At 28.0% G+C, this 72089-nt stretch overlaps 3 protein-coding genes across 3 annotated transcripts; 2 read left to right on the top strand and 1 right to left on the bottom strand.

The window, feature by feature from the left end:
- Nucleotides 1–12070: 12070 nt before the first annotated feature.
- On the bottom strand, nucleotides 12071–14407 carry LOC136973954 (uncharacterized). The gene has a single exon (XM_067268727.1). It carries the CDS (start codon nucleotides 14405–14407, stop codon nucleotides 12071–12073), a length of 2337 nt encoding a protein of 778 aa, XP_067124828.1.
- Nucleotides 14408–14580: 173 nt separating this feature from the next.
- LOC136973953 (uncharacterized) lies at nucleotides 14581–16398 on the top strand. The gene has a single exon (XM_067268726.1). It carries the CDS (start codon nucleotides 14581–14583, stop codon nucleotides 16396–16398), a length of 1818 nt encoding a protein of 605 aa, XP_067124827.1.
- Nucleotides 16399–27309: 10911 nt separating this feature from the next.
- Nucleotides 27310–71682, top strand: LOC136973956 (orexin receptor type 2-like). Its single transcript, XM_067268728.1, has 5 exons — nucleotides 27310–27746; nucleotides 63861–64275; nucleotides 64404–64569; nucleotides 64817–64929; nucleotides 71453–71682. Exons 1-5 carry the CDS (start codon nucleotides 27339–27341, stop codon nucleotides 71608–71610), a joined length of 1260 nt encoding a protein of 419 aa, XP_067124829.1. The 5' UTR covers nucleotides 27310–27338; the 3' UTR covers nucleotides 71611–71682.
- Nucleotides 71683–72089: the final 407 nt, after the last annotated feature.

Genomic DNA, 72089 nt, shown 5'->3' with positions numbered 1-72089 from the left:
TGATTGCCTATTTAAGTGATTCGTGTAGCGAATAGACAGTGTTTCTATTCGATGACAATCTGTTTGTTGATGAGAAATGAGTTACTTTATCGATCTCAGGTAATCGGTGTATTGATCTCAGGTAACTACCTCTTCCTTTTACTTGCCTGACTGTTATACAGTATATAACAAAGGGAAAGTATGGCGATCGGTCAAAAAATGGCACCCCAAGATTTTTACGTTTTTAGATTCAGGATCTTCAAACGTCGAGAAATGCAAAAAAAAAAAAAAATTCGTGTTTATTCTGTATGTATGGATGGATGTTAATGTGTGGGGGACACGATTTTGTTTACCCTTTTTGAAGCTTAATAACTCCTGTGCTTTTTGTCGAAATTTTCTGAAATTTTGCAGATAGATTTGTGTATTAGGGGATTGATGCAATTAAATTTTGTGGTTAATGTCGACGGATGGGGAGATAACAGGGATCGTGTATATCTCCAGTAGGGTCGAACTTAACGGTTTTACTCGTTATTAGCATTTACAATTTTTTATAAAACCCTTCCCTACACTCAAAATGTTTTTTATTGCCATTTTGATTGACTGCGCGGTCGAAAAGCCCCAGAAATTTTTCGGGGATGGTCTGTTCCGAATATGTTGGGCCCTCGATTCTCACCATCCGAATGCTGCTATTATGGCCTGCCTAATCTGTTACGAGTTCGGCACGCCACAATAGTATTTAGAGGGCGAAAAGTCAAAAATCTTTTTAAAAAAATCAGCCGTATCAATTGGAGACTGAACAGCAGTGTCTTTTGATGAATCCTGACCATTATTCGATCATTTGACATATTGAAGTATGGATCCAGCGTTTTAAGTAATTTAATTCTTCTCTTTTATTTTCCTTCGCTGAAATCCATTTGGCTTCTTTAATTTATGCACTCCACGTGGCATAATAGAGTATCTTTTCATAGAAAAATATAAATTAACAAAATTTTAAGAAAATATCTATCTTTCAATAACTGTTACATCTTCAAAAGACTTGCTGGTTTACAGATACAAATTACAATATTAAAACATTGGGAAATTTTACAAAATCAACTACTATAAAGACAGTAGCAACAAGAGACGTTCTTGTAGAGCGTGTAGACAAAACTACGTGATTCGAAGCATTATTGTAATTTGTAATAATACAATTCTGAATATCTTTCAGAGTTGTATTATTACAAATTATATAATCTCCTGTATGAATGAGATCTATCATCAAATATCTTTGACGAGAGACCTCACTCTTCTTATTTGGCGAACTACAGGAGATTATCCTGGTAAATTGACTTTTCTTTCAAATACAGTATAGGTGGTTCGGCAATACATTAGGCAATTGTTTCTCAAAGCTTAAGTTTTTTAACATTGAGACTTTTTGTTATTAGATCATTTTTCAATAATATTACATTCTACTGATTTTATTGAGTCCCGTTTGATCATGAAGACTTGTTCTTTCGAAATTCGTTTTGTATGGGGAGAATTCATAATTATTGCCTTTTCTGAGATTGTTAAAACATTCATACTGAATCTGCAGACGATTTTTATAACTATCATTTCTGATTTATTATCATCATTTTTTTATTTTAATTTCTTTTCAAATTTCAAATCTAATTTAACTTTAGAATAATTCATGCAATTTTCAAAATAAATTATCTCTCTATTAAAACTGTTATTAAATATACTTGTTTTCTGTCACTGAATTTTTTCATAAAATAATATTAGTAATGTAATTAAATTCATTTAAATTAACATCAACAATTAATACTGTAAATAAGATGAAAATCTGTTGGGTATATATTTTACTTCGGTATTTAGGTATACGAAATAATTTAGATAAAATAATTTTTAAAATGTATAAAACTAATGAAACTAATTGAAATAAAATTAATTACTTCTTAGAATATAAAAATAGTATTAGTAAGATAACTTATCGCAAATAAGTTCTATTTTTATCATTAAGGCTTTGACAAATTTCAAATGAAAAATTTCTTCTAAAACTTTTTAAGTTCTATTCTGAAAAGTTTAATACCCTTCAGAATAGGAATTAAAAAGTTATTAACCTAAATTAAACCTAGTTAATTTAACCTAACCACAACAGTTTAATTTGATTTGAATACTACTAAATATAGTAAATAGAAACTATTTAAAATATATTACTCCCTCCATTCCTACTGTTACATGCATACGGATTTTCAATCTTCCATCTGTCGTAGAATAACCATTTGAAACTTTAGTTAAAAGTAAGTTTGTTCATTTAAATTGCATTACCATATCTTAAAATGCATTAAACCTGTTCCGAAGTTAAATCAATAAAAACAACTTAATAAAAATGTTTTTTTGATAAATAAAGAAATAGCCGAAGCGTAAAAGTGTTTGAAATTGGAAAGCAATAAAAACGTATTACTTAATTATAATAAACGAAGTTTTAATATACTCTATATGAAACACCTCCATGTCTAAAACTTAAATCTATAAAATTTCAAAATTTCTATATAAAAATGAGATATAGGCCTAATTTAAGAAAATATAACTGTATGTATGATATAACAAATTATTAATGAGAAAACAGAAAAACTTATTGATAAAATTTAAAGCAATAGATAATAATTAATCTCTAGATACTTCTCTTCGACATCTCATGACAGATTGTACAACTATCAGTTTCTTAAGGTGACAGATCGATATAACTGCTTGAAGGGAATTCTTGTACTTGGAGTGATTTATCAATGTCCTAAATGATAAATTAATACATACTGGCAAATACAGGCACAAACTATAAAATTTTATAATCATGAAATATTTCTGTTCTCGTAATACATGAAAATTACGACTTATACGATTTAAAAAATCGCCAAATAATTTATAAGTTACAATAGCTAGTAACTGTAATTTCGATTTATTTAATTCTTTTGGGTATAAATGCTTAAATGTACAGATATTTTATCTGTTGCAATAATTTTGAGAGAGATTTTCTGAGTTTTCAATTTATCAAAACATAATCTTAAAATTAAACATTGATTTATCTTCTGAAAGGATCTGTACTAAAATGGTATAATATATTCATTATAAAAAATATTTACGATTTGAAATATATTTTTTGGGTTTGCATATTTATTGTAGAAAATGTATGTAGATTTTTTTAAAATAAATACATCATTTATAAATAACTAAAATAATATAAAACGGATCAAAATATTAATTACATACAAGATAACTTACTTATTGTTTTACGTATGTGTAATTAAGAGAAATGACAAATGGGCTAAAATATATCCAAACGATTGTTTTTATTTATGTCGTCCTCTGTAATATTCGTAAGACATTATGCGTGAAAGTATTTTAATAATAATTAACTGGGAATATAATTATTATACAGATGATTACAAAAATAGAAAATAAATATTTGTTTCTTCTAATCAGCTAAATGTAACTGAAATAATTGTATCTTCGATTAAATTTTGACAGTAATTTCTATATTTGTGCTTTTATCATATATACTTCAAAACATTGAATTTATCAATTTATCATTTTATTCTATTTACTTATTGTTATGTCAAAATTATTTGTTACGGTGTTTTTATACAGTCTACGAATACATTCCACGCCAAAATCAAAGATTTTGCTAAATGTATAATTTTTTTTTATACTATAAACTCATATTTATATATTTAAAAAAGTCTTAAACATTATATTCAGCTTTCGAAATTTTAAATTTTTTTGTTTCAAAAATTTTAAATACAAAACTTTAAACTAAATTAAGGAAGTGCAAGATTAATAATTCATATTATTAGTTTTGCCGCACGAAAGATAATAAACGAAACTAATAATATATTGAAACAATAGTAAAGCTATTAATATTTTAAAATTATCATTAAAATATTAGCTTTTACAATTAATTTTAAAAAATCCAGCAATGAATTGCATAACTTTCCCGGCACCAAAATTTAAAAATGCCTGCGGCGCTATCTGTTATATTTTATTTTTAAAAAATTATATAATTAATTATTATAAAACGGCAAAAAGCTTAATTTTCAGGGTCGAGATGAATTTTATAAAAAGAAAAATTGTAGTGCTACTAACCAGTAAAATCTTCATTAAGTCCGACTCTACTTCAAGATATGACACACGACTCCCTCTAACTCCCCACTCCGTCAACTTTTAACTACCAAAATTTAATAGCATCAAACCCCCTAATAAATAAACCTCCCTGCAAAATTTCAGAGATTTTTGACAAACGACACAAGGATTATTAATCTTCAAATTGGGTGAACAAAATCGTGTCCCCCAAACACACATCCATCTTACAGTAAAACAGAAAAACCTCCCGAATTTTTTTGGAATTTCTCGAAGTTTTGAATCCAATTAAAGTCTCTGAATCAAAAATTGTAAAAATCTTGGTGGGTCATTTCTTGACCGATCGCCATACTTTCCCCTCTGTTATATATAAAGCCGAGAAAGTAAAAATGTTTTTAAGTTTTAAAATTTCCAAAAGCTTATATACTAAGCTTATAAGCTTATAATATAAGATTAAATATAAGCTTACTAGCAGGTAGGCCCGGCGTTGCTCGGGCAAAAGTAACGATAGCGAAGATTAAGATTATTACGTTATAGTCACAAAAGAAAGAAAGTAATTTCATCAACAAACTAAGTATTTCTAAAGAAAGATCGAATTTGAAAATCGAATGTTCTAATATTGTTCAATTTTCAAGACGTGTTCTGATTATATCGTTCGATTTCTCCAGCGCCCGTTTCTTCTCCATCTGCGTCTTGCACGCCGCTTTCTCTTAACACTTTCATTGTTGATGGAAGTGTTAAGCCTTAATTCTGTCCCTCTCCCGGTGAGGAGGAATTTCGAAAAATCCCTTCATAGTATGCGTTCTCGTGACGTAACCTAATTATGTACCAAATTTCAACTTTCAACTCTTAACGGAGAAAATCGCTACAAAAGTTTCACGAAATCATTTCAGAAATACAGTTTTATTTTTTAAAAAGTTTAGAAATATATGAATGTATCGTTTCATGAAAATATATATATATAAGAAAAACAAATTATAGTACAAATATTTAACAATTTTTAAAATTTTATCATATAAATTGATAATTTTTGTTATTGTTAACAGTATAAGCATATAAGCAATTAATTAAAATAATTTATTTTAGTAAAAGCTGTTATTTTTTATGTAACTGACTTCTGAGGGAAAAGAATCAGCTTTAATGGTCCGGAAATGACATCAAAAAAACTTCCTGTACGAGTATCTTGCTAACAAAGATTCTAATCGAAAAATTTCTCTTCATGTTTGCTAGTTATTGCACGTTTCTCTTAATTGTACTATTTTTTACCACACTTCATAGTTATTATTTATTCGTTTTGTTTTATTTATTATTTTCTAATAATTTTCAAACAAATTTTACTGTATAACAAGCAATATTTCATCTACTTTTTTATTATTCAAAATTTGTTATAAACTAGCAACGTTGCTCGGGCATAGGGAATTGGTAAGATTGGGTTGGGAGAGGCTAATAATAACAATAGTCTTAGTAACTAAATTGTACAGTACAGTACATTTATTGACCTAAGTATTTACAATAATGAAACTGCAAAATCAAAAAATTACTGTGCTTAAATTAAAATAGATTATTTTAATTTATTTCCTATAGTGTAAAGGGGATGGGCTTAAGGGAAAGTTGGGGATGGGGACCTGTCACATTATTTTTTTTTTTAGAATGTTGAAAAATATTCGTGCTAAATTTGGTGCGGATATGCTGAAAGGTATAGAAGCCTTTACCTACCATACATACATATTTTGACTTTTATATACAGAGAGCAGATAACAATAGGACAAAATTCGAGTTTTGCCACTTGTCCATTGACGTCACGATAACGTTGGTTCAAAGAAAACTCTTATAAACTTTGCGATTGAACTCTAGCGCAATCTTACGAACCGGTTCGAGAATTGTTGCAACAATCACTTCACCTTTCAGCCTGCTTCAACGAGTGTGGTTCTATGAGTGACGTCTTGAATAATATGATCGAAATAGAAAATTTCAATCGTTTGTTGAAGTTAAAATATGACATTTTCTATTAAAGTGAATGCAAAGGATATTTTTGTAACATCAAAAAGTTATATAATCGCTTCAATAAATTGCATTTTTCTAGAAACTTTTCAGTCTTCACAATAACGTTAGAACTTTTGATGAACTTTATGTAAGTTTATTATGTTATATCATAATATGAATAAAGCAATAGACTTATTTGATTTAATTAAGGGAGTTTAGTAACCAATAAATATCTAAAGTAAATGTTAGCTATGTTATTAAATAACGGCGAATTAACGTCTGTATAAGTCATATCATACGTGTGATAGTGATAGTTTGAGAATTTGTTGCTCTGAACAATGACGTCAATGGTAAAGCTCCTAAACTTGGCTAAAGTAACGAACATGATATGGGCTATAGAAAGGTTTACTTCAGACATATCAATATTTTTCACATTTTATCAAGTGTCTTTACAATGTCTATACAAAATGAAATTCGATAAAAGTATTGTACCGTCGAGAAACATCTAGTTCAGTAATTTCACTTTGCCTGTCCTCTCAATCTGCTATATTACCGGAAATTGGGACATATCCCGGATAAGATATTGTTTGAAGCAAGAAAATTCCATTTTCTACGAGTTTTTTAGACAATATCTCATTAAATGTCTTCTGTTTGAGGAATGTCAAATATTTCTAACATAAACTTTTATTATATAAGAATAAAAGAAACAGGTAAAAAAAATTCTTGCTATCTTTTGGTTATAACCAAAAGATAGCAAGAATTTTTTTTACCTGTTTCTGTAATCTAAATTATATAGTTTTATAGTATTCGTACATTTTTTAACATTTTATTACATAAATATATATATATATATATATATATATATATATATACACAAAAGAATAATGTTGTGTAGAAGACATAAGAAGTTTTAGTTATAGAATAGTTTAGTAATTTTATTTTATTTTATTTTTTAAATATGAATAACTCATATTAAATTCGAGGAAAAAATATAACCATATAAGATATCATTGATCACGAATAAAAAATAAAATCAAAAATATATATCATATCATATCATATCATATCAACCTTTATTAACATAGAAGGCTTTCGCCTGTTACAAGGGACGTGGTTTGGAGCTCAACAAGATAGTCACAAAGAGTAAATTTGAATGGCACTATTTCAGCTGCCTATGTATAAGAGGTTAATAAAATTAAACAGTAAATTAATTAAAGTGTACAGTATAGCAAATATGATTTCACCCTTTAATATATGTTACTGGGTTACTATCCCTAGTAGTTTATTTTATTTATTTGTTTTTTTAGGAATGATCGTTAGAACACACTTAGTACATATCGTATTGACTTAAACCTTAAAATTGTTCCAACTTTTAGAATTTTGGTTCACGTAATTATATAACTTAAATATAATATTCTTATTCGCTCTGTCGAAGATTCACTTTCATTGGAACAGTTAGATAATATACTTATTTCTAAATTTTGGGAAATTTCTTTTGCTTTGAAACATTCACAAAAAATGTAGAATTTAGGTGGTAGTTTATTACATTTTAAACTTATTCCACGAGAAGACCGACCAAACCTACTTTTCCGCTGGGCTATACTTAAGATTATTCTATTTTCGTGTTCTAAATTACTTTCTGCTTCAGACAAGTGTGTCGTCCATGTTTCTGTACTTCCAATAATTGAATGCGAGTTTATAAATTCTCTAACAGCGGGATTATATAGTCTACCCCCAAGATCTTGAATGTTCCAGAACTTAATCAATAAATTTTTGGTGTCGCAGTTTGACTTTCTCAAACCTATTTCTCTCTCTAATCCATCCGACACAACCAAATTAACTCCAAAATTTTTTTTAATGTTATCCATTTCCTGTTCAAACTCACATGAAACCAGGTTTACTTTATCTTCCATCATTTCTAAAGTAAATTTGAGGCTATTTCTAAAAAATGATTCAGTTGTATTATTTCTTTAGAGTTAATATCATAAGTATACATTATATTGTCCTTAATAAAGTAGTCATCTCTAACTAGTATTTTGTTGTTTGCTAATTTTTCTAACAATCTTAGATAATATCTGTTTTCTTCTGATTCTGGATCTTAGACATAAGTCTGTTACTATTATTTTTTTCTTCGTTTCATCCACGATATTCGGTCTTAGTAATCAAAATTTTTCAAGTACTAAATTTCTGGCTTAAACTGTTTCCATCATGACTTTTATTATTTGCTTATTTTTATTACTTTTTAGATGTTCTAAGCCTATATTTCTAAGTTGTTAAGTCTCAGATCTTCTTTGATAAATGTTTTAACTTCATCAAGTACATCCACAGATTGAAATGGGTAATTAAAAATAATTAAGTTATTTTCTGTGGTCTCGTTTAACGATCTATCAAATTCAAATTCGACTATACCTTTTAAGTTGTTGGTAGAGTTTGACCTTGCTTCCAGTACGTGTATTTTTTGGCCAGTTATCTTCATCTCTTCTTTAGCATTGAGGTTGTCTTCTTTCATCTTGTTAATTTCAGATTTTATCGATTGGATTTCTAAGTTTAAGAAAGAAAACTTATCCTGGATCAATTCGTAGATTGATTTTAATGTATATCTAGACTCATCGCCACTTTGTAGGTCAGATTTTGTTGCCGGTTCAAAAAAGTCTTTAATGGTTGAATTTCTTGCAGTTCTAAAGGATCCTTTCTCCTCTTCCTCTAGTAGATATTCCTCTCCCGATAATTCCACCAGTTGATTATCCTCCTCAACAACGTTAGTATTTTCCTTGCGAGGTCTTCCTCGCCCCCTCTTTTGCATAATTGATTGATTAGTTTGGGGAGGGGAACGAGGAAAAGGACCGGGATTTGTTTCGATTCCCGCGATTAATAGTAATGTCTTAATTAATTTCTCAGGTAATAAATTTTCTTGAGAATTTATCGTAACTTGAAACTTTATAATATAACTCAATCTATCCATTCCGAAGTCAAACCAGGCCCTCTGCAAAAAAGTCACTAACATACCTGCAGTCTGGAACACGCCCCCGCAAAAATCAAAAATAAACTTTTCTTGTTGATTTTTTGATTAACAAAAATTTAAATAAAAATTAAATATTAAACGAATTTTAATGTTAAAGTTATTCTGAAAGTAAATTTCATCTTAAGAATCTGATTTTATTTATATCTATTAATATTTTTACCAAATTTCATTAGGAGTAATAATAATAATAAAATTAATGTAGTATTCCATTCAGCTCCATTATTTAATTATTTTTGTAGTGTGTTTCATAATTGAATTTATTACTTTAAAAGTATTTTTTCAGATTTTTAAAGGCGTCTACTTTACATTTATTCTCATATATTTAATTAGCTGTGTTTCTATTAGTAGTGTGTCTAGAGGAAAGAGAAGTGCAGTTCATTTTCTAGAGTTCGATCAACGAGTGAGTAGTATGAAAGAGGAAACAAGACGAATATAAAAGTTAGAAATTGCTATTCTTCGTTTTCCCTTTGGGATAATTCAACCTTACAAATTCTAAAGATATTTTACACATACTGAGATTTCTAGCTACAAACTAGCTTTAACACAACGAATTTGTATCACTCCCATCTGACACTAAAGCTAGAATTTAAAAAAATACATAACAAAATGTATATTTGTAATTTATAGAATATTTAACTATGAACTGTAAAAAAACTTTAATAATAAAGTAAAATTAAAATTGTTGTTGGAGTTCATATTACTTATTTCCATTTTAATCTTTATTTTTAATAATCTAGTTCATTTAAATTGCAGAAAAATGTCAAAATAATAAAAATTCTAGATAGGAGAAGCGTCACAGATGTTTGAATTTCATTTTAAATAGCAGAGAAAAAGTGACAATTTTATTAGTTCTATTTTTGTGTGGTTGTTGGTCACAATTTAGTTTTTTTTTCTTTTCTTTCTGTTAAAATTACTTTTTAAAAAAACAAAATTATTTTATCATTGAAAGATAAATAGATTTTAAAAACTGCTTTTAACAGTGATTTATAATAAGAATTTGTAATATTGATATAATACATTGTTACATAAAACAAAACATCTGCTAAGCTCAGAAAATGCTTTTCTAGTTAGAAAGGCTTCATAGATTTCATTTAAGTTTATGAAACCATTGAAATAGTTGAATATGAAAAATTTTTAGTGCAAGAAGTTACTAAAAATTGCAATAAAGTTATTATAAATAAGGAATGAAAAGTAGTTTAATAAAAGTAATGCATCATGTTTATAAAAATCAAAACAAAAGGACATAAATTTATATTTATCTTTAACATAAAAATTGTATTATAAGCAAATTCTTTTAAATGTATAGAGCCGAAATGGAGAGGATTTATTTGTAAATTTTCTATGTATTAGTCCTTTCTAACATGATGTTTAGAGTATAAAGAAAAATTACATATCACTAGAGATTCAAAACTGAAAGCTAAAATTCAATATTTCATCTTTGTTTTTAAAAGCTTCATTATAAAAGACAATCGAATGGCATATCTCTCGTTCTGCATTTTTAATCATATTTTGAATTTAAAATAGATGCTCTCGATTTTAGAAGTGTCTTGCCCCTGTATATCATACTTTTCCTGTTAACAATAGTCATCCGGTCATCTATCTATCTCCTTAAAGATTGGCTGATTAAAAATATAGTCATTTTAGCATATTTCCGTTCGTTTTTATTTAGTCAATCATACTTATAATTATAATTGAAACAAGTTATCATTAAATCGTACATTTTGTAATCAATCAATTTTAATTTTATTATATCGATGATCAATTATTTTCAAAATCGTTTACAACCTTATAATTACTATGCAAAAGATAATTTTTAACGTAGTCTTCATTGGTAGAAATTTAGTTTAGAAATTAGACAAATAAATGGAAATAATATGTTTTTCAGTAATTTGATAATCAGAGATCACTTTTGATAATAAAGATCATTATAAATTTAAATTAAACGCATATCAACAAACGATTAAATGAACTATTCTATGAACGGAACTAATAAACTGTTAAAATATCATTGGAAAATTTTAGTTAATTACAATAAGTCTTCGAATTTATTCAATTTGTATCAATAATAAACGAAATTAATAATCAAATTGTATAGAATAAACTACTTAAATAATCCTTATAATCAGCGGTGATATTCAGCGGGTTCGCACAGGTTCGGCCGAACCCGTTGGTAAAATTTTTAGTTTCCCGAACCTTGTTAAACACACGTAACATTTCTCAGTGGTTTTGTTTCTTTTAAAAAATATATTAAAATATACGTATTATACTCTGTAACACTACTAAACCAGAGCCTTATACCCCGTTCGCACCTAGCATTTCAATCTAGATTGTGAGCAAGGTCGGGGACTATGCCTTGGTGCGATCTCTCTCGACCGTTTCAATCTCGACCGAAACGAGGTTTAATCGCGATCGATTCAAGAGAGTTCTTGAAACTAGATCCAGTCATAAGAGAGATCCCACAATCTCACGCGCGCGAGATAATACAAGATGGCTGTGGAACACGTGTCGGGCTAGGGACAGCGAAATAAAAAGAATATTGTATTTCGAGAGATGATGACATCTGTCTATTATCAGCAGTGCCATTCGAGGTGAAAAATTTCTCTGGCTAAAAAAAAAAAAAAAAAAAAAAAACGACAGCACTAATATACTATTCGTCTAACTTCACTCAGACTCTATTAAATCATAAGACAAAAAACACCTTGATGCTGAGAACGTTTAAATTTAATCAAAAACAAACGTTTTCGGCCCACTCCATGAGCCATCGTCAGGCTAACTACATTCGAATACAATTTCGAACAAGCAATTTCAAATTGAAATAAACTACAAAAAAGAACTCACGCGCTACGCTGGATAACGTAAACTAAAACTAATATAAACAACATAGAAAATAATAAAATAAAATATGTCAATGTTACATGTGTACATTGTAAAAATCTATAGTCTATAGTTCTCTAGGCAATCCTTTTGCCGTATCTAATGTATTCCTGTGACTTTTTTAATTAAAAACTTCCAAGCTGATGGTAAAATCGCCGCATCCTTGTAATTTAAGCATTTTTTGGTTAAGCCGGACTTATAAATTTCACATTTTTCGGTTGTAGCCGCAAGTGTCGGCGAATGTATCGGTGTTAAGATCCTGGCTTCATCCCATTTCACCACGGACCCCTCAGTCTGCGCCATTTTTGCTAACGTTGTTGTGCATTTACCCTTCGCCACGTCATATCTGTGTTCCTTAATCCTTTTACTTAGGCTTCTCGTCGTGACCCCGATGTATTCTTTATCAATCTTTAACTGGTCGTTGCTGTACGGTATCGAGTACACACCTGGTTGTTCACTCGGTCTAATTGCATCTTTGTCGTTCCTTAGTAGCCTATATATCGAGGGAGCTCTTTTGTATACAATAGTGCTGTTCATGCGGCCCGCAATACCTTCCATGACCGATGATAGACGTTTATTATACGTGAATTTCGTGATACCGTTTGTCAGATCCCGTTTTTTCTTGTTTACTTTAGGATTCCTGTAAGCGGCAATCAAACGTTCAACAGTTCTTGGACCAAATCCCAACACCTTAGCCACTTGCCTGATTCTATCCAGCTCTCGCATCGTATCGAGTATGTTAGAGCAATACTGAAACGCTCTTCTAATTAAAGCTCTAAACGCTGAGAGCTTATAAGTAATAGGATCATTCGATGTTGACGGTATATACAGCGGGTCGTGTGTAGGTTTGATATACACCTTCGTATCTATTGACCCGTTCCTAAATGCAATACTAATGTCCAAAAAATGTAATTCGTCGCTACTAACTTGCTCCAAGCTCAGCTTTAGGCCATGATCGTTGGAATTCATGGCACTTAAGAATTGTTGTATTCTTGCGTGGTTCCTCCATATAACCAGCACATCGTCCACGTACCTTTTATACATGATTATGTCCTCCTTGAAGTTGTTAAGTGTGATGCGCTCCATTTTTCTTACAACTAACTCGCACAGCAAACCAGACATTGGGCTGCCCATCGGGACACCTTTCAGCTGTTTATAGACTTTACCCTCGAAAACGAAAAACGATTGAACACATACCAGATTTGCCATCATCTCAAGGTCCTTACGGTATTCTACAGCCGTTGGATGTAAGCTATATAACACTTCCATTAGCGCATCAAAACATGAGGATGGTTTGATCGATGGATACATGCTCTCAAAGTCCATTACTGACCCAACCTCATTATCCATTAAGGCCAACCCTTGCAGCTCCTGTACCACATTCATCGGGTTCTTTGTAACAAACTGGTGATCGCCAATCAACTCCGATAAATACGAGTGCATACGCTTTTCCAGTTTATACGTGGGGCCTTTACATTTCTCGACCACGGGTCTAATTTCCTTGTTGGTTTTATGCGTCTTTGCGAAACCAAACAACCTGGGTACACCCGGGTTCGTGACGTGCGCTCCTTTCAGGAAAGGGAAGATTGATGCCAAGGGAGATTTCTCCAACCTTTTTACCTTTCCGTCTATTTTTCTTACTATGTCATGTTCAACCCTTTCGCATTCAGTTTTTCTTATGTAATCTTCTAGGGCCTCAACATAACGTTGCTTTTTCATTACTACCAAATGCTTGCTTTTATCAGCCCTGGTGATTATTAAACCATTGTCTGTCAACCATTTCTTCGCTCTTTTAATATCGGTCCACTCCTTACGCTTCCCTGCATATTTCTCACTTCGGAATGCCGCTTTCCATCTAAAATATTCTTTTTCTATCTCATCCATACCCAGGAGCCCCCTTTCAATCTCAGCTATCATGCCTCGCCAGTTTCCATTACTGTCAAGAGCATAATTCGGTCCTTTATCAAGGAGGCGTTCGACATTTCGGGGGATGTGGACCTGGTCCCATAATATGTACGGGGTTGGTTTCACCTTATTCGATTTTTTATTCGGTTGCTTTAAACATAACCACTGTAGCTTCTTCTTGTACTTCCTATTCAAACGCGTTTCTATCTGGTCAGTCAATTCGACTACCTTTACATTGCTATCTGCCAAAGCATTCGGGTCCTCAGTAAACATTTCTTCCTCCAGGTCTACCAGGTCCTTAATAGCCCTATACTTCAAGTTTTTTGCGTTCCTAATTGATTTATTCAAACAAAGCATTCTTACTTTTTCTCGCAAGGATATGCATTCTTCAGGAATCCTGATCCGAAATATCGACACCGGAAAGATGCCGTTTATCCGACACTCTTTTAAGAATTCCAACTTGGAGTTTAACTTCACAATTTTAACAGCTAACTTTCTGTATCTCTTATAAAAACCGGCCGGTGGAGCCATTATTATTCGTCTAACTTCACTCAGACTCTATTAAATCATAAGACAAAAAACACCTTGATGCTGAGAACGTTTAAATTTAATCAAAAACAAACGTTTTCGGCCCACTCCATGAGCCATCGTCAGGCTAACTACATTCGAATACAATTTCGAACAAGCAATTTCAAATTGGAGGCATGATAGCTGAGATTGAAAGAGGGCTCCTGGGTATGGATGAAATAGAAAAAGAATATTTTAGATGGAAAGCGGCATTCCGAAGTGAGAAATATGCAGGGAAGCGTAAGGAGTGGACCGATATTAAAAGAGCGAAGAAATGGTTGACAGACAATGGTTTAATAATCACCAGGGCTGATAAAAGCAAGCATTTAGTAGTAATGAAAAAGCAACGTTATGTTGAGGCCCTAGAAGATTACATAAGAAAAACTGAATACGAAAGGGTTGAACATGACATAGTAAGAAAAATAGAAGGAAAGGTAAAAAGGTTGGAGAAATCTCCCTTGGCATCAATCTTCCCTTTCCTGAAAGGAGCGCACGTCACGAACCCGGGTGTACCCAGGTTGTTTGGTTTCGCAAAGACGCATAAAACCAACAAGGAAATTAGACCCGTGGTCGAGAAATGTAAAGGCCCCACGTATAAACTGGAAAAGCGTATGCACTCGTATTTATCGGAGTTGATTGGCGATCACCAGTTTGTTACAAAGAACCCGATGAATGTGGTACAGGAGCTGCAAGGGTTGGCCTTAATGGATAATGAGGTTGGGTCAGTAATGGACTTTGAGAGCATGTATCCATCGATCAAACCATCCTCATGTTTTGATGCGCTAATGGAAGTGTTATATAGCTTACATCCAACGGCTGTAGAATACCGTAAGGACCTTGAGATGATGGCAAATCTGGTATGTGTTCAATCGTTTTTCGTTTTCGAGGGTAAAGTCTATAAACAGCTGAAAGGTGTCCCGATGGGCAGCCCAATGTCTGGTTTGCTGTGCGAGTTAGTTGTAAGAAAAATGGAGCGCATCACACTTAACAACTTCAAGGAGGACATAATCATGTATAAAAGGTACGTGGACGATGTGCTGGTTATATGGAGGAACCACGCAAGAATACAACAATTCTTAAGTGCCATGAATTCCAACGATCATGGCCTAAAGCTGAGCTTGGAGCAAGTTAGTAGCGACGAATTACATTTTTTGGACATTAGTATTGCATTTAGGAACGGGTCAATAGATACGAAGGTGTATATCAAACCTACACACGACCCGCTGTATATACCGTCAACATCGAATGATCCTATTACTTATAAGCTCTCAGCGTTTAGAGCTTTAATTAGAAGAGCGTTTCAGTATTGCTCTAACATACTCGATACGATGCGAGAGCTGGATAGAATCAGGCAAGTGGCTAAGGTGTTGGGATTTGGTCCAAGAACTGTTGAACGTTTGATTGCCGCTTACAGGAATCCTAAAGTAAACAAGAAAAAACGGGATCTGACAAACGGTATCACGAAATTCACGTATAATAAACGTCTATCATCGGTCATGGAAGGTATTGCGGGCCGCATGAACAGCACTATTGTATACAAAAGAGCTCCCTCGATATATAGGCTACTAAGGAACGACAAAGATGCAATTAGACCGAGTGAACAACCAGGTGTGTACTCGATACCGTACAGCAACGACCAGTTAAAGATTGATAAAGAATACATCGGGGTCACGACGAGAAGCCTAAGTAAAAGGATTAAGGAACACAGATATGACGTGGCGAAGGGTAAATGCACAACAACGTTAGCAAAAATGGCGCAGACTGAGGGGTCCGTGGTGAAATGGGATGAAGCCAGGATCTTAACACCGATACATTCGCCGACACTTGCGGCTACAACCGAAAAATGTGAAATTTATAAGTCCGGCTTAACCAAAAAATGCTTAAATTACAAGGATGCGGCGATTTTACCATCAGCTTGGAAGTTTTTAATTAAAAAAGTCACAGGAATACATTAGATACGGCAAAAGGATTGCCTAGAGAACTATAGACTATAGATTTTTACAATGTACACATGTAACATTGACATATTTTATTTTATTATTTTCTATGTTGTTTATATTAGTTTTAGTTTACGTTATCCAGCGTAGCGCGTGAGTTCTTTTTTGTAGTTTATTTCAATTTGAAATTGCTTGTTCGAAATTGTATTCGAATGTAGTTAGCCTGACGATGGCTCATGGAGTGGGCCGAAAACGTTTGTTTTTGATTAAATTTAAACGTTCTCAGCATCAAGGTGTTTTTTGTCTTATAATATACTATTGTTACCTGGTCTTCGCCCAGGGCCCCTTACGTTCCAAATACGTCACTGATTATTAGATATATCGCAAGAAAAGGTATTGTATTTATTTCTAGCCAAAACTTCCATTTTGTTTGTCGGTGATTGTTAGGGAAAAATTTTTTGCTAGCGAACCCTTTGTTAAATATTTCGAATATCACCATTGCTTATAATGAGAAAATGCCTTTACAGGATGATATTTAATTAGTTTAGACATAAAATGGTAACAATAACAGTGAAGATCTTTATTGTAATCCTGTGAAGATCTTTACGATAATCCGTCTGGAGTTAGTTCTTACGACCCGAGAATGTTCTTACGTTGGTTCGTAGAAAGGTACACCTCCACACTCAATCCGTTGAATATTTACAGTTTATTCACAAAACAAAATATTTCAGAATATACAAGTTTCACAACATTACACACACGGTACAACAAAGGTAGGGTGTCTCACGCAACGCTGGTCCTATCGGGCCAATTGGACTCTGGGGAAACTTTGGTCGGTTGGTGGAGTTGGCTCAACAAGTACCGTCGGTCCCGTCTCAACACTCACCCGTCCCTGAGATCAATCCTGAGGAGTATACTCGCTCTGAGCTCAGCGGGCTGGCCGAGTGCCTGAGACTCCAGTACTATCCGTCTCTCGCCCTTCTCCTCGTTCCTCTCGCCACTCTTACTATTTAAAGAGTTCCTCGGCGACAACTTACGACCAATCAGGGTCCTTCCTTTCCCCGGGAGCTTTCAAAAACGTCCGCTCTCCTCCCGACGAAACAGCTTACCGCCACGTCCGTTCCTTGTTTACATTTTTCTAACTAACAAACATGTGGCCAACACATTGACGCGTACAGACGAGTCCCATAAACGGAGACGCTACACCCTTTGTCTTCCCGACCGTTTATAGACACAACGCCAGGTGGGACCAATTACCAAGGTCGCGTTGCTTTTAGACCTGCTCTGCTAAAAGCGGACCTTTACAATAACAAAACTTATTATGTAAATTATTGTTATATTTGTTATTGATTTAAGCCGAAGTATGTAAAGTATTTACGGTATATATATAATATTCAGCTTAAATCAAGAACAATAAATTTTGTTATTGTTAGCATTTTATATACACCGAATTCACGATTATCCATGCTAATTAGGGCGCAGAAAACGGGAAAACACGGATAATCCAAAATAGCCCTCTAAACTATAAAAATCTATATATATATATACAGTTCAACTTCGTTATGCAACTGAGTCCGAAGTTTCATAAGCTGAAATATATATTTAGTATTAGGTACAGTACATTAAATATAAAATGTATTTCTTCTATTTTTAAACTATCATGTAGATATTTAAATTTTACATATAATATATAATTCTTACATTTTTTCCAAATTACTGTATTTCAATTTTAGAACTAATATGATATTCTTTCAAACTTGCTGTTCATAGAGTACAAGTATAATTTTTTTACATGTATTCTATCAAAAAAGCTGAATGTGTGTTTATGATATTTTGTCATTTTATAGTAATTCTAATACTTTGAATATGCACGGATAATCGAGAATCCGTTGAATATTATTACTTAAACGATCAAAGTTTTACAAACTAATCTTCAAAAATAACAATTATTAACTAAATCTATAAAAGTTTTTATCACTTTTAAAGGTCAAGAAAAATTAGTGTTCTTCAGTAAGAGATAACATAACAACCATTAGGAAACAAAGACAAGAGACCAGGAAATGAGTAAGAGATGATTATCTTTTCTAGAAGTTTGTTTATATTGTATTATTCTTAAATAAAATATAATTGAACTGACCTTTTAATATTTTTGTAATCTGTTTAGTTATATTATATATTTAAATTTTAATAAAATTTTAATAAAATTTTAATAGCTCAGCTGTTGAAACTGAAGTTTCAAACTATTCAATGTAAGGCCGCGACTCCACTAGCCGTAAAAGGGCCGTAAAACCCTTCGCCGTAAAAGCTTTTAATCACGTGACCATGATATTTTACGCCTGAGCAGGTCGTAAAACCAACGTAAAAGCGAGTTGAGCAGTGTTCAACTTTCGAAGTGAATACGACCGTAAACCGGTACCATCCACCAATCAGAAGTCAGTAAAATCTAGGTCATCGTGACACGGTGCGAAAATGGCGGAAAACGAGCTTTTGTGTATGTTCTCTCGTGGCTACTCTAGAAGATCTGGAAAGATTTATCGAAAACATCCGAAAGTATTCATGTATCTACGACAAGAGGTATCCCGATTATAATAATGGATGCCTAAAACGCGATATGAACGGCCAAAGGAAAATCGTTCAATTTAGAGGAGTATATAATAAAAAAGCTAAGCTTATAAGTGCTGTATATTATCTTAATAATATAATAATAAAAGTCAATATATGAAAATAAAGATATTACTTTTACTACATTTGTAATTATAGTACAGAGAAAACTCGTAGAATATAATTATTGTCTTTATATCGATATATCACGTATACACCGTAATAGTACTGTCGCCGTAAAAAGCTTCGCTAGCCGGACCTCCACCGCAATCCGAGCGCAAACGCAAATAGGTCACGTGATTAAAAGCTTTTACGGCGAGGGGTTTTACGGCTGTTTTACGGTTAGTGGAGTCGCGGCCTAAAGCTGAATAGTGAGTTAGATATAATCAGTTATTTCTATTTACTATTACTTAATTTTTATTACACGTTACTTGTTACGTAAGAAGTTGTTAAAATCTTTCCTGAATATCATATATCTTCTTTCTCGTATTACGAAATATATCAATGTGTCATGTTTTACGTAAACAGTTTTATTAATTTAAGATTACATTTCTTTTAATATTCTTCCTTCTTTAATTTCTACTTTATGCTTCAATTTGTTTCTCGTATAATCAATGTTATTATAACTGAAATGGCATGGGTTTAAAGTCAAATATTGGCTTAAAATGGGAGAGCCTATGTTATTTATCTTGAATATCTTAAATCAATTATAATCTTTGAATTTTTCTTAGAATCTTTTTCGAGATAAATATTTCTAATCTTTGACTTTTTTTTTTATCTTGCTTTACCACGAAGGCAGATATGTGCGCCTGTTTGAGATATGTTTTATGTCTGTCAGTCACGCTTTAACATGAATGACAGCAAAAATCATCTCAGAAAACATTCATTTATTTGTTACTGAGTTCTAGAATAAATCGAACAATTAATAAAAAAATTAGTATTGTTTTTTATTTGTTTTAAAGTATTATTTATTAGTTATATATTTTTAATTATGATTATAAATATATCTAAAATTTTTAACTTTAATTCATATTCAATATCAATGCCTAAAGTCATAAATTTATATTTATTGATATATTTTTATTATTTATTTTTGTCTGGTAATTTCAACTTTGAAGTTGGAGATTGATTTTTAAATGAAATTTATTTCTCCATATGATATTGCAATACTTTAAGAACATCTGGATTTTCTTAGATATCGTTTTGAGTGTATCCAAAATATGTTAATATTAGATTTTAGTTTAAAAGGCTTTTTTTAATAAAAAGAAATCATTTCGATGGTTATATTTAGATATTTTGTGTTGCATTTTTTGGAGCTTTTTGAAACAAAAATAATTAGTAATAAATACAGATTTTGTTATTTATATATAATTTTTATCTTTAATATTTCTGTATTTTTATAGGTTAATAATTGTTGAGAATTTAACAATTTAATAGGAAAAAAACAAGAATAAAGAAAATCAATAATAATAATTTAGTTACTACTGTATATAAAGACGATAGCAATCTTCTATAAATTCTATAAATAAGAATTAGGCTATTAAAAATATCCGAATTTCAGTTATATAATTATATTTAATCGATTAAAATGTATAATTTTGTAGTTTGAAATTACGAATTGTAAAAAATATATCATTTTAAATTAATTAATGTATAATTAATTAAAATTATATATTTTATACATTTCTTTAAATCAAATAATTTATAAATAGATAATTTCAAAAAGAAATCGTCTCTCGTTTGCACGTTTCAGGAGATAGAAGTAACAAAACTATTTTTAAAATATAACTTTATATAGCCTACATATTAAAACATTAAAGGTTTAATATTATAATTTTAATTCTGAGTGAATAATTTTATTTTTAAAAGAACTGAATTTGATAGTAGTAAATTATGTTGTTCTAAAAATTGAAATTTAGAAATACAGTAGAGCGTCGATAAGTGGAACCAATTGGGGACTGGGGTCCTTCCAGTTAATGATTTGTTCCAGTTTCCGACTTTGTACGAAAAAATACATTAACCTGTCCGATGTTCAAATTTTTCTCCGTTGCGTGTCGCTTCCTGTTGAATTTTTCTCCGTTGCGTGTCGCTTTGTGTTGAATTTTCGTCGATTTTAAGCCTAACGAAAATTTTTATAATAATCATCGAGGCTATCGTATCGTTAAAAATTATTTCTGCATTTTGTACAAACAAAATAAATATATTAAAGAATATAAAAAACATGAAAAATTATACTTTAGAAGTAAATTTAGTATCAAAAACATTCGATTCAGCACGACACAGTCCGACTGAAAATCGTTCCACTTTCCGACCATTCCACTTACCGACGTTCCACTTATCGACGCTCTACTGTAGTATGAAAATAGCATAACTTTTAAGCAGTGTAACTTTAATTACGATTTTATTATTAAAACGTATTTTATAATATATTTTCTTTTTTTCTTCGTACTGTTGAAAACTTCTAAAAAAAAATACGTTTTTAGATAATAGTGGTTAGTGGTGAATATATATTCACCACTATTTCTTTTGAAGAAATACTAGAGAGAGAAATTGAAATGAGGAATATGCCTAATGCAGTTCTAATCAAAATTTCTAGAATATAAAATAATTATGTATCTGTATTTATAAGAATTTTTAAATACTTTTAAGAAAACATGTATAGGCTCAATAGACTTTTTAATAGTTTGATTTGTTGAATTTTAAATGTTTATAATTCTTTTCAATCATTATTTTTATCATCATAGTATGAAGTTTCGTAACTCTTTATCCATTAGAATTTTAACAACGAATACTGGTTACCTTTTAGAGTATTATTTCTTTTCATTATCTGTGAATTATATTAAAGCATCTCTTCTCAAGATTTTCGGCAGATGACCGATTATCTTGAGAAGAGATAAACAAGAAGCAATCAGATACCTTATCCAATGGACGGGTCGAGTTTGAACCTGCTCAGTCCATAAAAATTTATCAAGACTAATAAAGGTCAGAGATTCATTTCCCATCCTCACCCATGATCGACCTCATTGACGGTCAGGTTATCTCGTAAGGGATACAGTAAGTTGTAACCGACCATATAATCGGAGCTGATGTGATAATGCCTCAAGTCAATCAATTAATTCTCAAGATCAATAGCATAGCTTACTTTATTGATTAAAGCTATAACGTTATTGCCGATTAACATACAAAAATATACAAGATTGAATAGCCTGCTGAAATAAAATGCTCTCTATGAAAAAAAAAAAAAAAAAAAATTCATTTGAAAATGTTCTTTACCAGTTGGCTCCTTTTCAGCCAAAAACTAATATTTCAGATGCTACATTGCCACATCAGAATTTGAACTTTCCACTAAAAGGCTTTCTATAATGGAAAAACCAAAATAAAATCAGAAAAGTTGTGTTTTTAACTTTTTTTTACTCATTGATTCATTTGTAAAAAGAATACACAAGAAGTAAACATTTTTCATCTTTTCTTCACGGAAATTCTCAAATATTATATTAACAACATAAAACAACAATGTAAAATAGTTAAAAACAACTTTAAGTAAATTTCAAAAATATTTGCTATATACACACACAAATTTATTTAATGGTTTTTTATTCCTATTATTATGATTTACGCTAAAAAAAATTTCACTACCGGATATAATAAAAACAATATATTTACAGATTTAATGAATATTTATTTGTAATAATGTAGCGAATAATTTGTTTTTCTAAACATTTCTTAAGCACAATTAGGAAAATTTTATTGAAAATGTCACAATTCTCTCGTGTTATTAAATCAAATTTTTTGTTTAAAATATTTTAAACGTTTGTTAAGAAAGATTTATTATATTTACAACTTTATTTAATTAGACCTACTTTAAAAAATGCAGATAACTCGAACATAAATTTCTCTCATTATCAGATATGATATTTTAATCAAGAAATTGAAGTAGTAGTAAAGTAATTGTGTTAATTAACTATTTTTATATACAGAAACATAGAAAGATCTATTAAATCCAATTTAATTAACACAAATCTATTTGATTTTAAACATTTAATTTTTACTTTTTTTAAGTTTTCAATTGCTTAATAATATATTTAAATCCTCGACAATATTATTTTCTTAAATTAATTGAACAAGATATTTGTTAATTTAAATGAAACAATGCAATATGCATAATTAGTACAGTCATTAAAAACTGTAGTTATTGATCTTTTTGAGTTCTCTGACTGAATTATTTTAAATTAAATACCGTTTGAATAATGACGAAAACTGTAATATGAGAGATTCGCTCTGTATTATACTACTCGATTTTCAAATCGTACAAAAATTTGAAGCTTTAATTTCCTCTCCATTCATACCCTGTTACTTATTAAAGTCATTTTATATGCAGTTGAAGGCTTAACAGATTTTGATTCTTTTATGATGTAAACTTTCTGAAAGTTCATAGAATTACATGGAAATTTTATAAAGATTATAGACTATAGCCAAGTATTAGTGGTTATCAATGGCTTAAATCATCGATTTCTTACCTTTTACCACCATAAATTTATAGTTAATACTAGCAAACGGTCCGGATTTTAAAGTGTAATGTACTTTCTTAAGAAACTTTTATAAAGAATTACTTTAGAATGAGTTATTTCAATCATTTCTAGCGTATTCTAAAGTTTTCATAGTTCTATCGAAAATGTTTTAGAAAATTATTGAATGAAATTATTTTTTTATATACTATTTTATTTATTTAGTTTCTTATTAACAAAACTAAAAATACTTTTTTATAACTTGCGATTACCTGCTACTTATGTTATTGTATTAAAAACAGATTGAATTAAATGTTCGCCTTAAATAGCAATTTGCATAATCAACATTAGGACACTATTTTATTTTAAAAAGTTGTCAAGTGCTCTTGCCAGATTTTTTAAACAAAATGGTGCTCCGGCACTCGAACAAAAAATTAAGGGAATCATTAGAAAATCTGATAATTTTCAATTTATACTAGGATATAAAATTTCAGTAATAACAAAAGCTGAACGGCGTACGTTTATTTAATTACGATAAAAATCTTCATATGATAGTATTTTTTAAAGTTAAAATAGTGTGCGCGCCATTTGTTATGTATGTTACTAAAAAAAATAACTTTTATATTATTAACTGCTATAAAAAAGGCAAAACAGACTTAATTTCGAGAGTTTTTAAAAATATTTTACTTGTAAATAGCGAGTAAAATTTTCATTAAGTGCAACCCCGCACAAGATATGTCACATGATCATCACATTCACCACTCCGTTTAGTTCCTACTCTAAAATTTAATAGCATTAATGCCCCTTCTATACAGGTTACCATGCCAATTTTTGCCTCTTATTTTTTACCCCATTCTGAGATACTAGACGAAATAGACACAAGATGTAAGATACACATACATATCCTGGGAATTTTTCCTTTTTTTTTTTTTTTTCCTTTTCATTTTACTTTTTGGAGTTCAGTGTGGTCAATCTCGAGGGTCAAATTTTGACACGATTATAATACTTTCCCGTGTTATATAACAGCATGGGGTGTAAAAGTCACGTGCAATAAAAACTCATGAGGATCCTAAATAAATTCGACTATAGATCCTCATTTTCGTAATTAAAGAAGCTGGAAACATACATTTCTTAATATGAATTGTTTATAAAGTAATTGAAATAATTTCTAAATATTTTTATTTATTGATTATGCACTTTACTTATTAAAATAATATTTAAAAATACTAACAGTTTACAAGCTCGTAGAATTATATTGATACTACTCAATACATTATTCAGAATAATTCTTTCTTACAAGTTAATATTGTCTTTGAATAAGTTATATTTTAAAAGCCGTAATATTTTAGAAATGTAATGCTTTATCCATTTTCCATCATCTGAAATATCCTTCTTGATATATTACTTAATAAATAATTATCGTTATGGTTCAAAATTTATGTATTTATTTATAATTTAAACAGAATTTATTTTACACACTTTTTTTATTTTTTAGGAAAAGTATTTTAAAAATAATACATGTTTCTAGTTTATGAATAATATTTTAAATTATATTTAAAAATATTAATTCTTTTCATTATTTATGCATAAAATTTGTTTATTGTATGTAAATAATTTAATATTATAGAATTTTGAATTTAACTAATTTTTTATAATTTTATAATTTTAAAAGTAAATAAAAAGTTTGCTAATGTCTTCATTCCATATTTATTTAATCAAAGGAAAAAAATATTTTTTATAATACATTTCGAAATTTTTTGTCTCTTTCAAGCGTACATTTGAAAAAGAAAATTCTTTACAGAAAATGAGTTTAAAGTATTTTGTATAGATTTATATATATATATATAGGAATATTGAAGAAAAGGTTATTTCATGCGCGCTGCAGCATCGTGCCTCAAATAAAATAAGAGAAAACAAATTACAATATTTGAAATAATCGAATATTTGTAAAAAGTTTACTTTGATAAACAATATTTTACTATAAATTCTCAAAATGGATTTTTAAAAACTATTTTTAAAGTAAACATGAGCTAATTTGCATTAAAGTAATGAGTTGTTACTCGCCTATGATATTTCAAGAAAGTTTAATGGTAAAAATATTCTTTTAAGAAATAATTCTTTAAACCTTTAAAATTTTTATTTTGAGTAAATACGAATATATGTTTACCATTTTACAATTAAGAGTAATAATAATAACCATTTCAAACGTAATAGTGGCACCAAGCGACGACGCTTCTCGTTATGAATGCAACACATAATTTTAAATAAAATTAGTAAAACTGAGTTAAAATAATTAAATTAATCAATTTAATATTTTATTATCGGCTAATTATTAAATAGTATGAATTTGCAAAATCAACATTAAGACACTATAATAAATATTTAATAATTTATATAGCCTGTTTCCTCTAACAAAATTCTACGACGAGTTCTCATCAATAGTTATTATTCTTGAGAAACTGATATATTATGTATAATAAAATAATTCAAGCTTATTTACATTTTTCATTCTCAATTTGTATTTTAAGAAAAAATGTAAAAAATTAAAACATTTGTTTCTGTAAAAATAAAATAAAAATGCTTGTTGTTTGGTTATTTTATGTAATTATATTAATTATTTAAGTATTTCTTATACAGCACCTTATACCATTATACCACTTATTAAAAATATGAAAAGTAAAATAATTATTTAATTTATAATTTTATTAAATTTTAAAATGCTGTAAATTCATTAATATTAGTTATTGGAATATTTAATGCTGCATTTCACATTTTTAAATTTATTATATTTAAATGTTAATGACTTATTTAATATTTATGTTGTTAACATTTTAAAAGACGTTATTTATTTTAAAGTTATATATTTTTAAATATATTAATATCAATATCTCTAGGCAATATTTAGTAGGGAAATTTTCTAGACTTTTTTAAATTTAATTTTAAAAAAATTAATATTTTTTTTAACATAAAAATTGAATATTTGTCGATTTATCAAATTAAAGATCTAAAAACATATTTCGTCGACTGAAAAATCTTGTAATAAAATATAATTTATATTTAAAATAACAGTAATAATTATTAAATATAAAATTTAATTTAAATTATTTCATTTAAATATTTTAATTTAATTCTTTTAATTAACATTTTTGTAAATAACACTTTTTTTTATTTATTTTAGCTAAACTAATCATATATGTAATATTATAGTTTTACATTTTATATATTAAAAATATAACAGAAAATTAATCTAAAATTGATAATTATATTAATTTAAAAATCATAAATGAAATAATCAAATATTTAAAAAATAATTTTAATTTTAATAAATAAGATAAAACACAGAATATATAAATATGTGCATCACAATTTTAAAAATTATTTTTAATTATTTATAAATAAAAATATCTTACATATCATTTTTAATGTAAATAAAATATAACGTATAAGTAAAGCTATTATTAATAGAATTTATTCAAATATTTTATTAAGAAAAAAGTTATATTAAATTAATCTGCTTAAAGTTTTTTTGGTACAAATATTATTTCAATTAAATTACTGTATTTTTTTATAACAACAAAGGTATTAAAAATAAAAAAACAGTTTTCATATTAAGTACAAATATTTTAGTTAAATTAAATTGTTTCTTTATTTTTTATTCAATATAATGAATATTTTTTTTATTATTTTGATTGATGTAATAGATAACTTACTCGCCCCCTCTCTCTCTCTCTCTCTCTCTCTTTTCTGGTCAAGTTTATCTACCTAACGTAGTAGCCTACCTATTGATCATGCGTAGAAATAAAGGAAGACAGTTGCTACTCGGAACAAGTCGAAAGCTGTTAAATCTTAACCATGACTAACGGTTATACACATGATCTTCATAAAGTTTCTCTTAACAATATCACATCAATGTACGTTAATGACACTAATGTTACCGATTACTGTACTAACGACTATTGTATCCCAGATGAAGAGTATCTTGATATGATTGAGGAATATATATTTCCAAATACGTACGAATGGGTTTTGATCGCTTTTCACATTATAGTGTTTATTGTAGGATTAATTGGTAATGCCCTCGTCTGTATATCAGTATACAGAAATCATAGCATGAGGACTGTTACTAATTATTTCATTGTCAATTTGGCCGTTGCTGATTTTTTGGTGATACTTATTTGCTTACCTCCTACTGTTCTTTGGGACGTGACAGAAACGTGGTTTTTTGGTCGAGTTATGTGTAAACTTGTCTTGTATTTACAGGTAAGTATTATGTTACATAAATGAATATTTTTATATTCTTGATATTTATATTGCTATATACTTATATTCGATTTTTTTAAATGCACGTTTAGGAAATTTTTAGCTTTAGAAGAGTTCTTCTGTACTTTATTTAATTGTAAATATATATAATTTTAGTAATTTATATCTAGTATACGTTGAAAATTTGTTATATAACGATTATCTTGAGTGGTTGAAATAGGAAGTTTTTAAGTTACCCATGAATTTTAATAAGCATATTTATATAATAAGCAATTATATTCTATAATTTTTTGATGTTTTTAAAATCGATAACATAGTTTGCTATATTTTTAAGGTGAATAATAATAATAATAAGCATTATTATAAATATTATTTATTGTTATTAACATTTTAAAATATTTATTTATTTCTATTTACTTTTGGGGATATGAAAATTATTTTTTCCATAAAAATAAATACATTCACTGCAAGAAAAGAAAAGCGAAAATTTTTACAATTACATTTTAAAATTGTATTTTAAAATTCTATATTGTATATAATCTTTATTTATAGGGAATTTTTCCTAAAAGAAAGTGAGTATAATTTATTATAATTAAAATTTTTTTTTAAAATAATTAATTTTTATAGTTTTTAGCTAAATAATCAAATTTACATTTATTAAAATGGACCATAAAATTTAAGTTTAAATTACTTTTTTAATAAAATTAAGGACACATAAAAATTGGACTTTTCTTGCTGTAAACTGATAAGATAAGAAGTTGATATAAAATAACAAATAATTATTTACCAACATTATTTAATATATTAGTTGATTTAAGTATATACTAAAAATTTAAAATAATTTACGAATAATGAAATAGTTTTAGTCATCATCTAGAAATATTAAGCATTTCTAGATGATGAGAGGAAGTCCATATTTAGAATAGTCAAGTGAATGAGTTATTGACAAATCCTGAATAGAAGAATAATGTCGATTCGCTCAAAATTACAAAAATGTTACGGTCGATTTATCATAAACAATAAAATTTTTGATTGATTCTGTAACGATATATAACATAAACCAGAGATTTATTAAATATTTTAACATTGAATATTTTTACAGTTCATTAAACTCTCAAACTACTCGTTGTTTGATTGAAAATTCATTATTTTCATTTAATATTTTAGTTCAATTATTTTATTCAGATATTTGACTCTTATATATAACGTTAAACATTATTACAGAAGTAATTCAGATTTATTGTTTCTTTATAAATAAACTGAATTGATACCATTAATCACTTTTTTAATTTGAATTAAGTTAATATTTTAAGGATTTTGACAAGTAAATATCAATTTTTATTTCTATTTTTTTTTTTTTTTTTGTTTTTTTTTAGATGTTAAAAATTGATTTTTGTAGCTTTCAATAAAAGATGTGCTTTCAATTATTGAACCGCTAGTTCAGATATAATTGCGTAAGAATGACACTTAGATGATAATTCTGTTTCTGGATGCATCATCTTATTATGTCAAAAACCTAATCTAAAGATAGAATATGCGGATAAAAATTTGACAGATAGAATAATTGAGAATGATATGATATAGTCTAAATTTTTTGATTTCTGAAAAGTGCTAAATTCAAAAAATTCTGAATATTCGTTCTAAAATTTCATTCGTGTTATTTTGTTTATTTTTTTAATAATAAAAATAAACATTTATCCTATTTTATCTTCAAATAAATATAACATTTTAAATAAAATTCTATTCATTAAAACAAAATAAAACTCGATTTTATTGGCTAATAGTTACCTTTTTTAAAAAAGTTGTTTTTCAAATATTTATAAAAATTTAATATTGTATATCGAAAATATGTTTTTAGAATATTTTATTAAAATTCAAATTCTTAAATATTTTTAAAAACTAAGAACTCAGATCTTTCTGATATAAATACATATACTACTGGTACATATTTGAACTGAGATACATTCTGTAAAGTTTTGATTTATTCAGTTTAAATGTTGTAATTTTCCTTTAATATTAGTATAAAAACTTTTGTTTATAACTTGTCAGTGAATTATTATTTATATTTATCGGGCATATTTATCAATTTTATTATAGTATCGAAAATAATAAGAATTTCTTATTATAAGAAAAATGTTCTTATAGTAAAGTTTATAAGAAAAACAGCGAAATAAGAATTTTATCCGTTTTTTATAAAATGTTTCATATCAATAATTAATACAGAGAATTAAACAGATGAGATATTTAATTATTGAGTAATAGTATGTTCTTATAGGCCCACTATTTCAAAGAAAGCTTAAGATAAAGCCAAAGAAATCTCTTTTTAAATTTATATTTTTGTTCATTCTTAACAGTAAATCGGTTTATTATTCAAATTTTTACTTTATATCCTTTCTGTAAATAGAGTAAGATCAAGAATTATTTTTTGTATCACGAACTCCTATAAATTATTATTTAAAATATAAAAAATGCTAAAAAGTCACTCGAATCGTCATATGTTATGCCACGATTTTTATTCTGAGAATACCAACAGTGACGTTAGTCGTGATGAAAATACAATTTGTTACGTTTTTATACTCTACATATTTATGCCAAACACTCGAAAGACAGACAAACAGACGGATTATTAATACTTTGTATATAATTTACATGTAACTTACTTTTAAAAGAATAACTTTGGTTATGATTTAATTAATATTACTTGAAATGAATAGATGATATAAAAAATATCAAACTCTAGATAATTAATATATTATTATTTATTTCTAGTTTATATTTATAAAATTATATTTATTCAACCGAAACTTGACAAATACAAATACAAAAGTTATATTTATACCTTCGCCTGACTAAAATTAAATTGTATTTTTATAGTTATAATTATTATTTATTACGTTTATTTTTATTGGTCTATAAAAATATTAATTAGATACAAGTAATTATATAACATTTACAAACACGCATAATTTTCAGAAAATTGATATTTTTAAAATAAAAATAAATAAATAAATATTTTTTTAAATGTCAAGATAATAAGGTATTATGTTACTAAAAAAGTTCAATTAGATTTTATCTTTTTCTTTCGCATTTTTTTCTTTTTCAGTTTTTATTTTTATGTCTTTCAAAAGAAAAAAAAGGAGAAGAAAAATATAACATTTTTATAATAAAATCTGGATCAGTTTTCATAAATCATTTTAGAATTTTTCTGGGATTTTTTAGATGACTTTTCTTATTTGATTAAAAAAATTCTTGAAAATTGAATATTTCTTTATTCCGGAATGGAACACAATATATAATATATATATATATATATATATATATATACTTTTAAGATTAATTAGAATCTTTATTAAACAGAATGAATATACTAGATAATTAAATTAAATCGTGAATTGTTACGAATTATTTTTTAAAAAATTATTAATGTTTTCATAACTTTTACAAGTTTGAAAATTCGTTATTTAAATTTTAAATATATATATTTTTTGACAATTCTTTATACTTAATCTATATTTTTCTCTATATATTTCATGTGAATTATTTAACATGACACTTAATTACTTGTTTTAAAATTATTAAATGATATGTAATGAAATCATTTTAAACAAATTAAAATTAATGTCCTCAAATCTCATTCTCTTTTTATCTTGCGGATGCAACAATAAAGAGAAATTAACGTAACCGTATGAAAATTTATTCATTTTATTTTTTAATAATTATAAGTAATAAGTTCGGTATAAAATATTATAGAAGTTTTTCAAATTTTAAAATGATTTGTTAGTATGACATTTACAAGTTACAAAAAAAAAAAAATGTATTTAAAAGCTAATGAAGTAAATTTAAAAGTAAATAAATTTATTATTAATAGTCTACCTATTATCATACATACCAATTTATGTCTTTATATATACAGTATTATATAATATAACATTGTTTTTTTATAAAAGTACATTGTTTTAGATATATTAAAATCTTAGGTTTATTTCCCTTGATCATTAGATCAGTAACCATGCATTTCTCTCGCTGAGATCACTAGTTTCAAGTTTAGACTTTTATCTTTGTAATTAAACGAAGTCATTGATGTGTAAAGAGGTAGAGAAAATAGGAATTATACTCTTAAGTCAAGTTTTGGATGCTTTACGTTCTTATAGATTATTGATTCTACATTAAACTAAATGTTAATAGGCATATGCTTAGTTATGAAAACATACGCCTACGCTACAAATAGGTTATTTAATAGCATTTGTATAATAACATAATTGTATTTTAATGATATTAATTATATACATTAAATAAATTATTTTATAACTTTAATAACTATCATAATTTTTAATAAAATTATGTAGTTTATATACTTTATAAGAATCTTTTAATATATTTTTAAAAATAAAGTTTTGAAATGCTGTACAATTAATAATTGTAGTTATCTTTCTAAACTCATTATTTAATTGCATTACATGGTTAATTAAATTAGATCATAAATATTGATAAAATTTTAAAATATGATTAAAATGGCGTAAATCTTTGATGTAAAAATTAAGCTATGTAATGCTAAATCATTGCTAAAAAACTAAAATAAATATGTAATTAATCAAAATATAATGATTAAATTTCACACATTGTTATAATAAATGACATTTTTTAATGAATTTGAAGTTTTAAAGCAATATTATATTATGAATATTTTTTTATGTTTACGAAAATTTGATCTTGAAATGTTAATTTTTATTGATAACACCAAAGACTACAATTATTTTTGCTTAATAAATTATTAAAAGATTTTATTTAAGTAAAAATTTATACATGGTTTAGTGCTGTCGTTTCACTAACAATCATGATAAATTTAATAAATATAAATGATAATAAATCTTAACTAACTTCAATTATTTTGATATATAATTTTAAAAGAAATGAAAATAAAATTTTGCTGTACATAAGTGGTCCTTTGCCAAATTTATAAGAAAATTATTTTAAAAATTTTACTTCTTTACTAGAATCAGTAGCGAATTACGCAATAGGCGCGCCTTGGGCCTCGTCACAAGAGGCCTCAAAAACTACAGAGCAAAAAGAGAATATGCCTCTAAGACTTTATAATATACGTTTTAAACGTTTACTAAAGAAAAACTTGTTGTTATTTAATTATTTAAATTTTATTAATTAATTTCTTAACAAAATTGTGCGCCTAGGCCCTCAAAGGAACATAATCCGCTACTGCCTACCAGAGTAAAAAACGTGCGCGTAGAGTGCACACTGTAGTGTGTAAGGGTAGCGAGAATATTTAGAGGGGGATTTCAAAACTGAATTGCGCCTGAGGCTTCTCAAGTGCTAAATCCGCCACTGACTAGAGTTGATTGGAAGTATCGTTATGATAATATGATAGAAATAATTATGAATTTCTCCGCCAATTTTGTTCAAGCCAATAAGCTTTCAATCTTTAATAAATAATTATTATCCAATTAGATTTGAAATCTTCATTAAAGTTTTGAATCTAATTGGATAAGAAGTTTTCTAAATCTTTCAAAAGTAATGAATTAATTAAAATGGTTACATTCGAACAATTTTTAATTTAAAATTTACAAAATGAAATCACAAAGTTAAACAACAAAATAGTAAATTCTTAAATTTCTGATAACTTTAATATGTAAATTATGATAAATTAATACGTAATATGTAATGTAATTGTAAAAGAAAAAACATTATTTATTGTAAAAATTCAAGTTGAGAAGTAAATTTACAAATATCATTGCATTCTTTAATAAAAAAAAAAGTAAGTCTACATATCCGATATATTTTAAACTATATTTAATATTGAAACTAAAGAAAATGGTGAATTATATTATAGAATTTTTCACTTCGTATAGTTTGACTCGAATATCAAATAAACTGTGCGATATTTTTATCAGGTTGTTTTTAACATTACTGTTTTTATGACCTGCTACTAAACTTTTAAAGTTCCTAAAATAATATTTGGGATATAGATAAAATGATTATTTTTATAAGAATTTAACAGAATGAAAATATTCAGCTAAAATATTTTGATTCAAAAAAAGATATATTTACAAAGATTTATCTTTTAACTTACTGAGTTGAACTTATATCAGTGGAATGTCATACTTGAAAAATATGTTTTCAAAATGATGAGGATGCTAAGTTATATAATCAATTTTCTTATTGGTTTGATATAAGTTGTAAAGCCCATCATAATTCCAAAATAGCCAGAAGAATTTCAAAGTTCTTCTTGAATTTTATCTTTAAAAATATAAACTTTTTATCAATCAAAGTTTTGTGTTCGGTAAAGTCCAGAGATAAAACGTGGATTTAAAAAACAGCATTCGTTAGAAGTGAAAACATAGGCTACTCGTGTTTAAGAATAACTTACAATATTTTTTTATTAAATATCAAAAAATACATCGTTATAGTAAAATTTAATAAAAATCAATTTAAAAAATTAGAAAAAAAATTTTAAGTAGTTCTTTCTTCTATTTTGATATTTGTAAGATTAATGTTGTTACGCATAATCAATTATCAGTAAAACATCGGTGAATTATATTCTGGCACGTACAGTACAGTACAGTAACATTATCTCTAATTTTTTTAGAATATATTATAAAAATTTTTAGAAGTTCAATTAGGAACGTTTCATTGAATTCATACATTAATATTTTTCAACAAGAATATGCCTGCTTCTCTTTCTCTTCAAAAACTAGTGGAAATAAAATATTTCTTCAAGCTGTTGGAAGATTTTAAAACTTCGAATCTGTCGATATATATCTGCGCTTTCAGTTGTTAATTTATCAAATCTGCATCCAGAATGATTTTCTAGGGTCGAAAAATAATCGTCATGGTTGAGATTAAATTTGAATTTCTTGAAGTGTTATATTTCTATTATTTTCTTATAATTATAGACTTGGATGTAGAATACCACTTAATCATTTTCTAACTTAATTGTATTCATTTTCTATTATTCTATTATTAATATTTCATTTCGATGTTAGAAAGAAATCCGTCTTTATATCTGTTTTGTTCTTTCAAATTTTCCTGAAAACAATCGAAACAAATCGAATCAAAATATGGGATCACGTCAAATGATATTCGTATATCATTCGGTGTAACAAAGCTTGTCACTACGTAGGATACACGAAATTCTATAAATATAAAAATCCACTGCTTAAATCATAATTTGGTTTCTCTCGCTTTAGATCTTCAATATTTTAAAGACGTATTAATAATTTCAATTTTACTTCCTATTTTACTTCAATGTTTTAAGATTTTTACGGTTTTAATTTAAAGATCAAGTTTAATTATAATCTCTTTGTATTGTTTTAATTCTCTGTATACTTCAAAGAAATTTAATAATTTTTGTCCACGTAAATTCTCGTTTATTTACACATTTTCTCAACTTCTTCGTGACGAATTCATACATAATTAATCCTGATTTATTTTTAATTTAATTTTTTTAAAGAATTAAACTAATATTTAATTAAGTTTGTTAGTGATTTTGCTATAGAATTTTACATGAAAGTTAAACTTTCATAGATAAAAACATTTATAATTAGTACTAATTAATTTCTTAATATGGAATTTTAAGATAAACTTTAAATTTTGATAGATATACTTTAATGATGATTACTTGTCTCCAGTAAGATAAAAAATATTAATTTGACTTTTTATTCATTAAATGATTAAAACTTTTTAATTTTGATAGAAGAATTTACATAAAATATCAATAACCATAATTAATTAAACATTGATAAACTTATTTATTTTTAATTGTGCGTGTTACCTTAGTTAATAATTTGCATATTGATTTTTTTCAACTCTTCAAAGAGTTTTTCTCGTTTCGGTTTTTATTTTTCTTGTAATTATTTTTTTATAACGCTTATTTACAGTTGCATTAGTTAATACCCGTTGGCCATTCATAAATAGTTTTTATAAAAAATATATATATATACCAGAAGATTAAATAAAGACAAAGAAAACTTCTATTCCTGTAAATAATTAACATGCAAAAATTTTAAATTTAAAAGTTATATGTATCCACATCACATTCAATTATTAATTACAAATATTAATATTTTTCTGTCGAAATTAATAACTAAAATAATTTTTAAATTTATAAAATAAATAATAAAATTATGTATTTAAAAAATGTCTAGCGATAAATTATATTTTATAGATAAAACTTCAAATAAAAAATTATAAATAATTGAAATTTACATCAAAAATTTTCGTTAATAATCATGACATGTTAATGTTGAAGTTATATTAATCTTGTTAAAATTCAAGTTCTAATCATGCAAATTTTAAATTTTTTTTTATCTGTATATGAGTGAAATTACTAATAAATTTTAAGTTTGTTTCTACATTAATGAGATTTCTATTTAAAAATAATATTTTTTTTCCTATAACATAGAATACACCATAGAAAGTGATAGCTTCTTTCCTACAATGTTCTTCACATTTATGCTGTTTGCTTTCTTAAAATTATTTTTAATATATTATATTAAAAAATAACTTCCTAATTATACCATTTTATTATTTTACGTTTGGAATTTAAAACCTTTAAAAAATATATATTTTTACAGTATATTATTCTAAACTTATTAGACATTTTTTATACATTTTGAAAAAACTTGCTTTTTATATAAACATACCAAACTATTAAAAGATTGATAAACATTTAATTCAACTAAAATTTGTTTCTCTATCGATAAATATTAATTAAAAATTAAATTTGTGTAAATTATTCTATTTTTTGTTTTGTACAGTCTACATTTTTTACTAGTTTTATGGGTAAACAAACAGCTACACTGCTTATTTTTATAAGTTGTTTAGAGAATATTTACTTATTTACTACCTCATAGTTTATTTCGTCAAGCTTCCTCGTATGTAATCATATTACATAAGCCTGCATATGAGGAAGGTATCTTAAATGAATAAAAATGGGAATAAAAATATAAATATTTTTTCCCATTTTAGTTATATTTTTACTTCCAAGAAAATAATCTAAATATTTTATCTTTATGTCTAAAATGTCTATATCATGTTTTTTAGAGTTATACCAAAATTTTTAACTATTACTTTAATTAACCAATATATGTTAAAATATTCCAAATAGCCGAGCTTGACATGATTTTTTTAAAAATTTTACAGTTTATTTAGGTCTTAATTAAGTCTACAGAATTAAATATTAAAATGAAATTTTTATGTATGTTCTATTATCAGAAATAGGTTTATGTAATGATACAGTACATTATTTACATTTAGAAAATATTTTTTTATAATAATAAACAGCATATCTGTGTGGTCGTTAGATACTTCTTTAATTAGATGAACCTTTGTTGCTTTAAAAAGACGAAATGGATACAGTGAATTCTTCAAAAAATAGCACTACTGGTTTTTGATTAGTGCCGCTCTTTCAAATTTTCCATTGCATCAAGCGTTTTTATAAATAGTAAATATTTTCTGTAATGAATAATGTCAAAAAATGAATGTAAATGAATAAAGCTTCCTTTTAAATACTATCTGTGTTTTTTTTATTCCCCCCCTCTTCTTGTGGACACTGAGAGGGCTTTTTCCCACACCCATTGTGGATTTAGCCAGGTCCACAATGGAGGTGACGGGATGTCGAAAGACAGGCCCAACATACTCGGGAAAACACAAAATATTTATAGATTTTATAAAGATAATTAAATTGCTTTAACAATTTCTAACTTGTAAAGTTTTCGTATAATGAAATAAAGTTTGGCTTTTTTGTACTTTTATTCAAAAATCTTTCTAATTGTAATCAGTTTAAACTATTATTCTAGTTCTAGTATTAGATAATATTAACAATACTCTTAATGAAATCAAGAGGTTCGCAAATTTAAAGTACTATTAGTTGACATCTGTGAAATTTCTCTCCGGTAACGTCTTTCTACATTTATGCATATAAAAGTATTCCATTAAGTTATAGTGACACTTAAAATTACTGCATTATACAGTTACAGAATGATATTCTTTCAATAGCATACTTCAAAGAACCACAGAGACTCGTTACCGCTTAAATAGAAATGTGATTACCCATAACTGCACGATATGGGCGTATTATTTTCAGGTATTTTTAGCAAAGTACTTCCTATTGTGCATGTAATTTTTATGAATGCATATAATTTGCATATTTACAATATTATTTATATTAGTTTACATTACTTGTATAATGTTCACCTCTCATCATCAATCATCTTCACAAAATTACCTTGTGCATTGAATAATAATTTAATGTTTAAGATATAAACTTACATACATAGAAATGTAGAACAGATACATTGCAAAATATTTCTTAACAGTTCAGTTATAAAAATTGTTGAACTGTAATTTACCGTGAATGAAAAGAAGGATTTTTATACATCTAATTTATAATGCAAAATGAGTATCATAATTTAAGAACCTTGTTTTATTTACGGTATTTTTTGTCATATTTTAAGTAGTAAGGATAAGAATCCCTATAAAACGTAAAGAAAGAAAAGTATTGAATAATACTTCACTCTGTTCAAGAATTTTATCGTTCTTCATAAATTTTATATAATCGTCATATATTATTAATATTAAAAATGATAGTTAAATAAAATTTCAGAAAAAAAATGAAATTTTTCGTTAAATAATGGAGCTTTAAACATGCTAAACCTTTGCTTCAAAAAACTAACAATGTCAAAACGTTCATTGACCTTTGTTTTCCAGTCAGATATATATTTACAAATAAATAATGAAACAAGAAAAATAGAAGCACATTTTTTTAAATATAGGCCCGTTATTACTCATCGAATTGAACGTCTAAGTAAATATAAATTATTTGTTTTAAGCAAAGGTTTAGTATGTTTAAAGCTCACAACACAATTATACATTATATTAATACACTTTAAAAGTGTATTGAAACCAATTTTATGAGAATATAAATCCTAAAGTAAGTTACCTAAAAACAGTGTCTCTTCAGTTATGTATAAAAATATTTCGTAATAATTAATTTTTATCACACGTTCTTAATATTTTTTCTTATAAGTGTTTTGAATAAAAGTTTAAATTAGAATTTCAGTAGTTGCTAAAGACAATTATTTATAATGCTTATAAGTTCGAAAAGTTTACATGAAATTATTTCTGTTAAAATAAATCTTTCCGAAGTTTCTATGGTGTAATTATTGGACTAAACTGGTATTTAATTTCTCGTGGTTATTCGAAAGGAAACAGAATTGATTTGTCTTGAGTGGATAATGTTAAATTGATTCAAAATCGATTTGAAAATCTTACGAATGTATTTAATTTGATAAGAAAATCAAATTTAAACATATAGAAATTGGTTTTTAATTGTTTTCTTTGTTTTTAACAGATTCTCACGCCTTTTTTAAAGCTTGTTTTCTGCTTTAAAATACGTGTTTTGGTTAAGAATTTTTTAATAATTTCAAATTAAATACAGTATTATTTTTTATTAAATTTATTTTTATACATAAAAATATTCGTTAATTAACAAGTTTTATTTCGTTAATGTAAATTTTATGAAGTTTCAGCTATTTGATAAGAAAAATTTCGATTTCTTTTAACCAATAAAATATTTTATGTCATAAAAAATAATAAAATAAAATAAGACATCAATTTTTTAAATTTTATAAGATAATTTTAGTTAAAAGTCATAAAATACATTTTTTATAATGGTTTTTTTCTCGTTAAATTAGATATTTCTAAATTAATGTTTTTTAATTTAAATTCCTCCAACTTCAGAAGTAATTAAAAAATTTTTTTAAATTTTACTTTTCCGGTTGTATGTATACATAGCAAGGGAAAGTAATGGAATCGTGTTACATTTGACCCTCAGAGTTTTTTTGCAAATCTCCATGTTTTGAGACTTCTTGAACCCAAAAAAGTAAAAAGAAAGGCAAAAAAAATTCCATGGATGTGTGTGTGTGTGTGTGTGTGTGTGTGTGTTGGAGTATATTTCGCTTATTTATCTCAGGACTGAAGTGAAGATAAAGAAACAAAGTTTGGTATGGTAGCTTGTACGTAAGAAGCATTGATGCTATTAAATTGTTATTGTGAAAGATCGAGGGGATGGAGAGATAAAAGGTGGTCACGTGATATATGTCGCGAGGGGTCAGACTTATGAAGATTTTACTTGTTAGAATTTATAATGTTTTATAAAACTCATCTCTTCCCTCAAAATTAAGTCTTTATATATTTTTAATTATTATAAAATTGCAAAAGTTTTTATAACAAAATCTCATAATAGATGACGCCACATACAATTTAGTTATTTATTTTGATTAGTAAGACAGTACAACGTTATTTTTAAAAATAAAATGTCATAAAAAACCGGGAAAGTTACGCAACTCGTTTCTAGATTTTTTTATATTAAAATATTGTATTTATTGCTATTTTTGAGAAAATTTATATATCTGTCAATCTATACTTTTACTAAATACATAGAACTCGTTATTAACTTTGTTATTATTATTATTTATTATTATTATTACTATATTCGGTGTAAAATAAAAATTAAAGATTGACTGAAGAGAATGAGGTATTTGTAAAGTTATAAGTAAATAAAACGATTTTTACATAATTGCACAATGTTCCAAGAGACGAGATACTTTAGACAATAGCGAGGTTGCGGCCGAAATTTTCAACGCCAAAACGTGAACGCCGTCAATGACGATGGCGTTTGGAACGTCAAGCATGATTCCGCTGACGTTCCAAACGCCATTGTCAAACTTCTAGGCTTACAGGAAGGTGGCTCTGAACGTCCGACGTTCACGTTTTGGCATTGAAAACTTCGGCCGCAACCTCGCTATTTTATTATTTGAATAATCGTGTTTATTAAATAAACTTTATAAAGATAAAATAAAATCGGTATAAAAGCAAAAATATTAAAGCTAAATAAAATATTCAATAAAAAATTTTATAAATAATTTTTTTTCATGTTTTCATCGCTCCGCACGTTTCATTATACTGTGTGATGGAAAATGATATTTTAGATATCATTTAGAGAAAAATTTAACATTTTGTTTCAATTTTAAGTCAAAATTTGTATTTATTTATTTATTTATTTATTTAAGCATTCTGGTACAAAGACCCTGATGCGGGGATAGAACAAAACAAAAGTATACATAATCTTATAAAATAACAAAACATATATCACAGATATATTCATCAATTGTAATAACATTAATAATAAAATTTGTATTTATAAGTTTTTTTAAACGTGGTGAACGGCTAACTTTTTAGAAAATCGTAACGAGGTGACGGTCACGTGTTCGGAATCACGCCTCTGTTGACTTCAATATTAGGAATTTCACTAATAATGATGATATCATTTCTTTCTTGTTAAGTTTTTATATAAAGAGCACGAAACGTTTAATTAAAATGTGAATGTTATTCTTTAATTTTACACATGTCCAGAAATGTTACATTATATAAACACCATGCATTTCTGTAAAACTAAAAAAAATTGTAAACTTCTTTATGGGAAACCGCAATATTAATATGTAATATCCTCTATAAGCCGAACTGCACGTGCCTGCGAGGTCTCTCTGGTCACTCAAAAAATTCCTTTACAAGTGATTAAATATCTTTATTCTTTCTTTTCAGAAAAACATGACTTATGCATTTCGAATCGACGTGTAATTAACAATCCTTCTTCTGCATAAAGCATAATAGTAGTTATAAGAAATGTTTAATAAAATATTTCTTACAATAAAACATCCTTTATTTTTTTACTTTTAATAAAGATAAAACCAAGAGATTGCAATCACTCCAAATACACTTACAGTGTATTTATTTTTCTCTCGAATTATACTAATGTAGGTGAGATTGGACGATAAAATTATAGAACATTACAATTTCGCATGTCTCCTATAGATAAAATATATATGTAACTAAATTAAATTAAAATTACATAAATATTACAAGATATTAATAACTCAAACTCATAGTTTCAATACTTCTATAATCAGATAATTATTAGCAGTATTATACAATCCACGACAATTAAAACATCTTAATAGATGAACAGCGTAATGAAAGCAGACAAGTACAGAATTACAATACTTAATGAATTTCTATAAAATTACAATACAGGATCAGTATGGGTTAAATACGTTTTATTTTATGACGTCATATCATTTGTAACGAATCTGTATACCCTCCGAAGTGTTTAATACATTATCTTTATTTTTTTCTGGAAAATGCTCCTTAAACTTTCTTTGTTGCCCTCTCTTGGTTTTATTTTTATTATAAATGATAAATAAAGGATTTTTTATTATAGGCTATATAAGAAATATTTTATTAAACATTTGTGATAACTAATGTTATGTTTTATACAGTAACACTGGAGAGGGGTTGTTAATTACACGTCGATTCGAAGTGCATATGTCATGTTTTTCTGAAAAGAAAAAATAAAGATATTTGATCCATGTCATCTAATACATGTATTTAATACAATCATTATTTCCTATTTTAAAAAATTGCGTATTTCTTTATTATATCTGTTTCTATATTATATGTGTTTATATTACCATATAAACAATATATATATATATATATATATATAAATACTCTGAGATACCTCATAGTCATTTTCCCCCTAACTTGTCTAGACAACTCTAAATGATCTTGTATTCCTTCCATTTGAGGTTATCGATAGTTCTTATTGAAGCTTTATTACTAAATATTCTTTAGGTTGCAGTTGTTTTCAATAAAGATCTATAAAAATATTATTAACTACACAAACGGCATCTGAACAAAGATAAATTTTCATTTCTTTGTACATTCTGTGAAAGAAAACTGTCGTTTACTGATCAAATTTACAATTTCAATTAGAGTAGATCCTAGTTTTTGTTTTCAACTGTTCTTTACAATTTTTCAATCTTCATTTTTCTATAAATTGAGTTATTGAAGTGAAAATAGATTTATCTTTTTTCTTAGCTGTATAAACTAATCAGTCAAAGCATGTCTTATTTTTTTTCAGGCGAATGTCTTTGTTCAACTTTTTTAAATATATATATATTACGAATTTAATATTTTTGTTTTACTTTTTAAAAGATGAAAATTTAGTATACAAATCCTATTTAAACCTTTACATTTATATAAAAAACATGTTAAACAAAATTTGAGAAAAATAAATTATGAAGGATTGTCTCATTGTCAATTTTTCAATGTGTTACAGTTTTAGCAACAAGAGAAATTTATATAGAACAAGTTAAACTGTAACTATTTAATAAACAAATTTTTCAAAATATATTAGATATATATAGATACTGATATTAAATATCAAGATCATAAAAGATGAATGATCTTGTAATTAATTAATAAAGGATTGATATAAAATTTTAAGTTCTTGAAATTTCATATAGGTTATCATAATAATGAAGTATAATTTAATCATTTTACTTAAGGCATATAAAATTCATGCAAATAATTTCACATGATTAAAATTTATAATAATTTTCTAATCGACAAAAATAAAAATGAAGAATGATACTAAACAATTCCAACCATATCATTTCATTTTCAATTGTTATAGGCCTATTTTATTTTGTTTAATTTCTTATTGTGTACTTAAATCAAATGCAAATTCAGTGAAAATTTATTCGTAGATATATTTATAATATAAATCTATTTATATGAGAATATTTTTTGACGTTATTATAACTTGATGTATTAGATATGTAGAAATATGATCATATGTATAAGGATGTAAGATAATATTTTTTGTTTTTTTTATGGATTCAACACTACTTATTGGAAACAATTTGTTTATAAATATGATAAAATAATAATAATCTCTACAAAGTTTTAAGCTAGAAATGTCAAAAACAACGAATAATCTATAGCATTTAGAAACATAATAACCGTAGAGAAAATTATATTTGTATAGACTACACTTTATTAATAGTACAGGCAGATTTTATTTTTTATTTTTCAAATATTTTCTATCAGTTCCTTATGTAACACAGGGTTAAGAAAACCGAATAAAATATTGTTTATAAATAAATAAATTGAACAAAGTCTTAATCCTGTAAATAGCCATTTTTAGACATTTTATCTTTTTCCCTTATTTTATATATAACCTACTTAAATGTATGAAAATATTACTTTAATATTTACATTATTGAAAATTGTGATAGTGTAATTTCCAGAATTATATGCTACTTATTATATCATAAATTTACGCCATAAACTTTAGTTGTAATTAGACAGAAAGTATGTAAATATTGAGTTTGAATTGCATTTATAAATATTATATTTATGCATTATGGCTTGTGTTATTAAAATGTAATAAATAATATAATATCATTAATATGTATATTATAATATCATTTCAATTTGCTAAATTTTTCTCTAAAATATAGAATTATAAATTTCTTAAAATAAACTTTCGCTTCAGTTCCAGAGTATTTTAAGAAGCGAATTGTATTTTTGTTATTCTGGAGTTAAAGTTTTATTTTCAACGGAAACCATTATTATTTAACTAGTTTTGTTTATTAATAAATTAATTCTTGTGCTTTCAAGTGGATCATTATTTATTCTATTCGTGACAATCTAATTAATGTTTATTAATACAGGTGAAAAAAAATATTTCAATATTCTTTTTATAATCCATTGTACTGTTTTCAATACTTTTCATAAATTAATTACAACAGATTTATTCAATATATAGGCTAATTTAAAGTTTCAAATAAAATAAATTTTGAAGTATAGTACAAAAAAAGTTTAACTGCTTGATGATTAGTTTTGAGACTCGTAAAGATGTATATAAATTAAATTTTATGACACGAGAATAATAATATTTCTAGAATTCTTTAAGATATTTTGTAATTAAATACACAGACTGTTGAGAAACGGAATAAATATGAAATATTTTTAAAGATTAGACTTTATCCAATCTATCCTAAACAATTTATTATTATTATTAGAATATTAGTTATAATTATTTAAAAAATCTATATATATTAAAACAACATTGGAAGATTAAACAAGAAATGAAATTAAATAAAAATTTCTAAAAGTATGGGTAATTCTCTAATAATGTAACGCTAAAAAGTATTCGTGATTGAGTGGATTGTTGAACTATGATTGATTGAAGATAAGGAGAGTTTTGTCTCATTATAACATACAATGCTCAACTAATCCGTTAAGAGTTAGTTGAAGATCGTAACTTATTTTATAACAAGACAATCTTAGAACATTTTTTGAATGAAAATACTATTTAAGATTATAGATTTCAATGTAGGACTACATAAAAATTTTATTTTTATTTTTTAAGTCTTGTGGTCATCGCATAAATATTAGTTATTTAATATAGAAAATATTTAATTAAATCATTAACATCTCTATAATAATGACTATTTCAATGCAATTACAATTTTGAACAAAAATGTAATCTCTTCAAGAAAATTAATTAGCTTCAGGCTGATTTTTCACGTCATAGGAAAATTAATAATAAACAACTTTCTAGAACTTATAATCTGTATGAATTTATGTGCTTATGTACTGTACTATAAATTTGTGTACTTATTGAGAATAATCTTTCTTATAAAGTTTATGATCATGCATTTTAGCATTTGTGTAATGTTTTCTTCTTGTTGAAGTAGTGGTTTTTCTTTCAAGTCTACACAGTTTCCACATAAATTTGTTTCAACAGCCTATTCGGACATTGGTACTTTCAAGTGTACAAAAGGTTTTTTTATCACTTAAAATCTGAAATAATATGTACCTTCTGAGTTAGCAGATCAAAGTATAAGCTATCTCTGAAAACATACGTTACATGCTTCTTTTAGTTATTTTATAACAACATATTATTAAAACTTATTGATTTATTTAAATCTTCATTCCAAAATTAACTATAATCTATATATATAATCGAGACGAGTTGATAATAATAATAATAATCAGCGCAGAGCCCAAACGGTTAGGAGTTGAAAGTTGAAATTTGGTACACAGTTAGGGTACGTCACGAAAACGCACACTAAGAAGGGATTTTTCAAAATTCCTCCCCACGGGGGAGGGACAGGATTAAAGCTTCTATATACATTATTGAGACGTGTCCAAACAGTTAGGAGCTTTCTCTTAACACTTCCATTGTTACGTAACACTTCCATCGTTGATGGAAGTGTTACGTAGCAATGGAAGTGTTAAGAGAAAGCGAAGTGCAAGACGCAGATGCAGTTTTTTTCGAAATCGAACATATTTTTAGACCTATCTAAAAATTCTGTAATTAGTCTGGAAACAGGGAGGACCCAATTCTTGCATTCTGTGAAAACGGGTAAGGTTGACTATAACGTAATAATCTTAATATTCGCTAAAACGGTTAAGAGTTGAAAGTTGAAATTTAGTGCACAGTTAGGGTACCAGATATAAGTTCCAAAGTGTTAAGTAACAATGGAGAACAAGAGAAAGCGATATGCAAGATTTACGGGCGCTGAAAAAAAAGAAAAGAAAAGAAAAAAGAAAAAGAGTAATATGTTAGAACACATTCGATTTTCAAATTTAAACAGATTAGTTCGGTTTTTCTCGACCTTTCTTCTTTAGAACATTCGAAGAAAATCGAAGGATATAATCAAAACACGTCGTGAAAATCGAACAATATTAGAACATTCGATTTTCAAATTCGACCTTTCTTTAGAAAAATTTAGTTCGTTGATGAAATTACTCTTTTTTTTGTGACTATAATGTAATAATCTTAATCTTCGCTATCGTTACTTTTGCCCGAGCAACGCCGGGCCTATGCTAGTAAAATAATAATTTATAAGCCACATTTTAATGTTTTGGCATGTTCCTAATAAATTTAGTAAATAGCTTTTTCATGTTATTAAATCCGCGACAGGTAAATGACAGTTTTTGATTAACTCACACTTCTTTTACTTTTGCTTTAAAATTTATCTTTTACAATACTTTGTATCGATTCTTGTTGCTAGCTCCAGATTTTGTTTGTGATTTTTAAAAAATTATATCAATTTAGCATTAAATGAAATATATTTATCTCGGGTTTCTCATTTTATGACGACTTGACTTTGTTGTTTTTATAAAGTTTTATATGTACTATTATAAAAATTGTTCTCATTTTATTAGATCTAACCACTGAAGTTTTGAAATAAAACCTTCGAGTTTTACCACAAGTATATATAAATACAATGAAACCTTTAATAACGACCATCTTTCAACAACGGCTCTAAACAGTGACCATTTTTAGGAATTGTTTTTAGAACCAAAAAATGCATATAAAATAACCTCCAAACAATGGATACTCGGAACAACGGTCATTTTTTATGTTTCCGTCAATGGGCGCTGTTTAAAGACTTGACTGTGTACAGTACATACGCCTATATATATATATATATTTAATTCCTGTATATTATAAACTAAACGATTTATAAAAATGATTTAAAAAAAAGAGCTTTTCTATACTAGCAGCGTTAAACAAGGATTGCGAATTTTTTTGTTTTAAAATATAACTTTGAATATAATCATGTTCAGTCGAATTAAAATTAAAAATATAAATATTTAAGTAGTGAATTGAAGATTTGCATATTTACATTTATTAATTATTTCTATGTATTTTAACTATTTATATTGAAACTAATTAAGCTCTGCTTCTTTGTATTTTTTTAATGAGTTACGTTCATTTATTCATTCATTCTTTGCATAATAAACTAAGTAGAGATATTCCTATTTCTGGACATTATAATCATTTATTATCTAATGCTCTTAAAAGTTTATATATTTTTTCGAATATTGATATTCATGAAACTAATCTATAGCGATATTTTATCTCAAAACTCAAATTTTGATAAAAAAAATTTTAAAAAGTTTTTGTGAAAAAAATGAAATAAATATTCTCTTTCTGATTTAACATTATCGATTAATACATTATCTTCTTTAAAATTTAATAAATAGCTATTTTTATATAAGAAAATTTTATTTATTTTGAGTTTTATTACTTCTATCTTATCGAAAGTTTTTTATATTAAATTTATATTGTAAAATTGTATTAAAAATTACTGTAAACAATTTTTTAATTTTTATTTAAATCATAAAGCTTTAATTTGGATTAAAACATATGTTAATAAAAAGTAAGTTTGTAATTTAATTTTTTTAAGTATTTAAATTATTTTTATAACAAGATAATAAGAATATATATTTTATTTTTGTATGGTGTCGTTTAGAAAGTAAAATTCAATTTTATCAAAATTATCTGGACAAAGTAGAATCTATATTACAGAAGTACTGAATTGAATTGAATTGAATTAATAGGTTAAGGCAATGCAACACATGGGCAATTTGCCACGGAGGATACCTCTTAAAAAGACTTTTACGGGAACTGTCCCCTATTTAAGTGTTTAGACACATGAAGAATACCCGGAAAACTGCATGCATTAGAACTTGGTCAGCACGAACCCACGACCAACCAGTGTTCGGTGGTTTTATTCACTCGGCCACTAGTGGACACATACTTCAGAAGAATAGACGCTAATAATAACTAATGAAAATATTTTACTTCATTATAAAACAGATTTATTTGAAATATTCTTGAATAAGATTATTATAAATATTCCATTATATTTTATTCAAACTCAACTTTTGAAAAGATTTTAATCAATATGACATTAACATGAATTTCAATAGGTAATATTAATGGTTTGGCTTAAATTCTTGAGCAAGTTCAAAACTGCTAGTTACATAAGGAAATTACTCATTTTAATAATAAATTCTGGTTGAGTTGACGCACCGAAAGTAATGAATAGAATAAAATAACTCCAATACCTTTAAAGTATTACATGCATGTAGCCTATATAAAACGTAAATAGCCGGAAAGCTCCATTAAAACCTGACGTTTAATTTTAAACGAACTAGCAGATTTTGTAGGTTAGTATTTAGATACATCTAAATGTGAAGAACATTGAAAACATCTCTGAGTATTGAGAAATGAAACTCTAATTTTGTTTTTAAAACTTATGCCATATTTTCATCTAAAAGTTTAGCAAGTTATATCATATTTACTTTTAAAATATATTTCCTTTAAAAGATAATACATTTTTAACAATCGGTTTATTTTATTTTTAATTTTTTTTGAATCATTCGTTATTTTATAATAGTTTTCTTTCATGTTATATTATCTATAATCGTCTTTCAGTTTTATTTTTTGTTTTATAGTTTTTAGATTATAACTGACAAAATGGATTTGTCATTTATCGATAGAATAGACAGAAAAAATCGATATAATGTTTATATATAACCTATAAAAAAATATATTATACATTTCTGATATATTCTTTCGGCAATTTTATGAAGCAAAGTTTTAAAATATTTCCTAAATTAATTTATTATATTCTTTTATACAAAGTGAATTATTTATAAATTAAAAACTTCTAAAAAATGAAAACCTGTTTGATTTGATGGGATGTGGCAATATAAACACATGGACAAGCTTGCCGAAGGAGTGCCTTTCGGGAGGACTTTCTGTTGGAAACTGACCCCTATTTGGGTGTTAGACACGAAGAAAATACGGAAAATTCCAAGTGATTAACTTATTGGTCAGGATCGAACCCGCGACCAATGTTCAGTGATTTTTATCAACTCTGCCACTGGTGGGCAGAGATGAAGAACGAGAGAAAGTATAAATTTTACTTAAAAGTTAGACAAGAACGTAGTAGACTTCTGAAAAATAAAACAACTATAAGATTTTAACGACTATTGATTGATGATTTAATTGATTGTTTTCATTATTTAAACTCTTGCACTATGAACACTAAGGGATGATAAGAGACTGAGCCGACATATATCGGACAGACCGCCAATGAAAATTTCTAGATTGCTCGCTCGGATTTGATTCCGGATCTTCCGGAGCGATGGGTTTAATCGCATCAGCAATCTGGCCAACCGATTGTTTTCGGTTAAAGGAAAGTATATTTATGTAATTTTTCTGTTTCCTTCTTTCCTGCTAATCATCAAGATAGCCATGTTTCCATAATTTTAATTTCATTAGTATTCTCTCTTATACGGCGCAGAATTTCCAATATTTATAATGCAATTTTTAGTCTTCTTTCTTCCTGTTATTTAAATTGTAAGTTATATAGACACATGCGAATTTTTTTTTATTTGTATATGTCTTCAATGTTATTTAATCTATATAATTATAATTTTTCATTCGATTTTAATTGTTTTTTCAACTTAAAAAAGTTGAAAAAACAATTAAAATTGAATGAAAAATTAAATGAAAAATTTCATGATATTAATCTTCAAAATATTTTATATAATTTTTAAACAAGTTATAAACAGAAATAGAATTAATAAATTAGAAAATAATAATAAGTTTAAAGATGGAAATAAATATTTTAACAAAATTATACTTATTCGATTTAAAATTTATCTTTATTAATATATGTTAAACGGTATATTTATTGAATTAAAGAGAAAAGATTATATAATTTAATTAAAAATACTTTATAATTTAAAATATTTATTTAAAAATTGTCTTCGTAAAAATTACGTTCGAAAAATTTTTCCTATTTATTAAACTTTTTATAAATTAAGCTATTTTTAAAAATATATTTTACGTAATTTTCAGATGATTTAAACTATCTTAAAATTATGGTTTTGTAATAAACTTCTATTTAGTTATCAGATAAAGAATAGCAGATCATTAACTGAAATATATATAATTTTAAAAAGCCAATAATTGAAAAAAATCAAAATTATATTAAAATTTTGGAAAGAAAAAATTATACCACAGTTTCGTCTCTTACCGTCTCATTCTATCGTTAATTTAACAAAATTATATATTATTAATTCGATAATGAGTAGTTTATTATAAAGTATGGGTTCTTAAAATGATCAATACTATTTTCTAAAAATTTTATATACGTATACTGTAGTCTTGTGTGAGGATAATTTATGTTTCATTGTTTAAATGAAAAAAAATAAAAGATATCTTTTTTTCAATTGAACAATGAAACATAAATTATCAACAACTTCCTTTTTTAATAAAAAAAAAATTATTTATTACGTGCAATTCCGTATGTTTCTATGGCTACAGGTGCTTCCATTAAACAACTATTCCCATTAAAGATTAGCAAATACAAACATTCGTGCTGAAAATGAGATTTGTATCTACAATTTACCGGATAAAATAAATTTCAGAATGTCTCGAAAAGATAAATGAAGTTTGTTGATAAAACCATTGGAGAAAGTTTATTTTGTACAAATGCATTCCTAATCTTCTAGCATTGTTGAAAAAATGTATACGGTATATAAAGAAAATATTTTCAAGCATTTTTGAATGAATGTATTTAACAAATAATTAAACGATATTAAAATATATATAATATATATATAATTTGCTACCTAGTTGGGAAGCCCTAGTCTAAACAAAAAATGAAAACTTGAAAAGCAGATTACAGCTCAACAAATTATCCACCCTATTTGTAAGAATTGTTGTTTAAAGTTGCTACAAAAAAATATAATTTTTAATAAGCTTTCATAAAACTTTTATAAAATTTATTAGTTGTCAATTAACCAATGCGATGTTTCTCCAATTTTCTTCATATACTTAAGTTAACTAATATAAAATACTCAGTATTGTCCCATAGTTAACATACAGTGATGTCAATAATTCTATAAATAGTGTTATTGTGATGCAATCATCATATGAAATGTCATCTCGATCGATGACGAAACTCAACTTTAATGATAATCACAATGAAACTGGCTTTATGGTCGAATAAATGCTTTGTCACTAATATCTTTGACGTTATGTTTATTTTAAACAATTCAAACTCAAAATATATAAACAGAAAGCAATACTTAAAATATAAGGTTATACCTTATATTTCAAGTATTGCTTTCTGTTTCGTTTAAGTATTCGTTTTATTATTCTGCTTGTAATAAAGTATTATTACATAATTTTTAAATCTTTACTATTTTTAAATTAATATACTTTTTGTAAATTAGTTTTAAAATAATAAAGATTTGTATTATACATATATTTATATATCGTATAATATCTTTTGAACTCAAACAGGAGAAATCATAATTTTTAATATGTTTTAATATTATATTTTACATTATTAAAATGAAAAAAATATTTAAGAATATGTTTATATAACTTTTCTTTTTATCGCTTTATACTTATAATAACTTCCCTGAAAAACTAATTTTTCATTATGTACTAGCTTCCTTATAAAATATTTAAAAAATTAATTTATTAAAAAAAACTAAATTATTAAAACAATGCTTATAAAACTTCATCGTAACATTAATTTTAATACTTTATTAGTTAAAGAAAAACATCTATTCAAATATCTTATAAAATAATTTTATATATTTATAAAACCTACAGAAAAAACTAAATAAAAAGAATTAAGAAATTAATATTTTTAAAACTTTTAAATACTGTGTAATCAATTTTACTATTATTTTTATATTTATGATAAAATTTTAAATGTTCTATACTAAAAATAACAGAGAATTATGCAGGATGGCCGTAAGTTTCCCTATTCAGAGCATTCTATAGTTGTGACCAATAAGTAGATTTACACCAAAATTTGTATATAGACCAGTGATTTTCAAAGTGGGGGTCGTGAAAAATATTTGGGGGGTCGCTGAAAAATTGATGCCAAATCAATTTTTTTTTCAAATATTTTATAAATTTACTATAGATTCATGTTTAGAAATAGTAGAAATAAAAAGTATATAAAATAATTTTTACTTAAATAAATTGCACATATAAATAATAAAAACAATATAAATATTTAAATACGAGTTTAAATATAATATTCATAAATTTGTGCGCTGTTGGGGAATCCCCCGAGTTCCACTCTCTGCCTAAACTATGATAGAATAGCGTTGTCATTTGGAACGATGTTCGATCAACCGAAAGCGTTTCAGTCGGCAAATTTGAATTTCCGCTAGTGCTGTTGTGCTGCAATATTTGGCTATGTCTTAGGATACTCCGATATTATTTTAGTTGATATGAGTGTTTAGCTGGCAGCCTGGCGCGACCATGAGAGAGTTCTTAAGGACGCGCCAGTATTTGAACTAGACTTTTTTCCCACCGTGAATGGTAAGTTATGCTTGTTTTTCTGAAGACCGTGTTGTGCTGAAACGGAACGTTTTGAGACTAGATAAACTTCCGAAATATAATGTTTTTTGTTTTTATATTTTTAAATATATTTGTTTTGTTTGTGAAAAATAAAGAAATAATTTTTTTTAAAATTTCGTTAGTCTTAACATTGACAAAAATTCAACGCAAAGCGACACGCAACGGAGAGAAATTTCAACATGGAATAGATTAATTAAACAAAAGAAATTAACTCATCCTGAATTTAAATTAACCCCCCTCCCTCCGGGATGTTTTTCTACACATACTCATTCTTCGGGGGTCCTTTGAAATTTTTAAATGCCAAAGGGGGTCGCGGACCAAAAAGTTTGAGAAACACTGGCCTAGCTGATATATTAGAAAAATTAAACCTTAGCGGAAATTTTGGAAATACAGTATTGATTCTGTGTTATTCATTATTTCGTTTCCCAATCAATTTTCTATTTACCATCAACAATCATCCTATTCCTTATACCAACACTATTAACGATTTAAGCATTCTTTCGATAAAAAAAAATCAACATTTAAATCTCACAAAGACAAATTAATAAAGTGTTATCTATTCGCAGAGGAATTGTATGGTGACACTACAGATATATTTTAAATATCTACAGTTTAAACAATTATTTATTGTGACATCGTCACAATGTCGGGCTGCAATTTTTAATCAGCTTTTAATATTAAAAATATTCACGAGAAAATTTTGAATTGAAATCACATGACTTCCTATCCAGACCAAAAGTTCGTATATAGTTAACCGGAGCTGCCGCCCCTAAGCTTTCCATATCTGGTCTCGATTTTCGTGTAATCTCGCAGTAATGTTCAAAATAACCACTCAGTCGGTTTGACGAAAACACAAATTTTATATTTACAGTAATGTACAAAATAATCCACTTTAGAGTTACAATTAAATATGCACAACCACTAATTCCAACAACAACCGACTATTCCCGTACAAATTCGTCGAAAGAACTCCTTACGAACAAACAGACTTGTAATTAACAAAACCTCCGAGTCAGGAACAAGTTCATACACCAACACGTAACTTCCCACGAGAGAGTTAGTTAGCACCTCGATAACGACGATCTCCCTTGATCCGATCCGATCCGATCACCTCCGATACGATCACACCGATCCGAACTCCCGATACGAGCTCGATCCGAGCTTAAATAGTCGACGGCGTTCGAACCCTGCTCCAATCAAATTTGAATGTTCCCGCAACGGCCGCCAACGGTCACTTCCCGCCGGCCAATCGTCCGATGGTTGACGATTCGAAACTTAACGGTTCTTCCCACGGAAGTTCCTAACGGTCGTTTCCAACGGCCGATCCTAACGACTTTTCCGTTATGACAGTTCGTTATAACAAACAGGTGGGAATCGCGCGTCTTGGCGATTCCATACCTTACACCTCCGCGGCCAAGGATCAAACTGAGCTTAGCCCAAGCCTGTTTGATCCAACAACACTCAGCAATTTTACAAATGTCCGTTCGTGCGGACTGACCCTTACCTCCGGTACAACCGGGCAAACTCGCTATCACCCGCGCACAGAGATGCCTCGCGATAGTGTAGGACCCCTTGGATCCCCGAGACCTATCCGCGCGGGTCCCCCTACGAGGAGGTCGTCCCCGTCGCCTTCGGCGCGTCATCCGGTTTTGTTGGTCACCAGATGTCGCTCGGCCCTTCTCACGGAATTTGGGTTTCTTACCGCGAGCTCGGTTGTGCCCGTTGTCCGTCGTTTTCCGGACCGGCGATATGCCTCCCTCCGGACTTAGCACGTGTGTGGGTAGTTCCGATTGGCCACTGGCCGCGCCCGCCGTGGCCCGAGACCTCCGGGTCTCTTCACCTCTGTGTTTTCTTTGAACCCGAGTGACGGTCGCCAAGATCACGTTCGCCTGTTGCCCAATCAATCCGGCCAAGTCGTCCACGGAATGACACTCCTTCGTAGCATCCAGGGGCTTATCCCGTGTCGCATTCGGTAACCCTAGCAGCGGTTCGCTAGTTTCCCCGATCGCTCGTCTTTGGTCATCGGCGTGTTGCGCCAACTGAGTCGCGCGTTCCCGGCCGATATCTCCCAAGTCGATTATTTCCCCGACGCCACAATTTTGACCCTGAGGCGTCCCAGCTACCCCATTCTTTACTGCTCTGACTCCCGGCCTCCCTTCATCAGCGTCCTCGCCCTCCAGTTTCCTGTTCGCGGCGGGTCGTTCGCTTCGGCTATCCGATTCGCTACCGGAATATCTCCTCGCAATAGGAGTCACGTCCCCTGCTTTATTTTGCTCAGACTGCGCCCTCCGCTCACACTGGGCCGTGCGCTGCCGCCCTTGTGTCTGGTCCAGCGGTCCTATGACCATCCCCCGGTTTTTGTCGTCGGGCGGCTCTCGTTTAACCCCCTTGCTCGCTTCCACGAACATCCCCGCTACCGCACTTAAAATACTCTGCTCCTCAGCTAATTCCCTTTTTCTTGCCTCGGAATCCGCTTTCTCTCTCGCTTCTACCAGCGCTCGGGAGTCCCTTTCCGTTAAGAGGGCGTCTGTCGCTTTCCCTAACTTGTTGGTGATCGCACACGTCACCCGTGCCGATCCTGGCGTTTCTTCGCGTCCTTCCTCCCACAATCCAAGCGGCACTGACGCTACGCCTGCCTCTACCTGGTGACCGAAGGCTCCAACGAGTTGGCTTTTCTCCTTCGTTCCCGTCACCGCTTTAGGGACCCATGCCTCCCTTAACCCCGACGCTTCCGTTCCCGAAACGTTCTTAACTGGGGGACCATTTCTGCCGCTTACTGTCTCAGCTTCCTTCAGCGACCTCCCGACTTCGGGTTGGATATTATGCACTGCCTCCTCTCGTCTTGCCGCGACTCCACTAGGCTCCCTAATGTCCCGGTCTACCTGTGAGCTGAGCCTACTTTCTACTCTTAGCATGGGGACTTTGGCCACCCTGACCCCAGCGGTTCCCGTCCTCGATCCGGCTACGTACGTGGGCCTCCCTTCTCCCCGCATTGCCTTGACCCGATCCTTTGCTTCCCCGCTCCCCGGTGGGCAAGAGAGTTTGGACGCTCTCACCTCCACCACCACGCGGTCCGCTGCCTTGGGTCGCATGCGTTCGGCCTCGTCGTCTACCCGCCTATCAGGACACCCTCTTTTCTGCCGGTCAGTTTCCCTTGGCCTATCCCATTCTACCCGCGGCCTGTTTCCCGACGAGCTTGTTCCATCCCCGAAGTCGCGGTTCCCCTCGACTTTAAGTCCTTCGGATCGTGTTTGCTGTTCCTGCCGCTTCGTATCGTCTAATTTTCCGGTGATCCCCAGCCGTAACTTAAGTTGTTCTAACTCTATCTCTTCCCTTCTCACCTCTGCCTCGATTTCCGCTCTTCTCGTCACTGCTGCCTCTGCTTTGGCCCTGAATTTCGCGATCCTCTCCTTGCTCGCCGCCTTGATTTTCGCGATCTCGGCCCGTAACTTACGTGCTTCGAGTTCACGACTCGACCTGTCTGTCCTACGCGCCGTTCCCTGCTCGTCATCCTCCCAGTCCCTAGCATCTAGCTGCCGCGGTTTCGCGCGTCTAGGCATCTCTGTGTGCTAGCGAGAAACAAATAATTTACCTGGGTCTAATTGCTGGTGATGTTCTGTACGTACGTCTGCTTCTCTGTCGTAGCTCAGTTCTTCCGATTCTTTGGAGTATAATCCAGGATAATCCAACGTAATCCAAAGTATCCAAAATATCCTGTCGAGACTGCGCCAGTAATGTTCAAAATAACCACTCAGTCGGTTTGACGAAAACACAAATTTTATATTTACAGTAATGTACAAAATAATCCACTTTAGAGTTACAATTAAATATGCACAACCACTAATTCCAACAACAACCGACTATTCCCGTACAAATTCGTCGAAAGAACTCCTTACGAACAAACAGACTTGTAATTAACAAAACCTCCGAGTCAGGAACAAGTTCATACACCAACACGTAACTTCCCACGAGAGAGTTAGTTAGCACCTCGATAACGACGATCTCCCTTGATCCGATCCGATCCGATCACCTCCGATACGATCACACCCGATCCGAACTCCCGATACGAGCTCGATCCGAGCTTAAATAGTCGACGGCGTTCGAACCCTGCTCCAATCAAATTTGAATGTTCCCGCAACGGCCGCCAACGGTCACTTCCCGCCGGCCAATCGTCCGATGGTTGACGATTCGAAACTTAACGGTTCTTCCCACGGAAGTTCCTAACGGTCGTTTCCAACGGCCGATCCTAACGACTTTTCCGTTATGACAGTTCGTTATAACAAACAGGTGGGAATCGCGCGTCTTGGCGATTCCATACCTTACACTCGCGAACAACGAAGGTCAGACAGGCAACGGACGATAGTGGGAATGTCTAGGTCTGCACTTTGAAAATTGCAACCTATACATTCCCACTAACAATAAAAAATGACACAATTGAAGCTTTTACGTTATCTATATATATTTCAGAAGTTATCTGATTTTGACAATTAAAACACTGAAATCTGTGAAATTTGATATATCGCTTTTAATTATTTAAACTTTTTATACAATATTTTCAAGTATATAGTGGATAAAGAGGAATTTATAAGCAAAACCCAAGTTACAGAGGTCCTTAAAAGTTGCAACTTTAAAGGAAACAACGAAACCAATTTTAACATAGGCTAATTGGACTGCAATTTGAAAAAATTGTACACCTATAAATTCCTACTGTCTTTCCTTAATCTCAAGAATGAAGTTAAACAGATGAAATCCGAGACCAGATGTGGAAAATACTAGGGAGAGGAGGACCCGAACTATACATGAACTTTCGGTCCAACCTGAAAGTCACCTTGTTAAAATCAAAATTTTCCCCTGAAAGGAGTTAGATAGATGACCGGCACGGCTTTATTGCTAACGGAAAAGTACGATGTACAGGGGCAAGGTAATTTAAGGTGATAAGCATAAATTTTAAATTTAAAAATATTAATAAAAATTGAAGCCCGGCATTGTGACGATGTCACAATAAATTATTGTTTATATCAATAAACGAGCGATATTAATAATCAATATGTGGTATATTTCCGGTCACGAAAACATTACCAAACTTCTAAATAAAGATCCAAAAACTTCTAGTATTAAACATTGAGATAAATGTGAACTATGCATGCACTTAAGGAAGATAATAAATACAAGTAAAACAATTACTTAATCTAATTTCAGGTGAATCAGTGATTGTTTGTAGTTGATATTATGATGGTTGTAATAGTGATGAATGGTGTGGGAAGGGAGGCTGAATCATCATTATTGTTATGGATAAAGATGAAAAATAAAGAATAAATGTTTGCATAGAGAAAATTGTAAAGAAAACCCTTACCATCACGCAGTTCAAAGACAAACAATTGACGATTCAAACGACTTATAAAAGGCGCTGTATAAATTTAAAATGCCAAATGCAATAAAGAAGTTTGTTTATAATTCATATTGACATTAAATGATGTCTTACGTGTTATTATTGTGACTATAGATTAATGTTATTTGAAAAAAGGTAAAAGTATAATGAATGAAATTTTACCGATCTTTGGATAGAGTTTTCAACCTACGGCATTTAATTCCCATTTCATAGAATCAATTTTATTATTTATAAAGAAAATTCAACGACGATAATTGCAAATGATTACAAGTGTATTTGTATTCTTTTATTTTTTTCTTCCATTAACATTATAACGAAACTTATTGAGGACTTATTATGTTGTAGTATCAAATATAAATTTGCTTCAAAAAGGAGAATGTAAGTTCATTGTGCTTCAATTTTCAAATTACCTGTACATTTCCATTATCGTCAGTTGTCTATCTGTCCTTCTTTAATCTCGAGAACGCAGTTAGAGAGATGAAAATCGAGACCAGATATGAAAATCTTAGGAACTGGAGGTCCCGATTAACGATATATAAACGTCCTGTCTAGACCGAAAATAACATGATTTTAATTTAAAATTTTCTCGAGAACGAAGTTAAATATGTGGCCAGCATGACTCGATTGTTAACAACAGAAGTATGATGTATAGGAGCAAGACACCACTAAAATCCAGACCAGATATGGAAAGTTTAGTGATCGGAGACCCCGACTGACTATATATGAACTTCGGTCTGGTTACTTTTGGATTTTTTTAAAGATATACTATTATTAAACAAAGTCTAATATAAAGTGAATGTATTATATTTTTAAGTTTAATTTTATTATTTAAAATAATAAGACGAACGAATTTATAAAGTTAACTAAAAAGAATAACAAATACTTCTAGCAAGTTAATTAAGGTTATTTTTCTTAATAGTCGGATATTTCATTATTACAAAGGTCACAAAATAGTTCTTGTTTTGAAAACATTTGATGCCTTTATAAGAAACACTATTGTATTACAGAGTTAATTATATTCCGAGAGACTTAATTAATAGAATTAACTATAGAAAGTTAATTAACTTATGTTACGTAAGAAAATAATAATACATTTTTAAACATCTTTTACATATCCAAGTTGACAGGTGTATAATTAATAATAACACAAAATTATAATAATTTAATTAATTTTTACTATCGTATAATGTATATAACTCGCATTATACATGTAAATGACATATATATATATATAATTTATCTTCTTAATATGAATCGAAATATTTAATTCTGACCAATAATTCAATAAATATTGAGAAGTGTAAACGCTAAAATCAAAAAATTTAAAAATTTATTAAAAACACGAACGAATCTTCTTTAATCTAACGTCTAACCAAAACGGCGTCTTCATTTGTCTTTTTCACACCAGGAACTAACCTAAAGTACACTTTAGTATCCTGGAATATTATTATATTTAATGTAGTTTGTTTACTTTTATGATATTATCCAATCACTAGTGGACATTCTGTCTTTTACATAATTTATTGAGGTCAAACCTCATTGTGTTTTAGACTAGTTCCTGGTGTGAAAAAGAACAAGTAAACACACCACTTTGGATAGTCTACGTTTGTGTTTTTAATGAACTTTAGTGTCCTAGATTATTAGTTTTTAAATTTAATATATATTCCGAAATTTATCTTTTTATTTATCTTATTAAACACAAATTAAAACTTTCTTGCGTTAGACACAATGCAGTGACAGTTGATTTAAAACACTGGGCAAATTTTCATCCTTTATTCGCCAACCGAATAAAGGATGGAAATTTGCCCAGTGTTTTAAATCAACTGTCACTGCATTGTGTCTACCCAAGAAAGAAAACATAAAACACGGTTTCCTCAAGATAAAAAAAAAAAAAAAATTAAAACGTTCCAGATTGAATGTCAAGTTATACATAATTAATTTTTTGAACTTGTTTTTTTAATTTAAATGGTTTATTAATAGCTATCAAGATAATTGCTTGAAAAGTAATTATATTCATATTTTATATTATATTATATTATATTAATAATTCATTGATGGTATAAAAATAAGCGAATTTAATATATCTAACTTTACAAGTCTTATATTAAATAATCATATTACCAACACAGCTTTGCTGTATGTAATATGTCCAAAATTTGGTATTACAATTAGAAAATTTTACAATACAATTACCACATACACCAAGTTTCAAATTGTCCCTTACCTACGTAGAGAGAAATACCTCATCGTACTTCCTCTTTCCTATTATTCCAGTTTTAATTACCATATACCATAGGGAGTTAAAAGTTGCCCCTACGAAGACGATCCCTTAAACACACCTTCGTTAACTATAAATAATTCTCTTTACATTACAATTTTTTTTCTTTTTTACATTTTATCTTACATATACGATATTAGGATGTTGAAATACTATTTTCGACATAATTTTTGTATTCTTATATATATTGAATTTTATGGAATAAAAAAAGTAAGTTATATTGGCTAATTTAACATTTTTAAAATTAATTATATAGGTTTTTAACTGCATTTATAAGTAAAATAGATTTCTAAGAATAATTCTAATCTTTTATCTAATTTTCGTGTTATTAATTAATAATTAAATATTAAAATTTTCTAAATTTCTAAATTTTACAAAATTTCATTTATATTCGATATTTTAACTTATATTTTATTAGTTATTTGACATGTTCGTAATTTATTTAAATATTTATAAAATAAAATAATTTTATTTTTTAAAGAGAAATTTCAATAATTTTATATTTTTATAACTGTTCTATATAATTCTAATTTTATTAGTTTCAATATAAATAACATATTAAATGCGCTAATGTATCTAAAGTTTGTTAATTAAAGAAATTAATCCTAATTAGGATTTAAGTTTCAACATTGATTAATTAAATGTAATTTTGTTAAAAATTGTTAACGTCAAATCATTACGTTAGAAAAAACGTTTTGTTTAACTTTTAAAAACTATCTAAAATTAATGATAATTAAATATTATCAAGGAAAATTTTCAGATATTCTGGATATTCGTGACGTTACAAAATTATAGTACGATGTAACTTTATTATATAATTTAATTCTGTACTCAATTATTAAATACATTAATATTTAATTATTACTGTATTTTAAATATTAAAAATGACATTTTAATTTAAATAGTTAGATAATAACAGTGTAGTTATTATTATCCCTATTGTTACATTAAAATGGTGAGACAAGTGCTATTTGACTGTCGTAATGTTACTTAAAATTTTATTATTTGGAAATAATTATTCTGCATTCAAAATTAAATTTTCTTTCTTCAGCTTCATAATTTGTTAAGTAAATTTTAGAAACAATTTTACAATTTCTTTAGCTTAAGTATATATATCTTAAGTACGTAATAAAATTAAAAATAACAATGAGAAGAGAATGTTTAAGTTTAAAAATAATAATAAAACTGAAATTTTAAAGAATATTTTAAATTTTATTCGTCTGTTAAACTTATATTTTGTTTTCTGTTTTTGCTTTTTATTAGTCAAAGAAAATAATAAATAACATTTCAATTTGCTGAAAGAAGTAAAAATTTTTTGAATGATCGTGAACAAAATTTAATTTAATCCCACCTTTTATCAAATCTAAATTTATAAATTACACATGCCATTGATTATAAAATTGATTCATTTTACTTCAACGAAACAAAATGGCAGTCATTTAATCTTCTAACTTTTTTTTTTTTGTATAAAATGAAATTTTGAATTATACAACACTATTTTGTATCCAAAATCTAGTAATAAATTGAGAATTTTTCAAAGATTTAAATCTTAGAAAACATTAATTCGTATGACAATTAACACAAAGTTAAATTTAAAAAGATAATGAAAACACACCGTTTAGGATAAGAAATAAAACAAGTGATAGTTCCTAAAGAATTGAAAATGTTGAAGAAGAAAAAGACTTTATACAATAACTACTCTTAATTAAACTGGGAATAACAAATTTTAATAAGAATTATGTTAGATATTTTCCTCTTAACTTTAAACTTTCAGGTGAAACTTTCTAATTAAATCTTGTCGCAAAGACATAACAGTCATTTAGTAAATTCTTTCTAGTTGTTTAGTTAATAGTTGTTGTTTGGTTGATAATCTGAAAATATTTCTAATACTTTCATTTATTTCATGAAGCTAACATATTGTTTCATTGTTATTATATGTTAGTATCTACATGTATGTTCATCCTCTTCATACATTTAAATATACTTCTAATAAATCGTCTATAGAATTATTTATAAATCTATCCGTATAGGCATAAATCTACACATCTATAAATGCACAGATTTAAATATCTACACATATTGATATACTGATATTTTCTGATGGTTTATCTTCATTTCAATATCTTTGATAAATATTGAAATGTTCATTTACAATCAAATACTAGAAATAATTAATACAAACTAAAAGATTTAACATTCATATAATATCTCAATAAACTCATAAATTAATAAATTAAAGAACGTAAAATCTTTCAATTAAAAGAAACATTGTTTATTAAGAAAACTTATGCTTCGTTTCTGCATCAGCAGAAACGAAGAGCTACCAGAAACAGAATCATCGAAAAGAAATATGTTTTCATTCTTCTTCTGTTTCTCTTCTATATCCACTACACCAAGAATTGAACAGGACTCAGTAGACTCTTGTGGTCAATAACAGAAATAATAACTAACAAAAATGGATGGCGATACTTTGTTAATAATGCATATTTTGTCATTATGAAATTTGTCGCTTATCGAGAAAAAGTTAAAAACCATTCCATAAACGAATTCTTTTATCCTCTCCTTCTGTCATTTAATTTGAAAACTAAGCTGTCGAATAGTTTTTCCAGCAGTTAGAAAAATTACATCAAAATATCTTCAATTGGTGTAATGTAAAAATGGAATGTATAACTGAACGGAAAAAGTAGAAATATTTTCAACATTTTTCCCCATCCAGAATTCATTCAATCTGAAATTTCTAGAAAGAAATTCTAGTTTGTTTGTGGAATATTTTTCTGGTAATGTAGGAAATCAAGCTTAACTCTTAAAATTATAAAATTTTAATAATTAGAATACCTTTATAAACAATAATTCCACATTTACAAACTAGAAAAATGGAGATTCTGTAAAAGAATCTTTTGGTTGTTTAAATTAATTTTTATTGTTAGTCACTATAAAAATTTATCAACTAAAATATGAAATTTTATAAATTTTTATTTTTTAGTATGTGAATTTAGAATATTATTAGTATATTTCCTTTTATTACTTAATAATTTTACATATTACATCACATAAAATTGTGTTTTTTACGAGTATAATTACTGAATTGTAATTGCAACTTTCTATAAATCAATACTTTTTGTTAGGTCTACATAAGTTTACATGTGATTTAAAAATTATAAAATATATAAGGAATAATAATAAAAATAAATATCTATACTTGTTACGCTTTTCTGCAGAATTATTTTTTACAATGAATTAAAGTAATAAATTTTGCATGAAATTGAAGAACATGAATTTTTTTATTGATGTTTAATATATATGTTTTTTCAATTTTAATTTCAGAGCGTTTCTGTTTCAGTCTCAGTATTAACTCTTGCATTCATATCTATTGATCGTTGGTATGCTATTTGCTATCCGCTACGTTTTAAAAGTACTGCTTCTCGAGCCAAAATATCCATTGCTGTTATTTGGTTACTTTCAACATTAATCATCTTGCCTGAAGCTATAGTATTGGATATTCGTCCCTTTACTAATCTCCGAGTGGAAACTCTATATTTAACTGATTGCGGTTACACATGGTCTGAAGAAGATACCACAAAATATCAACTCTTCATCCTGCTTATATTATATGTAATACCCTTTTTCTTGATGTCTCTTGCATATTATCAAATAGCTAAAGTTTTGTGGAATAAAAATATTCCTGGCTCAGTACACAATACTAAAAGAAATGCTAAACTGCAGAGATTTAAGCAGAATGGTTAGTCTAAATTATTGAAATGTTATATTCAAAACTTTTGGGATTTTAGTAAGTAAATTTTAAATCCCAAAAGTTTTTATTACTAATAAAATAAGTTTAAATCTCATGTTTAATTCATATATTTTCAGTTATAGAAAAGAAAACATGTCGTAATGGAGCTATTAGGTTTACACAAGTTAATCAAAACTGTGCCGTACAAATTCGTTCCAGACGGAAAGCTGCTAAAATGTTAATAGCAGTAGTAGTTATGTTTGGCGCTTGTTATCTCCCAGTTCATCTGTTAAATACACTTAGGTAAATATACTTAAAGATTTCTGAAAGTATAATTAGGTTAAAGATTTAAACTTCGTGTGAAGTAACAAACTGATAAAACAGCGTTAACATAGTTGACAACCATTTAAACAAAGCCCAAACCTCTTCCGATCATTCTTTGTAGGCTACTAGAAGTGTGAATCTTAGGCTACATATTATAAAGAATTGTAATTTTTTGTGCAAACATTTAGATTATTTAAATATATTTATTAATGTATTTCTATTTTAGATATACCACAGGTCTTCCTCAGAATCATGCCACGACAGTTGCTTCTCTTGTATCTCATTGGCTTTGTTATGCTAACAGTGCTATAAATCCTATTATCTACAATTTCATGAATGGTAAGAAAATTAAACGAAGTAATTTTAAAAAGTAAAATGAATTGAAAATTATAGATATTTTATATTTTCAAATTGCGTTATTATAGTTTTATTCATCGTTAAATTATAACGCTATATCTCAATTCCTCTAAAACTTATAACAAATAGTAGAAAGAAAACATATTTGAATCTCAAAATAGATTTAATTCATTCTTTTCAAAATATAATTTAGCAGAATATTGCCAAAATGGGAGATTTCATTTATATTCAGATATTGTGATTGAAAATGCCATAGGAATGTTTTTCAATAAGAAAACGTATTTAGTTTCTCACGATCTTGATGCAGAAGTCTGTCATTATATGGTGAAGCGACAATATACGAAATATTTAATATATGTATACATATTATTTATATAATAGAAGGATTAATCGTTTAATTTGAAGATTGTTCTTACTACTCTCCTGTACAAGTTTCTAGGAAAGTATGCCAATTGCGCTTTCTCTGAAGTGTTGTAAGTAGTCTCCGCAGTTCCTGTCGTTTTCTATTTTGCTTCTACCCTACGTCTTTTATTAATAGTCTGTTATTGACAATCTTTTTGAGACAAGAACCATGTCTTTTCTATAAGATTCTTGTTTCAATTGTGTTCCTCGAGACACAAAATATACAAATACATATTTTGTGTCTCAAAGAACAACTCTGAATAAGGAAACATACAGCAAGATTCTTAGCATTAAAACTTTGCCATATCGTTCGTAAGAAACATCCACAACTTCGTGAAACATTTGTGAGAAACGTCTGCTAAAACTGTAACCACTTCACCTAATAGAGCAGTTTTTTCATCATTATAATGATTTTTAGCCACGTAAGATTGCTTTCTGTTTCTAACTGAAAGAAGCTTTGAAAGGTATTATTATTTCGAACTGACGAGAAGGCACACAGAACTAAAATAGTAACTTTTCGACATCTGTCCAAAAACTGGATCCCAGAAAACATAAATTATAGACATGTCCTGCATGGCGATACAGAAGTGTGTGCAAGAGAAGAATAAGGAAAATTTAAGATTATTTCATGAATTAAATGATCAGTTCTTCTATTTTATAAAATGATAATTTCGTTTCAAAAATAGTTAAGATATGAAAAAAATCTGTATATACGGCATATAAAATCAGTTCTAAAATTACATATACTTAATTTAAAGTCGTTAAAATTTATTTTTAATACATTAACATATTTCAGAATCAATATATGGAGGGGTTTAGTTTTAAAGTGAACCAATTCCACATTAAAATTTATTTTATTGCTTACGTTGTATTCAAGTTATTTGCAAATTTTTTGCATTTTATGTTTGGAAAGATGAAACATTATACAATGAATGCTAAGTATACATACCAGTTAATGCATTTTGATTTATTTTTAAGATAAATAATAATTATTAAATAACGTACTATATTTAAAGTGGTTTGTGTGGACTTTGTTCACTTTAGAATTAAACCCTACGCATATTATTACTCAATTTCGTTTAATTTAAATGGTTTCATTAACAATATCATAATACAATTTGTACAATAGATTCAACGTTTTAATTTAAATTCTTTCTGTAATTTCATATCCTTCGAATTTTAAATGCAATGAGAAAAATATATAACAGAAATGACTGATAACATTTTGTTAATTTTGATGTTATGCTGGATTTTCTAAATATTGTAAAAGATAGCAAATAATTTTCGAAGTACAAGAATAAATAAAGCCTGAATTAATAGCTTTGTTCTGAATATCCTGACAAATTGATTTAAGTTTTTTTTAATCAAACTTATCATAATAATTTTACGTTTGAACTAATTACTTGATGATATTATTAAAAGTTTTATAGTATTTGTTCTCGATTTAAAAATTATTTTGCTACTTTAAGTTATTTTATTTTATAAAATTTGATTTTTCTACTATTTTAGATAAATAAAGTTTATACATTATAAGAGTGACGTGTTCATTCGAATATAAGTTAGATAAAATTAGTATTAGTCTAACCTTTATAAATATTTAAATTACAAAGTGAAAGTAAACAAATACAGAATCATGAATTTAAACATTTATTTAACACTAACCAAATAACTTATCAAACTAATTTCTATCAGCTAAAAATAACTTTATGGCATAGAATATTGCTATTATATACATTATATACCACGTAGCAGAAATACGAATGAAATTTTTAAATTTTAAATTAATTCTAGAGTTATTTTGAGAAAAACAGAATAAATATCAATCAATCCTTTATTATACTAAGGAAAAAATCCTTTGAGTATCAAACACAAGACCTTGTTATTTATTAAACACTTGGCATTTTTCCACTTCTATTAGTTGAGACGAGATTCTATTTCACTCGTTTCGGGCATTTCGCCCCTCTTCAGTCAACTTGCGTCCTGTCCATGTACAGTACGTAGTATCCATTTTGTTAAGCTGCACGTGTGAATTTTCTCTTTCTCGATGGAATTTAACACGGTCTTGTGTTTGATACTCAACATATAAGAAAACACGGTTTCAAGAATACCGAAAAAATCCTTGTTACAGGGGGGTTATTTAAACATAAAAGAAACTCGTAATATCTAATTGTACATCATATGGTAGTTTTAAAACAGAATAAATATATCATAAAGTGAACTTCGAGACAATCCCGAACACTAAAGCTCTGTCCATGATTTCTCCTCGAGAAAGTGTACAGAATGATCTTAAATCGCCATGTTTGACTCTAATCAGAGATAACGTCTCTTTCCAAAGCTATCTAAATTTTGATATATGGTAAATAAGTAGCATAAAACACTTTTGTTTATCACGTTTATTAAGTTTCTATATGTAAAAATCTTAATGCGATACTTGTGATAAATACTTAACTGAACGAGTAAAATCTTTCAAAAACAATGAGTTTTCAACGAAACATGGACAAAAACGCGCAAACATAAAGACATATGTCATTACTGTGGCTGATAGGAATCATGACGTAATATGATAGTGCTGTCTACTTTTTATTTTTACAATATTTCATTTCGTCTTTTCCCGGCATCCCGGATTCCCAGTCTCCCTACTATAACAGCCCATTAAGTGTGAAAACATTGTAGAAAGTTTCTCTATTTTAAACAAGGCATCTTGATATTTTGATACTGGTCATATTCATCTAGCCCAGCGGTCGCCAACCGGTGGTCCGTGGACCTCTGATGGTGCACGAGAAAATTTTGGTGATCCGGGAGAAATTTGGACATTGATCAACTCAAGGTTACGCGAATTATTACGAAAGAGATGTAAAATGCTCGGTTTCTTTTCTTCATTCATTGGGGCTTTTATATTCGAATCTAAAACCAAACACGAAATGAGTTATCAATAAATAATAATGTCGACAAATCAATAAATAACCAACAGTAAATAATGTTATGAGTGCGATTGTCATCCTTCGTGAAAAAGAGCCAAGAATCCATGAACTTATTTCAAACAAGCAGCAACAAACTTCACACTTATTTGTTATAATTAAACAAATGAATTTCATATTTACAAAAGTTCCAATTTACTTTATTAATCATTATTCTATAGATGTTTGTACACTTTTAAAAAATTCGTGATAGTGGTCCGCGGGATTCAAAATTGTGAGTGGTCCGTCAGGTCAGAAAGGTTGGCGACTGCTGCTTTAAAGTATTGTCCTATAGCTTTATTAAATATTTTCGCAGTAATATGTATATATAAATATAGACCTTATCGTGAAAGAAAGATAAGTTCCGTAAAAAGTGAGAAAATTTAAAAAGTAAATTCAGCTTGCAACATTTATCATCTGAATAGCTAAAGAAAATGCTTCTTTTAAAAAATGCTCCTCCAGCATTATCTAAGGTTTTGAAGAAGTTCTTACTATCATAAAATCATAAACATTGTATGAACTCAGATAAATTCAGCAATATTAGTTGGCTTAATTGATTGTTTATCTAACCACCTAAAAGAGGTTTGTGGACTGATAAACAAAAATTGTTATGTCCTTCTAATCCGACCGTTCAAGAATTAACCAGAAGTAATTTTAATTTCTATATGTGTTTATTTAAATTCATTTCGGATCCGACTTTTCCATCGATCCCTCTTCAGTAATGTTTACACAAATATTTACAGTAGGTACTGTCTACGACAAAGATTACGCCAAGTATTCACAGCCATCTAAAAACCACTCTAAAATTCTACACAAAACAAAATCTGTGGAACAATCAGATTAGAAGGACGTAACAATTTTTGTTTATTAGTTCAAAAATCCTTTTAGGTGGTTAGATAAACAGTATATGAACTATCAGATAAACTATACAGGTCTACTCTGAAACTTTAAACTACTAGTTCCCTCTAGTGCATCTAGTCCAACTTTCGTACTTTATTCTAGATATGCAATCTATCTGCTTATTGGTCTCCTGATATAAGAAATTATTTCTTTACTGTAGCAGGTTGAACTTTGTAACCTCACCCTGCACATAAATTAATTCTTCTATCAAGGTTTGAAGCGCATTTAGTCGTACACCGTGCTGAATTTGTTATAATTCAGTTTTGTGATTATTGAGTATATCCAAAATAGCAATAACACAATTCGCACCATTTGTTGCATTAAACATCACTGGAGCTATCAAATATTTAATCCGTTGTGAAATCTGTTGAGGCCATCCATGTCTTAAGAAAAGTGTTTAATACACAACTGCCATTTTTGTCTGTAATTTCACTACGTAGCACATAAACATTCTTGTCTTTTAATTCATGATTGATTTCTTTTCTCCAACGTTGGAATATATTTCTGCTAGATTGATTTCACGCAACTCGCTCTCGACCAGCGTTTCCGAGTTCCTTACTGTTTGAAGCCTAAATTTACCGAACAAATAACCCAAATATCAACCAATTCAAGTTTGGTTATTTTTAAAACAAAAATTTTGTTTTTCGAACCCGTTTTCATCGATTTATTTTATTTTTTATTTATTTTTTTTTCTTTGCATACGAACAACAAAACCATAGCCCGATATTATAAATCAAAATTCTTCTGGAATTTATGAGCTACAACTAAGCTATAATTTAAATTAACAGTTAATTTGGTAACTAGGTAATTACAAGATGGTGACGCTACCCTACCTTTAGTTGCCAAATTATTGTTAATTACATTAAATTATAGCCTACTTGTAGCTCATAAATTCCAGTTGACGTTTGGTTCATAATACACTTTATCATTTAGATATTGAACTATTAAAATAAATCCAGCAATTGTTTTATTTTGTTTTTTAAGTAATTGTGCTTTCAGACGTCGACAGGAACAGAACAAAAAAATTTATCTTGTAATTCATTCCTGTTATTTAGCGAAACCAAAACTAAGAACTTGAATTATGACGAAAATTAAAACGAAATGTATATTTTGTTATTTAATTCCGAGTTATCCAAACACATGTAGATATTATTTAAAAAATTGAGATCTAAGTTTGTTTTGTTTTCTCATTTTGCAATAAAACAAATCTCTACATTCTATTATATTTTATTTTAAAACTCGAGTGTAACATTCATGCCTGTTTATTATAAGCCAAATTACAGTTCTGAATGAAATTCTTAATAACGATAATTCATCTTTTAAAAAGTGAAATGAATTATTGAGAGAATAAATTATTATTATTTTTATCAATAAAATTGATTTTAAATAGTAGATTTAATTTATAGTCTTAGAAATAAAATTCTGTAGTGCAGACTTAATGTTAACAGAAACCATCTCCTGTTTACTCAATTAATGTACTGTATATAAATGAAATCCGACTTATAATAAATCTGTTAGCGATGGTCATTGTAAAAGATAATCAATAATATTATTATTAGTTTAATTTTTAAAAGAAATTTTAATTCATAGAAACTTTCGCAGTGAGTTATATAACATAAATTTCGTCAATCCCAACATTAGCATTATACACAAAGATTTTCTTACTGCATTTCTAATTTGTTTGTTTCCTGATACTCATTTTTTATAGCAACATTTATATGATTAAATTACGTAAAAACGTGTGAAAGTTTTAACAGTTATAATAATTAATCCTGTAACTAACTGGGAATTCTAAAAGAAGTTTGAATTAACAAACGGAAATTCGTATAAAGAAATAAACAATTAGTTTCAATTTATTATTCAAAAATAACAAACTGAAATGAACTGATTACGATTCATTACGTAATTACAAAAGATGTAATTATGATTTATTTCTTGTAGAAATATATTACACAATATTATAATTTTTTTAAAATCCATTTTAAAAAAATAATATAATAATATAAGCCTATAACGTAATTTAACGCAGTTCTATTTTTAGAAGAAAAATTTTCTGTAATTGAATAAGAGAAATAAATTTATTTTTTTATTCTTTGTTTCAATATTACAATTCTATAATATATTTTGTTTCGTGTACTAAAAGGTTTACTGTAATTTTATAATATCATTATAATTATTAAATTTAATATTTCTTTTTTATACTGAATTAATTTTTTATAAATATGATATTTGTGTATCTTTAACAGGTAAATTTCGTAAAGAATTCCGAAATTCATTTACTTCAAACTGTTTCCGTCAGAAACGAAGTCGTTCTCGTCTTACTTACTTATGCCACAATTCAAATTCTTTAACAGTAACTCAGTTTGAAACCATTAACTTAAATTCTATCGCACATAATTCGTAAATTTTCTAAAATTTATTTTTGGCTTATATTAAAAATGTATACGAATTTTATATTGTGATGTCTGTATTTAATTTCGTGTCTTATGTATTAAATGTATGACAATAATATACATTTAACGTATGATTAAAGTGATATCAATAACTACATTTCTAGTTTATTTTTAATTATATTATAAATAATTATACAAAGCATTTAACAAGATATTTTCTGTGTAATTTTTAGCTATTTTTTCATAACTTAAATTCAATATTAAAAATAAATATTAATATCTAAATAAGTATGTGAAGTTTACATTACATACATGTTTAATGATGTAAATTTACGTAGACGCTTTAATATATATAGTAATTTGTATTACATATTTATATACAAGGGTTGATACATAAATCAGGTCATTCATCATAATGTAGGAATGCAAACATGTAACCGCCTTATAGCAACAGTTTCTAGGCTAAAGTTAGTATGTGCGAAGTCTTATT

Source organism: Centruroides vittatus, unplaced genomic scaffold (genome assembly GCF_030686945.1).
Source record: "Centruroides vittatus isolate TY-2023 unplaced genomic scaffold, ASM3068694v2 contig_3324, whole genome shotgun sequence".
Taxonomy (NCBI): domain Eukaryota; kingdom Metazoa; phylum Arthropoda; class Arachnida; order Scorpiones; family Buthidae; genus Centruroides; species Centruroides vittatus.
Note: the sequence above shows the minus strand (reverse complement) of the source record. Positions and strands in the feature narration are given on the sequence as shown.

Coding starts and splice junctions, on each gene's coding strand:
- LOC136973953 (XM_067268726.1), top strand. CDS start 14,581: ATGATAGCTGAGATTGAAAGAGGGCTCCTGGGTATGGATGAAATAGAA.
- LOC136973954 (XM_067268727.1), bottom strand. CDS start 14,407: ATGGCTCCACCGGCCGGTTTTTATAAGAGATACAGAAAGTTAGCTGTT.
- LOC136973956 (XM_067268728.1), top strand. CDS start 27,339: ATGACTAACGGTTATACACATGATCTTCATAAAGTTTCTCTTAACAAT. Junction 64,276..64,403: donor GCAGAGATTTAAGCAGAATG/GTTAGTCTAAAT, acceptor ATATATTTTCAG/TTATAGAAAAGAAAACATGT. Junction 64,930..71,452: donor TATCTACAATTTCATGAATG/GTAAGAAAATTA, acceptor TATCTTTAACAG/GTAAATTTCGTAAAGAATTC.